We start from the raw sequence: 72,089 nt of genomic DNA, 5'->3' as shown, positions 1-72,089 counted from the left end.
TGACTGTGGCTGCCAAATGCCCCAGGAGCCTCTGAAATATTTTCAGTGGAACCGCTGTCCTGCCCCTGAACGTTTTCATGCAGTTCAGCAATGACTGAGCATGCTCGTCCGTGAGACACGCAGTCATGGGGAACTCGGAGTCACTTCACTTCTCTCAAAGAACAACAACATAAGCCTGCGCTCCACCCCCAGAGACCAATAATCAGCCGTGATCGCTCAGAGCGAGTCCGAGCGTGCAGCACCCTGGGCAAACATGGCTGTCAACTCTGAATCCGATTCAGCATGAGCAAACGCCGATCCTCATCCAGAGCGGCTACTGATGCGCTGGGTTGCAGTGACAACTGGGTATCAACCGGCAGATTGACGGCTCTACTGTGCTTTCACACACAAGTGGCAGCTGGGAAAAAGCAAAGGGGACTCAAGCCTTTACGAGAAAGGCGAGTCGTGACCAATGTGCCAACGTGGTCACGTTCTCATGACAGAGAACATGAACCACCCATGAACGCCATCTCAGCATGCTTATGCCAAGGCATGTAAGACAGCGATCGTGGCCGTCAGATGAGGACAGGAAAAGACCGCTTATGTTGTACCACTCGAAGGTGAGATATCTGGCAGGATTGCAATTGGTCAGTCACTGACGATTAACGTAGAATTTGACTGACTGATAGGGAACTATAATGATTAGCATCCATATATTGAATAGTTTATTATTTATAATGTAATATATATATATATATATATATATATATATATATATTTATAATTTAAAACAAGCAAAAATATATATATATAATTATGCCGGTGTAACATACGAAATAAGCAATTAAAGTACCACCTAAATGCGAAGAATGTTTTTGCTAGTCTGTTGACGTGCCTAACTTTTCCAAACTTAATTATCAATTATATCAAAAACTGTCAGACTGTCCAAAAACTGTCCACGGAATGATATGAGACCACGAATGGATCTGCACTGAATGAACATTTACCCATTTCCAGTCCCTCAGAACTTTGATTTCAAATCAATTTTGTCAAAACCCCTGAAGTGTTGTCTCGCCGAGTTATTTCGCAGCAATGAACATTTGGGCCTGGTTTTGAAGTAGACAAGGTTAAGCTCTCAAATACCAAACTGCAAAAATAATTTTGCCCATGTTGGCCAGCTGGCTCTGTGCACTTTGTCTAAAGCTCCCCAGCCGTCTGTGAATGTCTTCTCCCGCCAACAAAGAGCGGCTTTGTGCTCCGTCAGAGCTATACCTCACCGTGCTCTTAAATAATACATCAATATAGATAGAGACTAAGGCTTATGTTGTTGTTCTTTAAGAGAAGTGAAGTGACTGGTCCATAGCAGATTACTTAAAATCCAGATCTCTCCTAGGGTGATATGTCTCCGCTCAGCATAGTGTTTTCTTACTGCAAGGTCAGGTCATTTATGTCAGCCATATCTGAACAAAGCCTGTAGAGTTCCCATGACATGAAATGCATGAAGCACTTTCTGCACTGACAGATATGGTTATGTTTTGCCACGGGAGATGGCATGAACCTGTGCAGATGTGATTTTAAATGCAACAAAGCATTGTTGGCTGACTCAGGCAGCAACAACACATTTCGAAAGAATGATTTCCATTAGAATTTAGCCTTGTTTAAAAAGCAAAGTAAACACGCTTATACTGTACTGCATGCATATATACAAACTATTTGGATTCCAGTTTGCATCTATTTGCATACTATTTGGATCATTCCATTAAGAAAGTGCTTATGATGAATAAATATGTTGTTTTATATCATTTTAAATATGGAGTGAAGAATAAGAGATTATATTTTTACTCCAATATCTAATAATAATAATAATTGTTATGACACATAATAAAATATCTTCTTAAATAAATGATACAATATACTCCGAGTATTTACAGCATACTTTCAAATGATCTCAAATGGCTGTCTCGATTAGTGTGTTTTACTTTCGTTTTCATGGACTTTTAGTTTGTTTCTCTTAGTTACCTGTTTTCTTGGTTTCATTTTCCTGCTCCTTGTTGGTTTTGATTAATTAGTACACCTGTTCGTATTGGAGTGTATTATCCTTGTGTGTTTAAGGGGCTGTTTACATGACACCAGTGGCGTAACGAGCCAGCACCGGGCCCTTATGCAGGATTATCAAGGCGGGCCCCCTACTACAACACGTGATGACGCAATGTCCACGAGTAGGCTTTTGCATGCAATAATCAAGGAACTGTTTACACCTGGCCACTTCATGCTTTTTCTGTGATCGTATAGCTATCCGATCGTGAAAAGACCAGGTGTAAATTCCCTTCGAAACGCATTCGAGACGGATTTGAATCCGGTCGCTCAAACCACTTCAGGAGGTGGTCTGGGCCGCATTCCAGACGACACTGGACAAGTGTAAATACATCTGGTTGTTGAAACCACATATGTCAATTTTACTCCTCTAAAAATGCTAAAAAAATAAACGTGTGAGAGCGTGTTATAGGCTATATGTCATAGTCAGATATGACGACGCTTCTGCAACAACACGCATCACCGCAGATGAGCATCTATTCATCAAGCCAACGCACAAACTATCGCAAATCAAAGTGAAAGTAAGTCGCAGACGCTCGCTTAACACACAATCATCTTCATTAAAAGTAAAGAAACGAAATGATCTTACCAGGACTGTTGCCGCTCTCTCTAATTGCGGTCTTCGATTTAGAAATTTTAGCTGATGATCAATAAAATGCAGCTTATCTGTTGCTTTCGGTGACGTGAACTCTATTAAATCTGCATATAGCGCGGAAATTGAAGATTGGATTTATATCTGTTTTGCAAAAACACATTTATGTGAACAGCTGTAAATGGAATCGTTTTGATAAATCAGTAGCTATCCGATCTGAGAAAACGCATGAAGTGGCGCGCGCGTGTAACGTTACAGCCGACCCGGGGATTCCCCAGTCCCAGCTCAAAACAAATTACACCAAAATCCATGATTGTTCGTTTCACACATGTATTTAATGATCTGTAAAATATGTTGTTGTCATTATTTATTTAAAACAAAATCGTGATAAAGTAAAATGCGATCAAACTAATAGTAATATGCGATAGGGGGCCCCGGCTGTCAATCAATATCTTCCAGTCAAGCGGGCCCCTGATTGGTCCGGGCCCGTAAGCAACCGCGTACCCTGCTTACCGATAGTTACGCCACTGCATGACACCTTTTTCATCAAAAAACAAAACTTTTTATGCGTTTTGGGGGCCTGAAAGTGCACACTTTTGAAAACATGTTTCAGAGTGCAAGTTTTTGAAAAATATACAGTTATCGTCTCCATGTAAACAACAGAAACGCGAATTTGTGAAAACGGTGATGTTGTGCACATGCGTATTACGTGTTCAGTTATAGCCACGTTTGTTTCTTTACAAAGTGACATTGACAACTACTGGCCTAACATTAATAATACAGTGTTTTTAGTCGTTTTTGCGGATATGTGTTTGTACATCATTGTCATGTAAACGTACCCTAAGTCCCTTAGTTCATTGTCCGGTATTGTTTGCGCAGTTTCGTTGTGTTTGCACCCATGTGGATATCTGTTTTGCTTTATTTAATAAACCAAGCTGCTATTTTTAAACTAATTTGCCTATCTTCGTCTTAATTGGACTAAAAACTGTACAAAGGCAACATGTTGGGTTGATAAACCAACCCAGGAAAGTTGTGCATTTCAACCCAGCTGTGTTGCACATTGATTTTACCCAAATGTCAGCTCATATTGACTATAATGCTAAGCTAAGTCCCCCTCATAAACTTTTTTTAAACAGCATAATCTGTAAAATGTAACATTTATACAGATTTAATGAAAACTTACAATAAACAAGTCTCATCCTCTGTGACTGTCAAGCCAGTTCAAGAGTAAAAATAGACCAAATAACTAGCCATATTGTGTCTAAAATGTATGTTTCTCAATATTAACTTAGTGTTTATTGAACTGTTGTAGGAATGCAATTTACCTGCAGAACTCGGCATGTGGTTTTTATTGCCCTTTTTCTTGTTGTCTTGCTCTGGTATCTGGTTTTTTTCTCTCTCTTTTTCGTTATTCTTGTTTATCTTTTTGTTAGGTGTCCTTGTGCCTTGTAAAAGCACTATATAAATAAATAATTATTCCAATAAACTAATTAATCTTCAAAAATGCCCCGTATTGTTTCATCAGGGTCGTATTTTCAACCATTTTATGGCAGTACAATAGAACTTTGTATAAAGTAAAGTCATCTTGACAGCTTTAATCTCAGCCAGAGAGAAACTATGTGTCCTGCATTAAGTCAGTTCAGTTGCTGTACACAGCATGTTACTGTAAGACTGATGCTTTAAGGAAATGCTGTGGTTAAAATCATCCAATGCTGCGGACCACATTTCTCAATGTAAAATCCGCAAACATCTCAATTGTAAACAGCCATTAAAGCTAAACTTTATTAAATAAACACCAATAATCTTACATAGATAATATCCTCTCAAAAGTCAAAGCACTCACAGAGAGCCTTTTGTTTTAGAGAGATTGGCCAATTACTGAAATATGCTACACCATTTGAGAGGTAAAAGCGCCCGAAGCGGAATATCTCGGCTGGCTTTAAATATTCCCTGTCATCTGAAGACAAAAGGCACTCTTCAAAACAACTGAAACAGCCTTTCAGTTGACCAATCAGCTGTCAGGGCTTTCAACATGGCACAGACTTCCATTGAGATAAGTCCTCAACCTGTGACCTTTAAAACTAAAACATATTATATGTCTATTCCGCCCCCAAAATGGGAGATTGAGTGTTTAACTCCCTTCAAAGGAAACCGAGTTATTCATAAAAGGTGTGCAGGGGCAAAAAGACACACACGAACTTACAAATCCAGAGGGGGAATATGATACACCTTATCTCCAATATGGAGGACGGAACAGAGATAAGGTCAGTTACTGAAGTAAAACCCGAAATAGTTTCCTTTCTTTCTTCCTTTTTTTTCCCTTTCCTATTTTCCTGTTTTGTTTTACAAAAATAACTTAAACAAATGTAACGACCACGTTCATTAAACCCATCAGCGTGGCCTCTTTCAAAACAGTCACCTGTCAAAAGAGACGTAACTTTATTAAAATTTAAATTGCCTTAATCGGAAGGCTAATCATGATCCCATTGTCCCAGTTTGATGGCCTATCATTACATCATCCCCCGTAGAGTGTATAATCAGCGTTCTTTATTCTCTTCATGGACTTACGAGATGCAGGTTCTCTGAAATCCTCGGAAGACGTCAAAGCGCACCATGTCATATTCCGGTAATGAGGATCTGCCTGGGAGAAACAGAAATAAGAGACGAAAGATGGAACAAACCGTCCGTGTCCAACAGGCCGATAATGACTGCAGACTGCGAGCGCCGTTAAATATAATGTGTGCTTGTTCTGATGAAGCTTAATGGACCTGATTGAGATAATTAAACAAGCTACACGATACTCTTCCTTCACACCATGAACATCACTGTGGGCTTTAGACATTAAAGGTACAAAACAGGATAACCACTTAAATTTCACTCTATTCATCATCTCTATACAAGACTCACTGAATCATGGAAGTTGTACGGATTAGTGTAAGGTAACTTTATGTCCTTTTTGGAGTGTTACAATTTTGAACACCACTTACTTTTATTGCATGGACAAAAACAGCTACATTCTTCAAATATCATATTTTATGTTCCGCAGGTAGAACAAAAATGAACAAAAAGTACACTGTAAAAAAAAAGAAAAAAGTTGCTGCCTTAATTTTTTTAAGTACAATCATTTCAACTTAAATTACATTAAACTGACTTTAGAAAAATCAGTTAAATCTTGTATAACATAAAAAAAAGTTGAAAATTTAACTTATTTTGATGAGTTAAAGCAATGTAAAAACTTATGTTGTCATAACTTATTGATCATATTAACGATGTGCACATACAGAACTATACTCTCATATGTTTGGCTAATGATTAGTCTTCTAGTCGGTCAATGTACACTGACAAATAATGGTGTTAAAACAATTTTCACTCAGAAATCTCTAGTAAATATTTACATTCACAAATAAAAGCACAGAATCTGCAAGTAACACATTGAATTTACAACTTTGACAAAATATTTTTTTACTGTGATATATATGTAATTCTTCAAATTACAGTCTTGCAGTAATGACAAATTGACATCGGTCCATACTCTCATTGAATGAAGATAACTTGCTCCAGAGATCTGAGACAATCATGAAACAAAGTGCCAGACTCCATGAAATAACATTCCTGATTCTATGAGAAAAGGATTTTTGCCCACTGTGGAAATAAGAGTAATCAGACACGTTTAGCGCTCAGACAGAGATTTGTTCTGACAATGCGTTGGAGAGCTACCAGAACATTAGAACTGAATTTGGTATTTTAGACAAATAAATGATATGTCTCAATGCAGAATCAAAATTGTAGGTGGGTGCTAGAGAGATAAAGCAATTACTGGTGTTTCAGAGAAGTCTGCTCTTAAAAAGCCATTTTATTTAGATGTCATGATACTTTTTGACATCTAATTTGAGAGTATATAGTTCTGTAGGAGCCGCCTGGAATTATCGGCATCTAAAATAAATGAACAGGCGGATGACAGACTGAACAACTGACCGACCGGCAGTATGTAGTCAGCCGAATGCCCAGTCACACACTTCACATGCCATGATAAAGAAAAAACAAAAAACATTATTCTGATGAATTCAACAGCTGGCCATCTCCCCAAGTGTCAGGGAGGGAGGGAGAAGAGTCTCAATGAAAACAATGCATTTAGAGGATATCTGGCGCTTGCCAAATGTGAAACCAATGGATGGAACGCACATCTAACGTTATATGGGTATACTTCATAGTTACATTTTTAGAATCCCCTGAATTAAGTCAGGCGTATTCTGATGTGTTTGTGATATGATCAGTTACAACTTTTCACTCTTTCCCTGGTTTTTGAAAAAGACTACATCTGGATAGGATTCAGAACGTCGATCAAAACATTCAAAACATAGATGGAGTAGATCGAGTCCATCGACCCACAAAGATTCACAGTCCTATAGCTCGTCCTGGGTCAATATTTCATTCAGTAACATTAGGCAGTTTTGATTTATATCCTGTTTAATGTTGATGATTGCGTTATTTTACATTTGCATCTGCTTACATATAATATCGCTTGTTTCTGCTTCTTCTTCACCTGTGTTTTGATCTAGAGATTCAGAACTCTTTCAGAAGATGCGCAATAGCGCCCCCTACCGTATAACAGTGAAAACATGGACGTTTTTGTCAATGGCGGGGAAAGAGTATGTACATTACTATTGTTGAAATATGGTTTATACAATACCGTTCAAATGTTTAGGGTCAGTACGAACGATTTTTTTTTAAACAGATACTTTTATTTACCAAGGCATTGCTAAAGCATTACATTGATCAAAAGTGACAGTAAAGACATTTATAATGTTCTAAAAGATTTGAATTTCAAACAATTGCTGTTCTTCTGCACTTTCTATTCATCAAATAATCTTAATATATATATATATATATATATATATAACGGGTTCCCCAAAAATATTAAGCTGCACAATTGTTTTCAACATTGATAATAATAAGAAATGTTTCTTGAGCATCAAATCATCATTAGAATGATTTCTGAAGGATCTTGTGACACTGAAGACTGGAGCAATGATGCTGGAAATTCAGCTTTGAATTACAGGAATAAAGTGCATGTTAAAATAGATTAAAATATATTACAGATATTCATAATATTTCAGAATGTTGCTGTTTTTACTGTATCAAATAATTGCAGATTTGAACTTCTTTCAAAAACATAAAAAAATCTTACCATCCCCAAACTTTTGAACGGTAGGGGAGATATAAGAGGCGAATTATAAAAGAGGCAAATGCCTTTTAAGAACCAACCTGTTATTACTATGTATTATTATTATTATCCTTTATTTAACCGATCACATTGAGATATTGCTATCTCTTCTTCCAGAGAGACCTGGTCAAGACGGCAGCATATAAAATTTCACACAAAAATAATCACAGTATGAAAACACATCAATTTACACATTCAAAATTAAAAAAATCAAATCAAATCAAGAGAGACAATTGACCCTTCGCAGGGAGCTTGATTGACAGGTGATCTGACCAATCATACTTCGCCATTCGCCATTTTGTCCGACAAAGCAGTCAGGAGAGTTAGTAGATTAACATGAGAGGATTTGAACTTGAAAAACGGAATGTACTGATGCCTTTCTGCGGTTAAAACAACATCCCTTCTTATGTTCATTCATGTTTATTTGATGCTGTAAATGAACTAGAAGGAAGAGATGATCGGATCACGAGCAGCTTTAACTGATGCCCTACAGCGATCTGTCACGACACATTAAAGAGCCACAAAACGGTATTTATTGTTTAAATTTATTTTTAAAAAATGACCACATTTGAACGGTGAGACTTTGTTTAATATGTTTAATATCAAAAGTAACCGAAAAGTAACCTGGTCTGTCAGCGTGTTGTCAGTCCGCGATGTATTTTTCACTGCGTGAGAACATGGTGTGTGTGTGTGTGTGTGTGTGAGAGCAGCGTAGCTTAGTTGTCGGACATAGCGACCAGTGTTGCCAACTATTTTCAAAGGAAAGTAGCTAAGGCCTTCCCTAAAAGTCGCTAAATGTCGCTAGATGACGTCATACGTCAATTAGCATATTAATGACGTCATCGCGTCGTACTTGCGTTCTGTCAGCCTAGTGCGTTTTCTCTCTAAATTATTGCTCTATTTAACATAATATAGCCGAATGTCAAATAAAGCTGTTTTCATTTCCTTTTTTTTTTGTCAGACAATAGAATGAGTAGCTATAATATAGTGAATGATTACATTTTTTATTGGCCTATGTGGAACATTATCTGAATTGAGAGAGTTAGGGAACTGGATGAACTAAGCTCTGTGATAGTGAGTGTTACAAGTAATAAATGATGTTTTATTAACAAAGTTCGGGAGGAGCACGTTCAGATAATTAAACCTAATTAAACACACGTGGAGCACATTCAGATAATCAAACCTAATTAGACAAGAGTGGTGCTTAATAAACGAGTTAAGCGCTGTGTATATATACAGCAAACTAACCTCCGTTCATTGACAGTTTAACAGCATTTGACCCCGCAGTACCTTCCTAACATGTCCGAATCGAGCTCTTCCCGTTTGATGAAGAATCTTTCGTCCTTCAGGATTAGGAATCTTTGCCACAATCCTCCGGTATTATCTCGTGGGCGTCAGGCCAAACAAACGGGTCCTCGCCACCGCGGGCGAAACATCCACAATCTACTTCCGCATATTTCTTTAAACCGGACCATTCAATAATTCCTGCCATAGATAAATGGTCATAAGGCAATGCCGCCCTCTTAATTCGAAGTAACGGGTCTTCCTCCAGCGTCAGGCCGCCGCAGCAGGCCCTAAGTAAGCCGCGCTGCAGATTCAGTCCCGGTCAGTCCACACTCAACATCTGCCGGGTCAACTCTGTGAGTGCTCAGCTCAAAACCTTTTCGTTTTATGTCCCTAATTGAACTTCGTATCACTTCAGTTGTTGAATCACGAGCAAGTTATGCTATCTGGATACTAATTTTGATCGGGGGAACACGCGTTTTAAATAGTTTCCGTACAAATGATTTGCCGTTCATTAACGCGATGCTTCCTTTTGGTAAACTCACACGTAAACAATAGGTCGCACATTACGTGCAGATTGCACACAGAATAAGAACCTTTCGTTAACACTGTCCTGCAATTTATTTACAAAAATCGCTTAGAAACTTAAAGTTATAGCATAAATGTATTTTTATTTTATTTTTATTTTTTGAAGTAGGTAGGCTAGTTTAAAGCCACAGTTTCACTATTGGTTTTTCTGATTCAGAACGAACAAATCGGCAGGGAATATGACCCATAGAAATGATCAAAATAAACGAAATAAACTGAGAAAATAAGAACATTTTCGTACGTTTAATAATCGATCTCACAGCCCCGCACAGTTTCTGCTGAGCTCGGGATTCCAATTGCACAGGTTAAAACCATGGGTTCAGCCTCGTCCATTTGAATTCTGGGCAATAACTTGGATACAGTTGTTTTCCAGGCCTCACTGCACAAGAAAAAATCGATAGGATATTTTTTATCTCGTCCACCTTCCCACTGTTCTAAAACGCGAACTGCTATCTTTGCTCGGCCACTTAAACTTCAGATGCACATAATCCTGCAAGGATTTAATCTCTCACCTCCTCTTCGCGTTTTTGATTAACGCGCAAGAAGACGAGCATCGGCCCACCAGGCCCCAACCTACTCCTCTCTTTGCTCAGCCTCACACCAGAGGAACTCAATTTGTCCAGGTAAATTTCTCCACTGCCGCAGCAGTGATGTCTTCTCCGCTCCCGCAGGAGCTCATTTCTCCAGGTAAGTTTTCTGCTCCCGCAGGAGCTCTGTTTCTCTGGACACAAGTTTGACCCATGCTTTTTTGCTTAGTTGAAGACCCAACTTTGTGTATGTTTTGTAAAATTCCCTTATCTGTCAAACATGTTTTATTAGATTGTTCTGGCCTTAACGCAAGCAGAATGCTCTTTTATGAAGTTTCTTCATTGAAGGACATATTTAATGAGATTATGCCTGAAAAGGTTTTGGATTTTTTATCATGTTAATTTAAATATATATATATTATATAATATGACTTGTTTATATTTGCTTTGTTTTTATTGTATTTATATGATATTTGTATTTTTGTGATTGAATTTTTGCCATGAAAATAGCTCTGAATGCCGACATGGCATTAAATAAAATAATCTGATCTGTTTCTCTGGCTATTTTCTCCACTGCCGCTGCAGTGATGTCTCCTCTGCTCCCGCAGGAGCTCTGTTTCTCTGGCTATTTTCTCCACTGCCGCAGCAGTGATGTCTCCTCTGCTCCCGCAGGAGCTCTGTTTCTCTGGCTATTTTCTCCACTGCCGCAGCATTGATGTCTCCTCTGCTCTCGCAGGAGCTCTGTTTCTCTGGCTATTTTCTTCACTGCCGCAGCAGTGATGTCTCCTCTGCTCCCGCAGGAGCTCTGTTTCTCTGGCTATTTTCTCCACTGCCGCAGCAGTGATGTCTCCTCTGCTCCCGCAGGAGCTCTTTTTTCTCCAGGTAAGTTTCTCCACTGCCGCAGCAGTGATGTCTCCTCTGCTCCCGCAGGAGCTCCGTTTCCCTGGCTATTTTCTCCACTGCCGCAGCAGTGATGTCTCCTCTGCTCCCGCAGGAGCTCCGTTTCCCTGGCTATTTTCTCCACTGCCGCAGCAGTGATGTCTCCTCTGCTCCCGCAGGAGCTCTGTTTCTCTGGCTATTTTCTCCACTGCCGCAGCAGTGATGTCTCCTCTGCTCCCGCAGGAGCTCTGTTTCTCTGGCTATTTTCTCCACTGCCGCTGCAGTGATGTCTCCTCTGCTCCCGCAGGAGCTCTGTTTCTCTGGCTATTTTCTCCACTGCCGCAGCAGTGATGTCTCCTCTGCTCCCGCAGGAGCTCTGTTTCTCTGGCTATTTTCTCCACTGCCGCAGCAGTGATGTCTCCTCTGCTCCCGCAGGAGCTCTTTTTTCTCCAGGTAAGTTTCTCCACTGCCACAGTAGTGACGTCTCATCTGCTCCCGCAGGAGCTCTGTTTCTCTGGCTATTTTCTTCACTGCCGCAGCAGTGATGTCTCCTCTGCTCCCGCAGGAGCTCTGTTTCTCTGGCTATTTTCTCCACTGCCGCAGCAGTGATGTCTCCTCTGCTCCCGCAGGAGCTCTTTTTTCTCCAGGTAAGTTTCTCCACTGCCGCAGCAGTGATGTCTCCTCTGCTCCCGCAGGAGCTCCGTTTCCCTGGCTATTTTCTCCACTGCCGCAGCAGTGATGTCTCCTCTGCTCCCGCAGGAGCTCCGTTTCCCTGGCTATTTTCTCCACTGCCGCAGCAGTGATGTCTCCTCTGCTCCCACAGGAGCTCCGTTTCCCTGGCTATTTTCTTCACTGCCGCAGCAGTGATGTCTCCTCTGCTCCCGTAGGAGCTCTGTTTCCCTGGCTATTTTCTTCACTGCCGCAGCAGTGATGTCTCCTCTGCTCCCGCAGGAGCTCTGTTTCTCTGGCTATTTTCTCCACTGCCGCAGCAGTGATGTCTCCTCTGCTCCCGTAGGAGCTCTGTTTCTCTGGCTATGTTTCCTCTTTCTCCGTCCAGCGAGCATTGGTCTCCCAGCGGACGTTGCATGCATCTATGTTTCCTCTTTCTCCGTCCAACAGCATTGGTCTCCCAGCGGACGTTGCATGCTTCTATGTTTCCTCTTTCTCCGTCCAGCGAGCATTGGTCTCCCAGCGGACGTTGCATGCATCTATGTTTACTCTTTCTCTGTCCAGCGAGCATTGGTCTCCCAGCGGACGTTGCATGCATCTATGTTTCCTCTTTCTCCGTCCAGCGAGCATTGGTCTCCCAGCGGACGTTGCATGCATCTATGTTTCCTCTTTCTCTGTCCAGCGAGCATTGGTCTCCCAGCGGACGTTGCATGCATCTATGTTTCCTCTTTCTCTGTCCAGCGAGCATTGGTCTCCCAGCGGACATTGCATAATTCTGTCCAGCGAGCATTGGTCTCCCAGCGGACATTGCAAAGCATCTATGTTTTCTCCTTTTTCTGTCCAGCGAGTATTGGTCTCCCAGCGGACATTGCAAAGCATCTATGTTTTCTCCTTTTTCTGTCCAGCGAGCATTGGTCTCCCAGCGGACATTGCAAGCATCTATGTTTCCTCTTTTCTGTCCAGCGAGCATTGGTCTCCCAGCGGACACTGCATAATTCTGTCCAGCGAGCATTGGTCTCCCAGCGGACATTGCATAATTCTGTCCAGCGAGCATTGGTCTCTCAGCGGACATTGCAAGCATCTATGTTTCCTCTTTTTCTGTCCAGCGAGCATTGGTCTCCCAGCGGACTTTGCATGCATCTATGTTTTCTCTTTTTCTGTCCAGCGAGCATTGGTCTCCCAGCGGACTTTGCATGCATCTATGTTTTCTCTTTCCCATCCAACAGGTATCGATTTCCCAGCGGACAGCAAGAAATCTCCAGTCCGGGCTTCCAAAAAACGCGCCACTCCACCGTCAGCCGGTAGGGCCCATCAGCCCGACGCTGTGAGCTGCTCCCGTCGGAAGCTACATGGGCCCTCCTGGTTGGGCATTCCCAAATCTTGTCAACCAGTAGGGCCCGTCCGCCCAGCGCAGTGAGCTGCTCCCGCCAGAGGCAACACGGGCCCTCCTGGTCAGGCGGCATAAATCACGCTGTTCATCGGCCGGTAGAGCTCACCTGTCTGACGCTGTGAGCTGCTCCCGTCGAGAAACGGTGCGAGCCCTCCCAACTGTTGTTCCAAATTACGACTGCTCCCCGTTCGTGAGCCAGCAGGCCCTCCTGGTCAAGCAACCAGGCTTATTCTCAAAACGCCAGCCCGCCAAATTCTCTGCGTTTTGGGGGGTCTTTGGTCTGGCGGCTGTCCTTTGCTCTTTTTGCCTTTTGGGGGAGTACTCTGGGTTCGGGCAAAATTCCGAGCTCGGAGCCCTCCCCCCGGACAGCACGCCAAATACGCATAATCTTTACTCTGTTTAATTGATGTAAGTGTGAACTCGTGAAATGATGTTTTATTAACAAAGTTCGGGAGGAGCACGTTCAGATAATTAAACCTAATTAAACACACGTGGAGCACATTCAGATAATCAAACCTAATTAGACAAGAGTGGTGCTTAATAAACGAGTTAAGCGCTGTGTATATATACAGCAAACTAACCTCCGTTCATTGACAGTTTAACAGCATCCCTCCACCACCCCATCTCCTCACTTATAGTCCTTATACTCTTACAACAACGGGGGGAGTACTCTGGGTTCGGGCAAAATTCCGAGCTCGGAGCCCTCCCCCCGGACAGCACGCCAAATACGCATAATCTTTACTCTGTTTAATTGATGTAAGTGTGAACTCGTGAAGCACAAGAAAATAAATAAAAATTAAAATGGTCAAACTAAATTCTTTAAATATAACAAAAGAAAAGCAGATAAGTGATAAGTCCATGGAAAAACACTGCTCATTCGCGTCTGTCAGCGGCCGTGCGCTCCTCTCAGCCATTCACTGAACAGGGGAGAAGCAGCGAGAGAGAGTGACGACAGGGAGAAAGCAAGACCTCGCGCTCGCAGGACAGTACTGGCAACATTTGGAGGTTACTGAGGTTTGTCCAAAAAGTCGCTAAAATTGTCGCTAGTCGCTTTTTTGAAAAAATGTCGCTAAAGGGGTCTGAAAAGTCGCTAAAAATAGCGACAAAGGCGCTAAGTTGGCAACACTGATAGCGACAGTAACTAAGGGGGGCGGGTTTTTGCGAACGGTCAATTGCAAGTGTCCTTTAAAACATTGTGCAAGAGACATTTAAAAGTGCATCTAGATTAAGTACAATTTGCAATTCATTCCAAGCCCAAGGAGCATAAAAAGAAAAAGCACATTTACCAGATTCTGACAATACCCTTGGGACTTTTAGCCAAATATGAGAACCAGATCTAGTGCGATGACTATTTGTATAATAAATTAGAAAATTAGAAATACAGGAGGGTAATTTACCTAAAAGAGCCTGTGAGACAAAGAATTCTGATGTGCAAATTGAGTTTAGCACAGACATTTTTTTTTGCCGTGTTTGTAGTATTACCTAATTTGTCTAATTCCCGCATGAGTCTGCTGCTAAAACAACACATGCGAAAAACAAACAAAAAACTATTAACTTGCATAAATCCTTCTTTCAGAATTCACTTCTAAGAGAGAGAAACTAGGGCATGAAGTGTATGAATGGTATATGGAGAAGTTTCTATAATCTTGGTGTGTTTGCACAGGATTAACTGTGGAAGTTTTAGGTTGTGGAAAACTCAGTCTGCTCCAGAGTTAATAAACATGCCGGGGTTCGGTGGAGACATTTGTGAACGGCTCTTTTGTTCAAAGAATCACAAAAAGGAACTCCGGACCCATTCCACTGCAATAAAGTTTGCCAGCATCCATTTGCATCAGCAGGAGGCCGTGAGAGCTGTTACACTGGGACGTGGAAGCGCAGATGATATAGCTGGTCTTATGTAATAGTTGTTAAAGCCACAGGTAGATCAGAACGAGGGTGGTTGTGATCATATTAAACCGTCATGAGTCATCCGCGCTGAGGGACATCACAATTCTTTCTTACGTAAGACTATAGGGCTACTATAGGGCCGAAACATGCAACTACAGGAATGTAAGACTTTTTTTTTTTTCTGTCTACAAGATTGTGTACTTGCAACATAGGCCTTTAGATTATGTTTCTAAAACCAACTCAACACATATCCAGAATTGTTGTAAGAGTACACGGGCCTGTAATCATTTAGAAGTTTGTCTGGCAAAATGCAGAGTATCTGCAGGGCTCTCTTGTAGAGGAAGATAAAGGGTGGGAAAGTAGATCCGCTTACACACCTGAACCAGATCAGGTGACCTGGAAGAAACAAATTCCAACAGCCAAAGACACTAACAGAAAAAAAAGGGACTTTCCTAATCCGTTTTCTTCTTTGCATACTATATAAGCAAGATGAGAAAAGATATTGGAGAACAATGAATAGAATTGAAGAAGTTTGACCAGCAGATATGCTATTTTGCAACTTCAAATAAAGTTTTTCGGAGAGTATTCATAAAAGCTGATAAAGTATTTGTTAATGTATCGGAATTGTGACTAATCATAAAGCACAGATTCAATGAAATGTAATTAAATAAAATACATTTTATTACTAAATTTATTTAAAATACCTTTTTTTTTTTTTCATGGGAAAAATCAACACCAACATGCTATATTTTCCTCTTCCTCTGTAGTTTAACCTTGGACATACTTTTCCAGATTTTTGTTTTAATCACAGTTTAAAAGCATATGATATAAAAATAAAGGGACACACTTATATAGCCTACTATTATTATTTGCATTCATCAATTAGCCTTTTTTGCACAAATGCTATATTAATTCTTAACCTGGGAAGACAAAATGAGCCTTATACTACTACTAAGTGGTAAGAAGTGGTATAGACATTTCAAATATTTTAAGCACTTTTCTCATGTGCAAAAGATTATGGAGTCAGACCATTCCGTGTTACGTCGTATTCAATGAAACGCGTGGTTTCTTGAATATTTGAAACGTCTTTCATGACTAAAAAGTCAAGGCACATGCATGCTTGTCACCATATTTTTTGAATGGTCCCTCTATTTCCTCTTTATATTTCCTCAGTTTTTATTACATTAACAAATATCAGATTCTCTAAATAGATAGGAGCCATGGAAAGGTCAATGGCGTTATTAATTCACTCGATCGCCCATCTGTGCCCATAGAGACAAAGCTGCAGTGTTACTATACCAGTTTTAGACACACAATCCACTCTCCCCGGGGCTGGGAGCATCTATAAATATTTCAGTGACTCAAATGGATGCCATTTAGATCCGATGCAGCCTTGGCATCCACAGGTGGAGAGCAGACCTGCTGGCCTCTCCATACAGGCGATGTGGCTTATTTATGGAGACGGAAGGATCGAATCAATACCCCAACAGGGAGAGTTTTAAATCAAATAAAGATGATTTGTGGTGTACTCTAGTATGAAGAGGTTTTAGTGTGACTAGATTTAATTGTACTCAGAGAGCAATGCTCGATGAAACTGAAGCTGAAAATGAACTTTGTGCCTTGTTTAGGGTGTTTTCACATCTGGTTCAAGTGCCTTAAGCTCAAAGGTGTTCTTTCGGTTTATGTAGTAATAGTTTCTTCTCAGTGAGAAGTGAAAAAAAAATGCTGACAAAACTATTTCACTAAAATTCTAATAATATATGAAGACCTCCGATGCAAAAGCCTCTAAAAGCCACATATGTCAAAAATGAGATAATAATATTGAGTGGATGCTCTCATAGTATGCGTTCATCATACTTTCACTCCAACTCACTAAATCCCAGCCTCAGCCCGTTCAGAAATGTTGGTACTTGGGTAGAAACCTAAACATAGGAGCCTGATAAAAATGTTAATATTAAAGAAAAACGTTTGACGGACTTAGAGGCTTTTGCATCTGAAGTCTTCATATTAATTCCATTAATACCAAAAATTAAAAAAGAACATTTTATATAATTTTTTAGATAGGGGTATGCGATATTGACAAAAAAATGATATCTCGGTACTTTCTGGGAATTTGTCGATAACAATATTTAGTGTGTTACTGTGAAGGAATTTTGGCAGATTTAGGACTGTCATGGACAGATCACTCCTAAAAGCTTTTGACATTCTTCATATTCTGTGTGGTGGTTAGTTCGCAGCAGTGACAGAAATTAACTTGTCAAATAATTTTAAAAGGAATTTTTTTTCACAAAATGTATCCATAATCTTTTATGTCAAATTGCTTAACTAGATCATATTATATAAATATAAAAGACACAAACTCATACAGGAGCATTTTCTGCCCCCATATCTTACATTTTGGGGCAGTCTAACTGCATTTTAATCGACTAAATCACGCAGTGAAAGCTTGCACTCTCTAGATGTGTTTTTGTCCGGTTTTTTTTTTTTGCAAATTGAGGGACATAGACCTAACATCTTTAAAACAATTCTGATTTAATCATAGACAATATAGAGAGAAACATAGACATTTCAGTGAGAAAAAGATATATATTTAAATAAAAACATTCATTCATTAATTTATTCTTTCCTTCTTTCTTTCATTAGAACTTTCAAAACACTGGTTGAAATCGTAAAAGTAATCACAATTATTTAGCTCATTTTTTAACAGATTTTAATCTTACACATTTTAAGGTGATGTAGTTACATGTAGTTAATTAACTACATGTACTTACTAAAGAGTTATGGTTAGGGTTTGGTTTAGTGTAAGTTACTTGTAATTATGCACACTTTTACAATAGTAAGTACATGTAGTAACATGAAACTACGTGACCTCAACATAAAGTGTTACCAAATATATATATATATATATATAATTTTGTACAGTGACAATGTAAGATGTACTTACTATGTACTTATTATAATTACTGGGTAATAACTAGGTACTAACCCTGAACCTACCCCTAAACCTACCCCTAACCCATGTACTTACCTTATATTAGCCAGTACTTTCTAGGAACACTGTAAGTACATGTAAGTACTGTACTGTAAAAGGAAGCGTTACCAATGCATTTTTGGAAACAACATGTAATATCATACATAGGCCTACTATTTTATTTCACAATTATTTATGTATGTATGCAGGGCATCGTTAGGCTGGTCTATTAGGCTGCTGTCACTTTAAGACCTGACGCACAGATCAATTATACTGTCGCTCGTGCGTTTTCTGTCTGACTATGTTTACGTGAATACTCGCCAAGACAGGCATTTTGACCTTATTTTATGTGTATTTGACTGTTTAAATGCAATAAGCAGTGCAAACTAACTCAAGGCGGATTTATATGCGCACACTTTGGGTGTGAGCACAAAATCTGTGTGAATGAGTAAAATGATGCGCAGTATGCCCAATCCCAAGCTGAAATTCAAGCCCTGTAACACCAACAATATTATATATTGAGTCTGAGTGAGTGGAGGCAGGTTTGTGTGTCAACTTGCTGTCGGAGAGATGAGAGAGCGAGAAAGTGCAGCTGCATCATGTATCTATTCTGAGGAAAATGAGTGTTAAAAGCATTTCAGTATCTGTATAAAATATATATATATATATATATATATATATATTTTACACTACATTGCACTTTGTTTATTCAGATGCCTTTTTAAAAGACTGCAATTAAATATATATATATATATATATATATATATATATATATATATATATATATATATTTATTAGGTTATATATAAAATTCGACCACAAAAAGTGGCTAATAGGAGTGACTGCGTTACACGCCACTGCTGAAATCCACAGCATTTGGCGGGTTGGCGGGTGTTAATGTCAAGCCATGTATGTGTGTGTGTCTATGTATACAGTATGTATGAATGTATAGTTAGTTCGTTGTTTATTTGTTTATGGGGTTTTGAACTTAGCCAATTACGAAAAAAAGAAAAAAAAAGAGAAAAAAAACAGTGCAAAAGATGCCTGAGTTTGATTCTTTAAAAGACGACAAGTATGTTAACATCCTAAAAAAAACTGCAAAAGATTTCATTTAAATATCGACAGGATTTATGCTTGTCATTTCTCTCCCTCTCTTAATTCAGCGCTGTGGGTGGCGAGAGGCTTTTTAAAGTCTGAATCCGTAGCAGCAGGATTTTATTAATACAGTAGCTGTGCTGACTCTGTCTTATTAGCATGATGATCTCTGACTTCCACACGCTGAGGAGATCTCTCAAAAGAAGGCATGCTGATGGAAGGACGTGTGCGTGCGAACACAAGTCAGTGTGTCCATGTTGTCGTTGTATCACTACGCCTTATTCCAAACCCCGTCTGGGTAGTTTATGGTTGGGTGAATGAATGCAGGCTCCTGTTAAATCTGATGAACGTAATCCCTGTAAGACGAGGAAACTTTACAGCAAGGCAAAGACAGAACAAGAGTGAAAGGTTCGGGTGTGAACAGAAGAAGAATAAGAAGAGTTGTTTTCCTTTTCAGCAGTGTGCCCTGAACAAGTTTATGTTGTACCCTGGCCATATGTCCTCCGTAGGAAATGGGTTTTATTAATTCTGTTACGTCCATGTCAGACGGGTGACTTATGGTCCACGCGCACAAATGTGAGGCTGTATTGTCGGCCACGTTCAGTGAAGAAAAATGAATAAAAAAAGAACCTGGAAGGAAAAACAAGCTCCCATAGTTTCTTTCAACACACAGGCATGCTGATTTCCCTCGTTTTGGAGGAAGCGGCCATTTTATTGACCCTCTGTGGTCCAGGTGTTGTCTTTTAATTTGCCATTCTGAAAGCAATAAAGCATTTCAGTTACATTGTCTCGTAAAGTGCTTTCACGCCACTTCCAAATGATGTAATTACCCAGCCATTCAACGCACAGGCTTGTGCTAACTGGAACATGTAAGACAGGGCCATGGGCTCACTGCAAGAGAGTCGCTGAGGTTTCTCCAAATATGTTTTTCATTTAGGAATTAAAACAGCAGAAAGAGAAGCAGTAGTTTGCTCAAGAAACGGCAGCTTTCATTTCACTATTTCCACCACAACACAGCTTGTGTTTTCAGAGGAAAGTGATGAAAAAAATAGGTGCTTGGATATTTCCTTTCATGTGTAAAGTAAGCCCAATTATTCAGAGGTGATTGCCAACAGCAGCGCACCACTCTTTATACACATTTATGTGGCTTAATTTTTGTATTTGTTGTATTATTATTTTTTTCTCTCATGTATTAATACAATCACTTTAAGTGTTCCTATTATGCTATTTAAAGGTTCCTTATGTTGTTTTGGAGGTTTCCTACAATAGCTTTATGTGCATCCAAGGTCAAAGAACACTTTTTTTTTTTATCATACAGTGTCTGAAACGGTGCAATAAAGAATTCAGTCTTTAAACTTCTCCTTTCCGAGAGCCTGCTCTGCTCTGGTTGGTCAGATGGCCCAGTCTATTGTGATAGGTCTACTCTGCTCTGATTGGTCAGATGGCCCAGTCTGTTGTGATTGGTCTACTCTGCTCTGATTGGTCAGATAGAGCAGGGTAGACCAATCACAACAGACTGGGCCGATTGGTCAGATGGCCCAGTCTGTTGTGATTGGTCTACTCTGCTCTGATTGGTCAGTTGGCTCAGTCTGTTGCGATTGGTCTACTCTGCTCTGATTGGTCAGATGGCCCAGTCTATTGTGATTGGTCTACTCTGCTCTGATTGGTCAGATGGCCCAGTCTGTTGTGATTGGTCTACTCTGCTCTGATTGGTCAGATGGCTCAGTCTGTTGTGATTGGTCTACTCTGCTCTGATTGGTCAGATGGCCCAGTCTATTGTGATTGGTCTACTCTGCTCTGATTGGTCAGATGGCCCAGTCTGTTGTGATTGGTCTACTCTGCTCTGATTGGTCAGATGGCCCAGTCTGTTGTGATTGGTCTACTCTGCTCTGATTGGTCAGATGGCCCAGTCTATTGTGATTGGTCTACTCTGCTCTGATTGGTCAGATGGCCCAGTCTGTTGTGATTGGTCTACTCTGCTCTGATTGGTCAGATGGCCCAGTCTGTTGTGATTGGTCTACTCTGCTCTGATTGGTCAGATAGAGCAGGGTAGACCAATCACAACAGACTGGGCCGATTGGTCAGATGGCCCAGTCTGTTGTGATTGGTCTACTCTGCTCTGATTGGTCAGTTGGCTCAGTCTGTTGTGATTGGTCTACTCTGCTCTGATTGGTCAGATGGCCCAGTCTATTGTGATTGGTCTACTCTGCTCTGATTGGTCAGATGGCCCAGTCTGTTGTGATTGGTCTACTCTGCTCTGATTGGTCAGATGGCTCAGTCTGTTGTGATTGGTCTACTCTGCTCTGATTGGTCAGATGGCCCAGTCTATTGTGATTGGTCTACTCTGCTCTGATTGGTCAGATGGCCCAGTCTGTTGTGATTGGTCTACTCTGCTCTGATTGGTCAGATGGCCCAGTCTGTTGTGATTGGTCTACTCTGCTCTGATTGGTCAGATGGCCCAGTCTATTGTGATTGGTCTACTCTGCTCTGATTGGTCAGATGGCCCAGTCTGTTGTGATTGGTCTACTCTGCTCTGATTGGTCAGATGGCCCAGTCTGTTGTGATTGGTCTACTCTGCTCTGATTGGTCAGATAGAGCAGGGTAGACCAATCACAACAGACTGGGCCGATTGGTCAGATGGCCCAGTCTGTTGTGATTGGTCTACTCTGCTCTGATTGGTCAGTTGGCTCAGTCTGTTGCGATTGGTCTACTCTGCTCTGATTGGTCAGATGGCCCAGTCTATTGTGATTGGTCTACTCTACCCTGATTGGTCAGATGGCCCAGTCTACTGTGATTGGTCTACTCTGCTCTGATTGGTCAGATGGCTCAGTCTGTTGTGATTGGTCTACTCTGCTCTGATTGGTCAAATGGCCCAGTCTGTTGTGATAGGTCTACTCTGCTCTGATTGGTCAGATGGCTCAGTCTGTTGTGATTGGTCTACTCTGCTCTGATTGGTCAAATGGCCCAGTCTGTTGTGATTGGTCTACTCTGCTCTTATCGGCCAAATAGCTCAGTCTGTTGTGATAGGTCTACTCTTCTCTGATTGGTCAGATGGCTCAGTCTGTTGCGATTGGTCTACTCTGCTCTGATTGGTCAGATGGCTCAGTCTGTTGTGATTGGTCAAATGGCCCAGTCTGTTGTGATTGGTCTACTCTGCTCTGATTGGTCAGATGGCTCAGTCTGTTGTGATTGGTCTACTCTGCCCTGATTGGTCAGATGGCCCAGTCTATTGTGATTGGTCTACTCTACCCTGATTGGTCAGATGGCAGTCTACTGTGATTGGTCTACTCTGCTCTGATTAGTCAGATGGCTCAGTCTGTTGTGATAGGTCTACTCTGCTCTGATTGGTCAGATGGCCCAGTCTGTTGTGATTGGTCTACTCTGCTCTGATTGGTCAGATGGCCCAGTCTGTTGTGATTGGTCTACTCTACTCTGATCGTCCAGATAGCTCAGTCTGTTGTGATTGGTCTACTCTGCTCTGATTGGTCAGTTGCCTCAGTCTGTTGCGATTGGTCTACTCTGCTCTGATTGGTCAGATGGCTCAGTCTGTTGTGATTGGTCTACTCTGCCCTGATTGGTCAGATGGCCCAGTCTATTGTGATTGGTCTACTCTGCTCTGATTGGTCAGATGGCTCAGTCTGTTGTGATTGGTCTACTCTGCTCTGATCGGCCAGATAGCTCAGTCTGTTGTGATTGGTCTACTCTTCCCTGATTGGTCAGATGGCCCAGTCTGTTGCGATTGGTCTATTCTGCCCTGATTGGTCAGATAGCCCAGTCTGTTGTGATTGGTCTACTCTGCTCTGATCGGCCAGATAGCTCAGTCTGTTGTGATAGGTCTACTCTGCTCTGATTGGTCAGATGGCTCAGTCTATTGTGATTGGTCTACTCTGCTCTGATTGGTCAGATGGCTCAGTCTGTTGCGATTGGTCTACTCTGCTCTGATTGGTCAGTTGGCCCAGTCTATTGTGATTGGTCAACTCTGCTCTGATTGGTCAGATGGCCCAGTCTGTTGTGATTGGTCTACTCTGCTCTGATTGGCCAGATAGCTCAGTCTGTTGTGATTGGTCTACTCTGCTCTGATTGGTCAGTTGCCTTAGTCTGTTGTGATTGGTCTACTCTGCTCTGATTGGTCAGATGGCTCAGTCTGTTGTGATTGGTCTACTCTGCCCTGATTGGTCAGATGGCCCAGTCTATTGTGATTGGTCTACTCTGCTCTGATTGGTCAGATGGCTCAGTCTGTTGTGATTGGTCTACTCTGCTCTGATCGGCCAGATAGCTCAGTCTGTTGTGATTGGTCTACTCTGCCCTGATTGGTCAGATAGCCCAGTCTGTTGTGATTGGTCTACTCTGCTCTGATCGGCCAGATAGCTCAGTCTGTTGTGATAGGTCTACTCTGCTCTGATTGGTCAGATGGCTCAGTCTGTTGCGATTGGTCTACTCTGCTCTGATCGGCCAGATAGCTTAGTCTGTTGTGATAGGTCTAATCTGCTCTGATTGGTCAGATGGCTCAGTCTGTTGCAATTGGTCTACTCTGCTCTGATTGGTCAGATGGCTCAGTCTATTGTGATTGGTCTACTCTGCTCTGATTGGTCAGATGGCTCAGTCTGTTGTGATTGGTCTACTCTGCTCTGATTGGTCAGATGGCTCAGTCTGTTGTGATTGGTCTACTCTGCCCTGATTGGTCAGTTGGCCCAGTCTATTGTGATTGGTCTACTCTGCTCTGATTGGTCAGATGGCTCAGTCTGTTGTGATTGGTCTACTCTGCCCTGATTGGTCAGATGGCCCAGTCTGTTGCGATTGGTCTATTCTGCCCTTATTGGTCAGATAGCCCAGTCTGTTGTGATTGGTCTACCGCTAAATTCTTCATCCTCTGGAAATGCGTACAAAGTGGATTTGCTTACGCAGTGCAGATAACAGTGTCTTCTTGACATGTTGACAACAAGAGCCAATCTCTTCCAGGCCTCAGCTACAACTACAGTGTTTGAGATCGGGATCGTGACGTTGTTCATGGGAAGCGAATGAAGTCCACTGGCTGGCATAATGCAAATGTGTTACAGACCAACGTAGGTTAGAGCAGAAACTAAGACTGGAATCATTGAAGACTCTGGCAATTCGAAATCGGTTCAGAAGGAACTCGGGAAAATATCACTTTTAATGAGAAGGCGATCCAATCGGAGCAAAGAACTAATATCTATATGCAATATCCCTTTGATAGCCATGATTATACCTGATATATGGAGACAAAATCGTGTGTCAAAAACATGTCTCTCCCTCAAAATGCCTTTTAATTACTCTTCTGCAAAACGCCATTGGCCGGCCTTCATTCACGCTCAGTGTGATAAATAAAAAATTATAGTGATTAATATAAAGAAAGCCATGATGACCCACACCAAGCTGTAGTACATCCGTCTTGAAACACTGACATTTCTCAAAAAAACTAAACTTGGAGCATAAACAGCGCACAAACATTCAGAGTAATAGTTTGCTCAAACTTTTGTTAAATTTTGTTACATTTTTAAATGTTGCTTTGCAAAAGCAAACTAAACCAATGAGAAAATGCAACATTTTAAAAATGTAGTCTAGATTTGCAACATTATCAGGAAACCATGTCTTTTTATTTATGCATCTAAAAATACAATTTATTTAGAGGTCATATAGGTAGCTTTGAAAATAAATCCTTGAACTCTATAAATCAGGATTTATCCGCATGATTAAGCTGATGCCGGATAAACGCAGCTGTATAATTAAAAGCAGTTTATTTTCTTCCAAGACGGACCTCCCAGCCTGTTTACTGCCTCCTGCCATGGCAACAATTGATGTCTATTCCAACTTTGCGAGTGTCCAATCAGTGTGGTCAGATATCTTGGATGAAGAACAAACAATCAGCCAAGTAGACTCCATTGAATTTATTCAACAGATGATGTGGGCGCTGAAAGTTATTGCTGCCTCAGAAATAATACTGGGTTAAACACTTCCAGAGCTTTGTTTTCCCCAAAACATACTATGGATTACATCGGTGCAAATTCAAAATAGAATTGACATGTGAGGATGCTACAGGAAATGTAACAAAACAAAGCAAGTTGTTCACCATGATGGGGTTCCCATGGGAACCGGCCCATGTGTGTGAGTGCGTGTGAGCCATCATACAACTCTCGTTCAGCTCAGCCGGTGACTCATTCCACATTCCTGGCTGGGGGAAAAAAGAACTCCCTCAGATGAGAGCGTTAACCGTGTGAGAGATTAGCCTATTGCACTTGTGAAACTGCCGTGAGGGAGGGGGGGTGGATATCGAGATTCCTGATATCTTGGCCTCAAGTGCTCACTCAGATATATCCTGTCACTAAAAGAGGCCACTCTTCCTGCTAGACAGGTGAAGGCATGAGAAAAAATGGGCAAGAACAAACCATAGGACTACTTCAACAAACCCACTTACTGTATTCATACACAACGAGATTTGATTGGACCTAGTTAAAATAAAGGGGTCATGCTTCTTCCTTTTTTCTTTTTTTTCAGCTTTTTTGTGTGTGTAATGTTACTGTTTGAGCATGAAAAAAGGTCTGCAAAGGAACAAAGCACAAAGTAAAATATCAGAAAGCACTGTTTCCCAACTCTCTGAAACGCCTCGATTGTATTCTTGAGTTTTCTTCAGGGAATGGACACATCACAATCCTCCTCATTTAAATAATTCCCGCTCAAGGCACGCAAGAAAACAAATGGGGGCGAGGCCTGGTTGAGTTGCATTAATAATGTGTTGAAACACATGGTAATGGTAAGGGGAGTGACATTTCCCAAACACGCTCAAAGCGGTTGACCAATCACAACACACTGGTCCAGTTGACCAATCAGAGCACATTGCGCGAAATGTCCTTATTCCTTTATATGGCGCTGATATCTGTCTCTCATTAGCAATCGCCCCCTGCTTCATACCACAGTCATGTTAAAAACATCAATGTATTCACTCATCCATTAACATTATTAGATCCATCAGCATGACGACAAGTTCCATAATTCCGCTTATGCGTCATCAACCTACGCCGTTGTTATTGTAAGAGGTTAGCGACCCCTAGTGGTGGAAAAAAGTACATATTGTTGCTTTAAGTAGATCATGAAAAATCAAAAAGGGCACAATAGGTCCCATTTAATGTTTTATTATTATTGATGAAATTATTGTTTACACATAAACACTCAGCACATCTCTGCTCTTGAAATGAGAAAAAATACAAAAAGGAAAGATTGTTGGAGATATTGGCTTCTTTCGGATTCCGTCACAATTGATGGATTAGGATTTGACACCAATTTCAGAAATTCACAAATCTGTGCATCATGAGTGCCTCTAATAAGATCCGAGTGACAGAAGACTGGGTCGGTATAGGTTTATAATTCAATAAGCCGTGGCTCATACACCCTGCAGTTGCAAAAAGCACAAGCACATTGACAAATATTATGGTCAAATATATAATCAACGCTTATACAAAGGAACTTTAGAACGCTCTCGATAGTCTTGCAAGTGAACGCAAAATGCAAAGTTTATCGGCAGTATGCAAAACGATTTCCGGCTAATATATTTTTTCCACCTATCTCATTTTTGGTTTTCATCACCATGTCTCATCAGGGGCTCTTTGCAAATGTAAGCAATAAAAATGTTTATATTTACATATTTGGCAGACACTTTTATTCAAAGCGACTCACATTGCATTTAAGGTATATTTGATCATTTCTTGGGAGTCAAACCCATGACCTTGGTGTTGCCAGCGTCATGCTCTACTGTTTAAACTACAGAATTGCTGAATTATGCCACACATTTTAGGCTTTAGAATTGTTACCTTATACATGTGAAGGCATGCATTTTATTAACAAGTTACATGTCCAACAAATTCAACCGGTTTGATTGATCATACAAAAATAACCTACCCATTTATTCAGTATAAGCGGTAGACATTACTTTCTAATAACTAGCTTATAATGTTAGCTTAATTCGTAGCTTGTTCTGTGACATCACAGGATTTCATCTCTCGCTGTTCAACCCATAAAAGCACAATCAACTCAAGAACAATAATAACATCGTCCATATAGACTATTCTCTTAATGGTACAGGACATACAGGAAGATCTCCAGACGTGTGAAAAGCTTTTGTTCTCTAAAGAGCAGACTCGGTTATGACCCTTCATTCCACTGGATCGTAAAGCATCATGAACGAAAGCATGTTGTGCTCAGTTAGCAGCTTATTGGATTCCAGCTCGCAAACATAAATCAAATATCACCAAAGCTCATAAGGGTTGAAAGGCCTTAGGAACCATGAGTTATATTTTGATCTTTACTCAGCAACACACAGCTGGATACAGGAATCAGATGACGCTGTTGTTTTATATATGTTGCACTACAACAACATTGTATATGATCCAATCCCAAGTTTTGATATGTTCCTCGAAGGACTATAGCCCGAGGGAATTGTGTGTGTGTCCCCTCGCTGGTTCATTCTCTCTGAGCTCTGACATCCTGCGGCATGCCTGACCCCCTCACCCTCATAACTCCCGCTTTGTTCAGCGGGACGCGACCCCATGACACGCTCCTTCTCCTCGAGTCGTATCTCAGGCTCACTTTCAGAATCTGCCTGCCCTCCGAATTCCAGTACGAGGCTGAAACACGAGCCCGGACCCAGTGAGCTCATCGACAGGCGTGGACTTACAAAATAACAGCGGAAAAAGAAAAGAGAGAGTGTGCGAGAGATGGAATGTAGAAACAAAAGACAGGTTAGACAGCGCTAGACTCGGCTCCTGAGGGGTTAAGTTACACGCAGCCTAAACATAAGGAAACACAAAGGTGCGTTGTGCTCACGAGACTCATTCTCGGGACCGACGCCGCACGTCTCAGCGGGAGCTTCTTCTTTTGAGTTCAGGAGTTTCGTTCTCCCCTGCTGGAGTCGGTGTCGAAAACACACGTAATTCCAGAAGGCTCCCGTTGCCCTTCTGACCTGCTGTGACCGAGAGGCTCCGGTAGAAGTAAGTGGCTTTTGCTTAAAGACCATCTGAGCGTGGATTGAAAGAAACACACAGCCGTGGTGGTTTATGCACCGGAGACTTTCGTAACGGAATTATCAAAACTAATTGTGGCAATTATGAAATATGTCAAGCGGATGAAAAGGTAGCTTGGAAACGGTTATGACAGGACTGTGTGATCTGAGGCTGTTCATGTGGACAGGCTTTTTAAACTTTAATTCATTGCAGTATAATTGGATATACGTTTATGAATTATTTAGCCATCTTCATGTCTTTCTTTTCCAGAACATTAACTGTTGTATACTGTATCGCTTTCTACCATTCAACACTTGTTTGGACGAAGCATAAGCGTGTGTGTGATGTGTGAACTGTGTTGTGTGTGGAAGAATGTGCGATACAGTTGATTAAACTTAAATTAGAGTAAACCAGAGTAAGTACAGTATACAGATTTAAATAACTTGGGGGAAAAAATGCAGTTTCGGCTAATGATTACACGCGTAGTGTCTCAACGCTTTAAAGCGCTGCACAATTCATTGGCAAAAGATTAAGTTATTCAGTGAGGGAAACTCACAAAAGATAAGGAAATGCAAGTTAAAAGCAAACTATTGTGATGCCATTCTCTCCAGTGCTGCAAAGTTCATATATGATGAGTCATATGTTATTTAAAACTACAACGAAAATAGAATAGTGAGAAACCAGGTTTAATGCTTGATATGATCGTCTGCAGGGATCATCAGTCTAACATTATATTCTGACGTTTTTGCTATTACGACGGTGTCCCTACCAGCTCAAGTGTTGAAGTGTACCTTGAATGCGAATCTGAAAAAGGCATAAATGAAAATGTGTCTTACACCCGTTATTCACCAAGTTCTACACACAATCCACTCCTTGAATGTTTATTAAACATTATGGGGATTATGCTTTCAGCTATTAATAAGAATGTCATTCTGAGTTCACAATCTAAATCCATACCACAGAATTCTGCAGATTTTGACTTAAAAAGCTTTTTATCAACATGGGTTCGCATGGATTTTGAGTTAAAAAAAAAAGAAAGAAAAAAAACCCTCAGAAATCTTACTTTTAGTTAACTAAGATTTTTGCTTCAATAAACTCCTAATTTACTGCTTATTAATAGTTAGTAAGTTAGTTGTGGTTAAGGTTAGGTATGGGGTATAGGATTAAGGGATGTAGAATATAGTCATTCATTAATATGTTCTATATAAGAACTAATAAACAGCCAATATGGTAGTAATATGCATGCTAATACGCGATAGTGGAAATTGGTCCCCAAATTTAAGTGTCACCTTACTTTCTTTGGTTATGTTAGACTACTAATTCACGGTTTCAAGATTAAACCGTGATCTCAAAAGCATGCGTGGATACTGCTTGGGCTCTTAACCCACACTTGAGTTGCTCGAGTTTCCATCAGAACAAACTTCACTTTTCTCAATGACTTTTAACCTTCTCTTCAAGTTCACACAGGTGTAGGTCATCACATTAACTACATGTTTCACTAGCGTTTTACAACCAGAAAGTGTCACAATACTTCATTTTGAACACTTACTGTATTATTTTATAATTTATCTCTTTTTTTTGAGAATGCTGTGTTTGTGAAGCAAAAAAATCATTTTCACTCAATATTTTATTACATCTGTGCACAAACATTCATATATTTTTAATTGTAGCTTAAGTGCCCATAACGTTTTGAGCCACTGCACATTAATTATTTAATTCAAGCAAAACCAAAAGCGTATAATAAATAAATAAATGCTCTTTAAATGTATAAATGCTTTGATTTGCTTTAAACTATGGCATTTCAGTGCACAATATGACATTTCAGCAGTCATCCAGGAGTAAAGTACAGGGACGACAGTCCATGTACGGTCAGACCAGTGCCGCGAGTTGAGAACACGGTTCATGAATCAGATGTTTTGTGAAGCAGGACCTGGCCTGAAGGCACGGCTCAAATATGCAAGAGTGCAGAGGGCGATGTCTCGTCGCAAAATGCCAGCACAAGCGCTTAACTGTTCTGAAGCCGCACCAGAAATAGTCTCCTGCTTCTCTCGAGTCCCCCCTTCAAACACACCCTTAAGATCTTAAGATGACCGCGATCCTTCCCGCAAGAAAAGAAAAAACAAACACTGTGAAGAGAGGGCTAATGTAATTAAGCTAAAGCGTGGGGTAGGGCATTCATTTAATTAAGTCAGCTATGCTTGTTCCTCAACCACCATCAATCATTACAACTGACAGGTCGTGCGGCGCTTGGTTTGTTATTCCTCTTAATGCTGAACTATCAAAAAAAAAAAAAATGAGCCGTGTTTTACAATGCAGAGCATTTTGGCTAAATCATGAGGCGGAGAATTAGGCACTGGATTTTTTCCCCTTCTCTTTTGAAGAGATGATAGATTGTGATAAATAAGAGAGGCACATTTACATATTCCAAATGATTACTGTAACACCACAGAAAACTGAAGAGTTGTTACTCCAATCAAAATAAAGGGCATTTTGTATACTACAGATTTGTATACTCCTTAATATAATCAATTGTGTTTCTTCCCATTATTATATAGCACTAAATTTAATGTGTTAAAATGACAGCCCTAACAACAATGGCAATGGCCACGACATAATTTTAATAATAAAAATGAATAATAATAACAAAAAAATATGAATTATCATTATTATTAGTCACCTTTATTTATATAGCGCATTATGCAATCCAGATTGTTTCAAAGAAGCTTTACAGTGATAACAGGAGCGTTATTTTTCAGCTGAAGTCAGTTCAGTGTTGATTTAGTTCCATTGTGAAGATCATCAATTTTTAAATTAGTTCATTTCGTCTATAAAGCAGTTCTGCACAAATTATGTCATTGCCCAGCTCAGTTCAGTTCTCATATAACAGCACCAGTACAGGCAGATCAATAATACTGTTAAATATTAAGTATCCACAACTAAGAAAGCCAGAGGCGACTGTTGGCGAGGAATCCAAACTCCATCATGTGACAGAATGGAGAGAAAAACCTTTGGAGAAACCAGGCTCAGTCGGGGAGCCAGGGAGCCAAACGAACGAACACGGTGTCATTATGATTCAGGCAGCATCACAGAATTCAGGTCGAGATCGGCAGCATTCAAACATTCATCCAGTTCCTTTTGTTTGAAGATCGATTCATCACGCCGGTATGGAGCCGGAGCTGGTCATAGGGTCATTTTAACACATTCATTTAGGACTGAGCGTAGGACCTGTCTAGATCTTGTGGTCTCTGCTGAGGATCTGTGCCAATGGCTATTATTATGTATTCATTTTAAAGTGCCACACAACTCCTAAGTCAAAAAACCTAATTTACATCCATTGTTCTTTTTAGATGATTCCAAGAAGAAGAAAAAAACACAATAGTGAAGAAATGCCTGCATGGTAAAAGTCAGCAAGAGGGATGAGAACGAGAGAAAATAGACAGAATATCAGGTTCAGACCATCTCAAATAGTGTGTAGCAGGTTTTTTTTTTTTTTTTTTTTTTTGCCCCCAGTGACGAGTTCGATGTATTCAGCATAATGAATTGTGAGGAATCAGGAGTAGATGTATTTTTTAGACAACTAGATAAGCTATTTGTTTTGTATGAGTCAGTATATATATATATATATATATATATATATATATATATATATATATATATATATATATATATATATATATATAAAATGTCTGTTGGATCTGATGTGTATATTATGACATTCTGGATAAGTTCCATCTGAAGTTCCACATCTGCGGCCCTCACCTGTGCACTCTGGACTCTGGGTTTCATTTTAACCGGCCGAATTACAATACCACACTCAGCTCAAGACCTGGAGGTGGTCAGGTCCACAGGCAAGCTGATCCCCTCCCCTATGCCCCATGGAGCAGTGGGGTAAAGGGAACTGGCAAACTGCTCCGAATGGAGGGTGGGGATACGGGCCACTGCTGTTCTTGGCAACCTCTGCTCATGCTGACCAGCGGGAGTGCTGGTGAAAGCAGGCCGAATTCTTCCCAGAGACAATGCACAGCCTTTCCTATGGGTCCGCAAGTTCTGAGGAACCTCTGTGACGAGATTCAGGGTGAAGACGGGGCATCCATCCCACCTTTCACTCTCTAATTAGGCACTTCTTTTGTTTCATTTTTTTCCCGGTCCTTTCTTCCTCAGTTGTTTTCCCCTCCTTCAACAACTGCTTCACAGCAGGGTTTTTGAGGTGTAACAACACACCACACGTTTCTCCTGGAAAAGAGTAGGCAGCTGTCGGAATAACAACCTCATCAAAGGATACGCCGTGTCAAAGGAGGGCTATTCATATATTTTTGTTGTTAGTCAAATCCAAGTGCAATAAGCAAAGGCAAAAGAGGACCTAGCGTATTGAAGGAAATATTGTTGTGATCAAGGCTGAGGGAAAAGACAACCCAAGAGTTTGTTCTCAGATGGGCATATGGAGGATATTAAGAGTTTTTTTTGGTGTAGATTGACACTGAAACCCTTGTGAAACACGAGTCAAGATGACAGCAGCTTAAGGCCAGAGTCTGTCTTCCCACACATTGTTTCTGATACACTTTATTTGTCTGTCACCTAATAAAACACATGCGCACAGTGCTGCATGACCACATGTAGGCCAGAATTGGTTTCTACTGTACGTAACGGACTATGTTTGGAGGTATGGTTTAGTGTTTATGAAGTCGACCGATAGAAGCAGAACCCACTTCTTTGGTGCCGGTGGAGATGTAGGAGAAGGAACCGCGAAGAGATTGTATTACACTCCGGACCGTTGTGTCCATGTATTGTGCTCCTGGTCTTGGGTTGAAGTTGTATTAGATTTACTCCAGATTTCCACTTGTGGTGCAGACATCCCTTTTTTCTGGCTTGATCCAGTTATGTCTGGGTTCAGCTCAGCATGACCAGGGCTGTGGGGCTCTAATGCACATCACTGATGCCACCTGCAGTTTGAACAGAACCAAGTGACTGGCCTGCTGTCAGAACCTACTTCCCGGCACTGGGACACTAATCGAAAACAAATTTAAGCTCAGGCAGTTAACACGGCTTTGCAGAAATGTTCACACTGTGCTGACAGTCAAAATGGCTGGTTTGATCATGTTTTGCTGTTAGACTCACATATGTTGTTAAAGGGAATGGTAAATTGGTTTAGTCGTGGTCCTCAAACTTGTCAGGCCAAGTACCATGGCTGATAAAATCAGAATGACTACCACACCAATGTTTTTCTTTTTCTGCAAAAAAAAAAACTGCCATATCTGAATACAAGGACAATATGTTAGAACTTTATTAATATCCATTTTCCTAACATGGAACTCCAGTTTTGGGGGTAACACATTAAAAGTAATGCGAGTTATCAGATTACTATTTTTTCCAAGTAATGAGTAATGTAACGCATTACCTTTAAATAAATGTTTTCAATAAAAAAACAAACAACCAAGACCAGCACATGTGAGAAATAGTAACGCAAAAGTTATGTAATATAACTTTCCATAAAAAAAGTAACTAAGTAACACAATTAGTTACCTTTTTTTTCAAAGCAATATTGCAACAAATTTCTTTTAAAAGTAAGTTTGCCCAGCATAACAGCATCTAAACTGTAATTTTATATACACATTTAATTAAATGTGACAGTTTGAAGTAAAAAAAAAAAAATATATATATATATATATATATATATACACACACACATTTGGAAATAAACAAAGATTAGTGGAGTATGTTTTGCAAGAAAATAATACTTATGTCCTTTTACTTCAAACTGTCACATTTAATTCAATGTGTTCCTTGATGTGTCTTTGTAATTACTTGTGAAATGTAATAGCATTTTCAGAGTGATTACTGATTCAAAAGAAATCCCATACCACCGTGTTTACTGAAATAGCACAAAAGCACAACACAAATAACAATTACAAGTCAATCCAACGTAATACATGTATAACTACAGTGTTATTACATGTCGATTGCACCTTTAAAAACCAAATCAAAATATATTTTGGAATTAACGTTAGTTTACTCAACCCTAAAATGACTAGAAGCGCTTGCAACTTCTCTGTCAGACCGGTTACATTATCGATATTGTACTCAAAAGCAGGCCACTTTTTTTTAAGCGAGTGGCTGTTCGCGATATTGAACGGCAAAATGCCACTCGCGGATTTTCATTTTTAGTTTTCTAAAGTTCCAGAATCATGTTGTGTACCACCTGCAGGGTGAATTGCCCCGCAGTTTGAGACCTCTGAGCTGCATTAAGCTTATTTGGTTGTTGATGTGCCAAGATCACTATTCTCCATGGTGTGGTCTCTCTTTTTCTCCTTGGTTTGTTTGCTTGAGAGCGAGGCTTGCTGTGAAGAAGCGTTGTGGCAGCATTTGTTCAGCTGGGCCGCGGTAGGATCGTATAGCATTGGCTGTGATCCTCTTTGGGATGGCAGGAGCTCCTTTCTGGGTACGGGCTTCAATTTCAGATCCTCAGCACATTGCCTTGCAATTGTTTCCTATCACAATCTATTGTGGCAAAATGTAAGATTCCATGAGCAGAGAGTCAGTTTGTGTTGGCCCTGCACAGTGTCGGTAGGTTTCAGACGGCGTGGCAACAGTTCGATCCCGTATTCTGTGTCGGATTCAATCCTAAAAAGCTGTTACCACTTTTTTTTTCTTTTTTTTTAACCCAAACATATCAAGATGACAACGGCATAGAGCCAGTTCATTGTCTCTCGGGTATATAGACTTACCAGCACTATACTACAACAAGCAGCTTCAAAGAGCAGCACAGTTGCAGACGACCTAGGATGACATTGTTCTGTCAAACTGATTGTCCTGCATGTGGAAATGCTTGGATAGGAGAGTTACATGGAGTTTTCTGTAATGTGTTCCTGCTGTGTCAGCATTCAGATTGTGCCTCGTTTTAAGCAAAATCTGATTTAGAGTGTATTCTAAATGATAAGTAGATTTGTTTAACTGCTCAAAGCATTTTTTTTAAATTGACCCTCTTTGCCCCAAACATAATTACACTTGCATTCAAACAATATTGAGAAGCTTTTGGTTTTGATAAATAAAAAAATAGTGCTTCTTGTTTTTCTACAAGCAAAAGTCACAGATCTAGCCTGTGTGTGTGTGTGTGTGTTTCCATTCCTCCCTGTGAGCGGTGGACTTCAATTATTGTGATTGGCTAGAAAAGCAAGGGTCATTGTGGGAAGATGGATTCTGACTGTTTTTGATCCAGACCTCTGGGCCAATTGTCGATACACACAGACGCTATGACAAATTATGACTGCGAGGGTCAAGCATTCTCCATCTACACACACATGCAATGCTAAGTCAGTAAAATGAAAGGAATCCTGCTGCTGAACAAAAACTCAAAATCACAGCTCACGTGAACAAGTCCTTTACAATAGTGATGAAATGTTTTAGTTTTGAGCTCTGCTAACTACTGTGAGAGTGAAAAGTACTCACGAAAACACTCTTTTCATATTCCATATGCTGTGATGTCAAAAAGTCTTTGATGTTGTTGAAACTTGAGAGAAAATTGGCTAAGAGAAACAGAAAAAGACAAACGTGCAAAGCTCCCGGCCTACACAAGTCTTTAAACGAAACGAGCGATCCGCCATATGCGGGTTTGACGTCTAGATCAGTATAACTGGACATGTGCCGTTGAAACTTCACTACAATCACACTGGCATTCCATATCTTATCAAAAACAAGATGTGGATATATGGTTGCCAACAGTCTGTGTGGAAATTATTTCTAGTAACATAGCAACCACGACAGACAAAGACTGAGTTTAGCTGCAAATTAAGCCACACATTTGCATTTTGGACTCAGAAAAGCAAGGTGCTTGACATTTTCCTTGAAATGAAGCAAACATTGCCACAGTGCATGTTCTGTATCCCATTATAAATATACATACAAACGTGTAAGATGTTTATATACATACTCTTATCCTCCATATATATATATATATAGTCAATGTAATTAATTTGATCAATTGATAGTTTGTACTGATAGTGATAGTTTGATAGTTTGATCAATTGATATACATTGTGATAAACACACACACACACGTGTGTTCATAACAATGATCCGTTCATAATAAATCCATATGAATATTTTTTTAATTTATATATATATATATATATATATATATATAATAAAAAAATATGCATATGCATTTATTATGAACGTATCATTGTTATGAACACACACACACAGACACACACACACACACACACACACATATTCGTATATATTTATATATTACAATTCTATTTACGTTCATAATAAATGCATATGAATATTTTTTTATTTATATATATATATATATATATACTGTATATATATATACTGTGTATATATATATATATACTGTATATATATATATATAATAAGAACATATTCATATGCATTTATTATGAACATATCATTGTTATGAACACACACACACACACACACACACACACATATACATATTCATATATATTTATATATTACAATTTTATTTAAACAAATATTCATATATGCATTTGTTATATAAATAAACGTTATAATAAAACGTTTTAAGCCAAAATTAAGCTGAAATTATAAAAAAAAGAAATTACTGAAATAAAAGAACTTAAAAAGTTGCAAGTAAACTTACTAAAATTAAAGCTAACTATAAAAAAACTAATACAAAAAACTAATACAAATGACAACAGCACAACACAATTGCTAAAACAAACTAAAATGAAAATGAAACTGAAAATAGAAATAAAAGCCAATTCAAAATTGTAACAAATACCAATATAGATATTTATACTTTTCTTTTTTTAGCTATTTCTCCGGCAAGACACTTACAGTACTATGCTCAAGCTTGAAGCATATTCTCTGTATGTGTGTCCAGTTGTGTATCCACTCACGAGAAGTCCACAGCAAATAAGTAAGGGTGTGGATGGTTCAAGACTTAAGAATTGTAAAAACATCTACCGTTTACTGCACAGTGGAAACTGTTAAAAGCCTTCATCTATATGACCTGAGGCTGAGGAACACCTACATTCACAAACACACAAGCTGTACACACACAGAAGGCTTGTGTATGGTGAGCTTCTTGGCTGAAAACTAACCGAAAGCTAAAGGAAATAAAAAGATGCCTTTACTGGCTTGTGGGGGAGGACGTGAAATAAAGGAAAACTTTTTTAAGGGACGGGCCAAAACATGAGCCGCTCTGAGGGAATATCTCGGCGCTAATGTTTGCAGGGAATACCGGTAGAAGCACTAATGTTTTTATACACGTAGTGTACTTTATATCCTCGTCTCCGTGCTGCCTACTTTAATCATAAAATACACGGAAAATAGATAATCGACAACAAAAGAACACCACCGTCTTGCTTTAAAAAACTACTCTAGCCTTTGCTGAGTGTGCTCTTAGATTAAACAGAAGAGCCGCTTTTTCTATGCCTTCTCTCTGTAAATGTTATGTATATAGTTCTGGTAAAATGTGATTACTCATAACAAACATATTTCAGTTTCCTGTTAATAACTGTTCCAAGAAAACCGCATCTCGTATTCTATGAGTACAACTAATATGTTCATCTTTCACCAAAAAACCCGCCGCAGAAGATACCACATTTTGCCCTCTGGGATAGAATTAGTAAAATCTCGCTCTGCCATTCCAGCACCATGAAGTATATCATGTGATTTACGATTCCCTGTCACACGTTTTTCAAATGAAAGGATCTCTGCCTATTCAAAAGAAATATGCCACACAACCCCGACAATTGTGGATGTTACTGCTGCCAAGTCTCCCACATGTATAAGCGTACTCTAATTCATTTCAGCTTTATCCACCCATTTGCATTGAGCGAGGGGCCTTAGCAACACAACGGAAACAAAATGCTTCAAATGATTTTCAAATGTTTAAGCAGGTTTTAAGGGCTTTGGAAGATGGCAAGTGGGTGTTTGAGTGTCTGACAGACAATTGGAATAATCAAATGCATCTCAGGTTTACAGAGGCTGAAGTCAAGAATTGATCTTTTCAGAACAATTGAAGAAATATAATCCGAAGGTCGAATGGCTGCTGTTTGGTGCAACATTATCAAGAATTAGGCCTCTGTTTTTTTTTTTTTTATCTGTACTACAGCATTTCAGTAGCTGAGCGTTTGTTTGTAGCAGCGTGATAATGAGGGAGGGTGACCAGATGTCCTCGTTTTCCGTGGACACTCCTAGTTTTTTAATGTGCTAAATATAGCATTTTCGTCTAAAAAGACATGTAGTATCATCGCACGCAGCATGCACTTTCAATTAGGATTATTGAAGACAATTGAATGTCAACTTTTACTCTGAGGTTCTTAATTCAATTTGGTTCATTGAATCAAATATGTAATCTGTCTGTCAAGGAGTTATGCACACTGACAAAATGCAAAGACGGAACATGCTATACATAGTGTAGCTTAGTTTTTAACTTAGTTTTTTGAATTTAGAATTTTTCCTCAATTGTTCATAAAAACTTGCATTTCAGGGAAATGTCCAGCATTATAATGTATTAACAAACATACAATATCAAATTAACAAATGCTAAAGATAAGAGACTTTAAATGTCTCATTGCCCGCCCCATATTAAAATGTATCGAGTCAAAATAAATGATGTAGTGATTAGTATGATATCCCATCGCAGTGCTACATTTACAACAGTCAGAATACACAAAATTACCCGTTTTAATGGGTCCTTTAAAGCTTGTCAGTAAACAGACACTTTTATGATTGGCTAACATCATTGCATAGGAAACAGTATCAATGCCCACTCCCTATTTTATGTGTGTTTTGAAAACATCCATATAAAACTGTCATTTAAAAACACAACGTAATGAAAAAATGTACTTACAGTTTGTGATGCAGCTGCTGTCAGATCCAATATTATTAGCTGATATTTCAACAAACATTTTTTTTGCAAACTCTCCATTCTGTGCCTTTTTTACGAAACAAAATGCCAGCAAATCTCAGCCTATAAGTGACTAAATGCCAGTGGGCGGGGCCTATGGTGGGCGAGGTCAAATATGATGTCATGATCCCTTTAATTTACTGATCATGGGTGCGTTTCCCGAAAGCATCGTTAGCCAACTATGGTCGCAAGTTGGTCGCAATTCCCATTGAACTCTATTGGTAACGACGGAACTTGCGACCATAGTTGGCTAACGATGCTTTCGGGAAACGCACCCCATATCAGTGGAAGTTTATAATGTAATACTGACCACTGAAAAAACAAAGATGTATTATTCTGCTCCGCCCTCTATAGGCCATGATCAGCAGCTAGTCGACGTCAAGCTTAAAGTCCCCCAGTAGTCAATAGTTGAATCCCTTAAAACTCATATTTGATAACCAAAATTACACATTTAAACGTTTCTTCCTGTGAAAAAAAGTGTAATACCTTAAAATAGCTTGAATGTAACTCTACGCCCATGCTTCATTTAGTATACGCGGATCTATGAATATGCTAATTAGCCCCGCCTCACTCACACCAGCTCACAGATTCACTCGGCCAACTTACCGTGGTAAACGCTGCACAATGGCATCGCTCTTTACAACGTCGGACACATAACGGTAATTAATATGATTAACCTTTTGCTTGACTATGTTATCAAACAGCTAATAATGTGTTGCTAATGTTACACAAACCATGTTCCCGTTCTCCATCTCAGAGTCAAGGCCCGTAAACACCGGGACGAATATCGGCGCGCCTTATTCGCCAGCGTTTTTCAACGCGTTTTTTGTTTTCACACCCAAGCGATTTTCGCTGACGATGAGCCGAGTGAACATGCCAATTCATTCCCTGACATTAGATGGCGCTTAATGTAAAACAGAAATAGTCCCATGTTGTAGTCGCTGTCGCGTTTGTCATATAGTTCTTTATGTTCCGACACCAACGAGACCAGCAGCTCTACATTCATCTCGCCTTGCATCTTCCTCGTCTTATTTATCCTCGGCAGTGTAGACTTGGCGTATATCTTCTTCGCCGTTGCGTATGTGTGCTCGGCAAGACCGTTTTGTGTTTGAGCGCCCCCTAGTTGTGTTTTACTGTAACTTCAGAAGCTCCAGACACGTGAGTAAAAGCGCCAATCTCGTTGGTCGGATAGTTTTTGACGCGGTGCGTCAAACCCAAAAAACGAACCCGAGGCGTTTTTAAAAAAATGACGCTTTTACGCGTGGCGTTTTTCGTGTTGGTGTGCACACTCACATTGGCGCCCTTTGTTTAGTCACGAGGCGTTAAACGTCGGCGAATATCGCGCGCGAAATTCATCCCGGTGTGAACAGGCCTTCAGGCAGCTGCCTTCTAACGATCATCAAAAACGCTTTGAACTCAGAACGTCAGTGGAGAAAGACATATCATCATAACATCGTAATATACATCATACACCAGCGATATTGCTAAATCTACCGGATTTTTTATATCAACAGAAACATATACCGGGATAACCTGGCATATTTCGAGACTCCCCTGCTAGTTCACAGTTAAGGTCCTTCTAAGCTAATTCTCGTTTGCAATTTTCGCTCGTTAAAAAAATAAATATGACCTCATGTTGTGTCAATCACGTTTACACACTGCTATTCATCCGTCATAAAAAAAGTGGATCGGCTTCAATTTTCTGCATTTTTCGCATCCGTAGCAAGCATCTTGAGTGTTTTGACAATTCATAGCCACCGAATGACAAATACGAAAAAACACATACGAAAATATCGGACTCAGTGTGCAAGGACCTTTAATGATATGCTAAAGCCCGCCGGCACGTTGATGTGATTGGTTACAAGGTAGTTTGTAACATCAGAAACACCAGCAAGACTGACTTTGGTTCACTGCAGTTTTAAAGAGAAAATACTCAGCAATGGTGTTGACTTACAAATTTACACATGGTTTCTCATAAAGCACATTAAAAACACCACATAGACATATAAACAACATTAAAAACTTGATTCTCACCACAGGGGAACTTGCGTCATGGCAGAGCATTAAAGTCGACTAGTCTGTGCAACCCCTTGTTGTCATTTCAGAAATCTGGTCACCTTATAATGAGTAACAGATAATGGCTGGTAATGTGCGGCTCTCACTGGCATTGTGCTATTAAAGCAATTATCACCCGACTGCTGAACCAAGTTCTGCTTGGCCCATCAAGTCTGCATCCCAGTCAAGGCAGGTCACCTCTGCTAAGGTCAGAGAGTGCTGCCCAGTGAGTAATGGTGCAATTGGTCTTTCTGCTGCATGAGTGGAAATGCTGAGCTGTGCTGTGCAACAAAAAAAAAAAAAATGGCTGCATTGACAAGACCAAAAGGACATAATTGCTGGGAAGTGGAGGAGTGTGTGTCTCTGTGTGTGAGGTGGGGGAAGAGTCACCTGAATCTGCCCTGTTTGTAATTAAATGCTGTCAAACGGCTTTTATTTTCACCAGGGTTTCAGCATAAGAGATTAGCCTGTTAAGAAGAGAGAGAGAGATTGTTTTCTCTCGCCCGTAGCCACGACTAGCCGGCAGCCAAGATAAACCAAGCTGAGGAGAGTGACGGCTTTCTCCCGTCGCCCTGGTGATCGGGGCAGAGCTCGGATCGACTGGACGTTCTCATATTCCACGCCGGAGGAATAATAACAATGACTTTCTGGCCGTGTCACTTAAAATGCCCTGATTAGTGTCGAGAAGAGCTGCGCTGGTGTCAGCAGTGCCGTTATGCCTGCAGGGCTGTAAGTGTGAGAGTTTGTGTGTCTGTGTACAGAACGAATAAAGGGCCCCATTGATAAGAACAAGTTCTTCTTGTTAACCTATCAGTTCAACTGGCCTGAAGCCAGCGCAGGCAGTCTAGAGGCATGTTCTCACATCGAGAGCGGTAACTGAAACATTACTGCTCGCGTCTCGTCTCGGTGGCCTAATATTACGTGTTGGAGTCCGACACGTCCACACTCCAGGTTTGGTCCAAGGTGAAAGCTTGATGATTCCACTCACTATGACTGCAAACTTAAACAAAAAAAACAACAACAGATGAATAAATAAATGAACACGCACAAAATAGTATTTTCCCCTCTTATGTTTGAACTGTTTGGAGTTCAGTTTGCCCATGAGAAAAAGATAATAATAAAAAAAAAGATAATGATTTAAATTACTATGAGTGCAAACTATTCTCATTTCGCTGAGAACAAACAAACAAATAAACCCAGACTGAAACAAGTTCTTTCCCCCTTATTTGTTGAAGTTGGAAGTCCCATTTCCCCTTGAGAAATACCATTACTGTACTTGTGTATACGTGATACTCTCAAAATGAAATTAAATGAGTTTATGGACTCAGCAAAATGAGTTTTATTACATTTTATGACGTTCAACAAGAAACAGAAAACTTTTTAGGCGTTTTAGCCGGTCATTTACACGACAATGGCGTTTTGGGGGCCTGAAGATGCAAACTTTTGAAAGGGTTTAAAAGTGCAAGTTTTTGAAAATGATACCGTTATCGTCTCTGTGTAAACTAAAAAAAAAACACAAATTTAGAATGATTTCTGAAGGATCATGTGACACTGGAGTAATGATACTGAAAATTCTGCTTCGCATCACAACAAAATTTTAATAAAACAAAAACATACTGTATATTAAAATATTTTATTTGAAACAAAGTTATTTTAAGCTGGGATAATATTTCACAATATTACTGTTTTTAATGTATTTTCTTATCAAATAAATGCATAATAAACTTCAAAAAAAAAAATCATAATTTCAAAAGCATTTTAAAAATCATAATTTCAATACCATTATCAATACCATTATCGTCTCTATGTAAACTACAAAAACACAAATTTGTGAAAACAGTGACGTCAAGCTTATTATTGTATTAGCATATTACGTGTTCAGTCTATAGGTGTGTAGTGTTTCTCTACAAAGTAACATCGCCAACTACTGGCCTGATATGGTAAAACAGCGTTTTTAGTTAGTTACGTGTGAATGGAAATCGTTTTAACAACATTGTCGTTATGCAAAACTTTTCAAAAACCCAAAGGAAAAAGTGTACCTAAGAGTGCAAACTATTATAGATATACAGACAGACAGACATACAGACATACAGACAGACAGACAGACAGACAGACAGACAGATAGATAGACAGATAGATAGACAAAGACAGACATACTGATAGATAGATAGATAGATAGATAGATAGATAGATAGATAGATAGATAGATAGATAGATAGATAGATAGATAGATAGACAAAGTCAGACAGACAGATAGATAGATAGATAGATAGATAGATAGATAGATAGATAGATAGATAGATAGATAGATAGATAGATAGATAGATAGATAGATAGATAGATAGATAGATAGATAGATAGATAGATGGATAGATACACAGACAGACATACAGATAGACAGATAACTGGAGTTCAGTTTGCCTGTGAGAAATACAATGATCGCTCTTCTGGAAATGTGATACTCTCAAAAAAAAAAAAAAAAGATAACCCTGAGACTTAAAAGCTGAACTGGTTGATTGAATGGTTTATATAAGCAAGGAGATTTTTGCAATTCCTGACACTGTTTTGCTATTTGTTATCAGATTTTTCCATGGCAACACAACAACATTTTCTCTCTTTTTTTTAATGACTGTACATCTATTGAACAAAATATTGGCTGCACCTGAACAACAGATAAATATGTCACCAAAAAAAAAAGTAAAAAATAAAAATAAAACCTGAGATGACCTGCACAAGGCCTGCAACTAAGCTGATAGTGTGTGTGTGTGTGTGTTCACTCTGACTATTTTTTTTTTTCAATGGTTGAAACCAGGGCCGGTTCTAGACATTTGGAGGCCCTAGGCAATTTTCATGTTGGAGGCCCCCCAACCCCAATAAAAAACTCTTGAAACAAATATGATTCCTAACCTTTTAATTTATACAACATTTAATTTTAAATGTTTTTACTTACACACATAAGTTTGGACACATTACTATTTTTAATGTTTTTGAAAGAAGTCTCTTATGCTAATCAAGCCTGGATTTATTTGATCAAAAATACAGAAAAATAATAAAGTGAAATATTATTAAAATTTAAAATAATGGTTTTCCTATTTAACTATACTTTAAAATATATTTTTGTGATGCAAAGCTGAATTTAGTGTCATGTGATCCTTCAGAAAATTTTATAATATTCTGATTTATTATCAAATGTTATAAATGGTGCTTAATATGTATTTTATAACCTGTGATACTTTTTTTTATTATTAAAAAGTTTTAAAATAGTCTTTTTCACTATCACTTTTTATATATTTAACACATCCTTGCTGAATATTCCTGTTTTTTTTTTTTTTTATTAAATAAATGCAGGCTTGTAGAGCATAATAAAAAACTTATTTCAAAAACATTCAAAATAGTAATTGGTCCAGACTTTTTACCAGTAGCCTAGGCTACTGTATGTACATATTAATCAAACTTCATCTAAGGTAATCTCTTTTTTGTTTAATGAAGATGTTATTGTTATTGTTATTTTGCTGTTTTATTCAATTTATTCACAGTTCCAGAATACCACTTCAGTGATATAGGCCTATGCTTTTATCATTTTTTGCATAGCTGGTATGGGCAGGATTTTCCCCTCCCATTTAATCAATATTGACTGCAGAGATTGTCATAATAAGTAGCCTAATCTAATATGATATTATGCATTGCATTGCTAAGTTAAATATGCTATACACAAACCAAGTGGAAGAGAAAGACACGATCGCTACTGATTAGAAAAAAAAATTCTAAACTGATATTATTGGCGTAAGAAGGCTGATGTCATACAGGGTAGGCAATAATCTAATCATCAGCAGAATTTAGAAGATAGACCCATGAGATCCTTTACTTGAAACATTTAAAAATGTTGTAGTGTGTTGGCTTTTTAACTTTGAATACAAACGTCTTGTCTTTTACTTTTGTAGCGTTTTAGTCAGCTCCCGACGCGATGTTGTTCATTGTACGCGCAAATTCAAAGCGTCGCGTCTGGGCACGTTAATGACGCTCGCGCTCTTTTAAACTCGTAATAAAGCGGTGAATGATTTTTCCAGAAATGACGCTGATCTACAGTACAAGTTTATATATAGAATACATTGCAATTACTCCAAAATAGATGACGACAACGCACACATCTGCATTACGAGCTGTGCTTTTTTGCGTGCCTTTAGGCTTTTGCTTCGCAGCACCTGATGGGCTGGCGTTAATGTGGCGTAATGTAACAGTCTATGGTTAAGATAAACATCGTCGCTATTTTTAGTTAATTAATAAATATTGAAATAAATTGTAGATAGGATTTTTTTAAAAAAAAATTTTTAATTTTTTTTTTTTGGTCCCTCTGTCTGGGCCCCATCCCGCCAATCGGGCCCTAGGCACGTGCCTAGTTTGCCTTTGCGTTAATCCGGCTCTGGTTGAAACAGAGAGTGGCAGGGAATTTTGACAGGAAATCTCTTCAATTTAAACCACCTAATTAATCAAACGATCTCTCTCCACAACGACCTCCCTGTGGAGAATGTTTCTGGCAGATTTGAAAAACCATGATCCAGAATTTGAACGTGTGTCACATCAGACAATTCCCTTTATTAAATTCAACTCTTGCCGTGCTTCATATGTTTTAGCAGACAACTCATTTATTTATAAAGAAAATGCTAAACATGAAAGGTGATGGATGATAAGTCTGAATGTTTTAAGAATGCATTTAGCATTCAAACAGTGTAGATATAGCTTTCATGCTGTATCTTTCAGCATTATTAAACATTCTGAAGTCATTCACATATTTCACCTCATACTATGCGTTTTGTACTAAATATCAGAGAAGGAAATCTGGTGATGACTGATTGAATTCTAAGGTCATTGTTTATAGCATTTTCTTTCAATTAACCTCCATTATCAATGGCAAGTAAAAATACACACGCAATGGTGTAATGCATTATGGTATTCCCATAACATGTAAAGGAAATCTGATGTGACAAACCGGTGCATTTAACATTTCAGAAGTTCAAGAAAGCTACATGATAACAGCGTCCCATTGGGCAAACCGCAAGACGGAACATATCAAGACCAATACATCTATGCATGCTAGAAACAAAGAAATCAGGATCTTGGCCAATGGCATAAATGTTTCAGATCTTAAAGCAGATATGGAAACCCAACCCCATTGTGAAGATTGGTAGCATTCCACATTGTAAGCCAATGCCTTTTGTAATTACATAAAGTTAGAAAGGAATAAAATATCGAGTTATACAGTGTTGTTCTGTAAAGGCAATGACACCCGTGTCATTCTAGTCTTAGAACTGGAGTCGTGACCTCAACCCCCTGAAGTATTCATCACAGAATAACATAATTCATGCACTATGTCAGTTTGGTAAGAAACCGTCAAATGGGAGAATAAATATAAATGCAAATCACTTGTATGGTTTAGCCATGCCAGGAAATTTCTCACAAAGGTCTGATTGCCAAAATGATACATAGCGTTCAAATGTGAAACATCAAGGCGGAGAGCTGTCAAGCTCCGTTATATCATAATTCAGTGATGTATAATTATGGTGCGGTAGGAAAAACTTAAATAGAAGAGGAAACTGGTTTCATCTGAAAAATCAGGTTAAATTAAGATTATTTTGCTCCACTGTGTGAATAAATGAATATTTCATCAGCCTCATATTTATTTCTGCCTAATAATTTGATTTAATTTGAACCTGATTCAACCCGATAACATTCAAATCACATGTCACTGCATAGAGCGGCCCCTGAAAACTATTTAGACACACTGTAAAACAAAATTGCATGAATTGAATGTCTCACATTAAATAAACTAACAAACCAAGTGGACTTTATAAAAAAAATACCAAGTTCCTTCCAAGTAAAATATTACACACACACACACACACACACACACACACACACACACACAATAATAAAACAAAAAATATATTGTAGACTACTGTGGCTCTAAGGCTCTAACCCAAGCTGCAATTGCTTGATAAAAAAAACAGTACAGAGTACACTCTAAAAAACGATTCGTTGGCTGAACAACCATTACTTATAAAAGTTATTAGATTTAACACAAAAAATTAAGTATTCATAACTTTCCAACCTCTACTTAACACATTTACTGTGTGTAACACAAAAATATAAGTAACTAGGTGAACTTAAATGTATGCATAAATAAAATGAAAAAACATAAGTCATGTCAACTACTATAATAATTGCTTCAAAATTAAGTAAATCGAGCATAACATTTTAAGTAACTATACAAGCCACGTGATATGCAATTTCCCGTGATGCCTTTCCAGCCAAAAATTGGAGCCATTTTGTGAAGCACATATGTGAAGACGCTGAAAAGAGGTAAGCTTAACTTTTTTTAACTTAAGGTACACTCAATCGTTTATTGCATTTTTGGTCAAGAAACTAACTTTTAAACTGAATTTCAGAATTGCTACGAATTTTGCATCAACAATTAGAAACGTGTTACGAACACCTATGTAGTCTACAAGTTAATGTATGAAATGAGTGACTTTGCACGAGAGTATATTTGAATTATTAAGCGAGTGTGCTTCCATCGAATAGGCTATCAAGTGTCAAGTGTTTATAGTAGTCAGAGTATTTATTGTGTTTTTCGAAATATATGACCATGACGTTGGCACGTATGTATTAATGGTGTGTTCACACCTAACGCGAATTTAATAATTTGCGCGAGTAGATTACAAAGTCAATGCAAAGACACGAATAGACACATCATTCGCGCCGGGCGTCGCGAATGACGCGAATTGGGTGACGCGTTTGCCGCGAACGTCTTCCACGCAAGTTGAAAAATTTGAACTCGAGCAGATTCAAGCACTAGACGCGATAGACGCGTATTTGACGCTCTATTCGCGTTCGGTTTGAACACACCATAAGAGGACAATTCGGACGGCGCTTTCCCCCACGGATAAATTCGTAGGCCTACTTTATTAACGAAATGTAGTTGTCATTTATTATATGCAGGCTATGAGTTTTCGGATTAAAAATGTTTTACTTTCCATATTTACAAATTCCCATATATTCTATTCTCTAATATCTATAAATGGATCGCGGGAAAGGGGGGCGTCCAGGCCTTGGGCGCGGGTTAGCCTATTGGTAACGTTCGTTAACATACAAATATTACATTCGAAAACACATTGGCTACAGCTCCGTGTGCACGATTTATCATTAAATAATGGCGATCTTGATTCAAACACAATATTATTCCTAAATGACAGCTACAACCCTGTCTATTAACCCTTTAAAATTATTTTCAAAATAAGTTAATACCCTTTAAGCAAAAGTTTGGCTTCAAACAAAGATTGTAGATCTTTATTTACTGTTTGGCTATTCCAGTAGTGACTGACTGTTAAAATGTTTTGAAGAGATTCGTTCAAAACCTCTGGACAAAAGTCTTCATTAATTAACTTGTTTTGTTTAAATTAATAGATATTATTTAATAGACTCATTTTTATATTTATAGGCATTTAATAATGGACTAATTTGTAACATTTAATTATTGTTTTTTCTTTTTAGATATATTTTTGATAACCAGAAAAAAATGTGTATATATATATATATATATATATATATATATATATATATATATATATATATATATATATATATATATATATATATATACACACACACACACACAACCAGTAAGATTGTTTAATGTTTTTAAAATAAGTCTCTTCTGCCCACCAAGCCTTCATTTATTTGATCCAAAATACAGCAAAAACTGTAATATTGTGATTATTATTATTATTATTTTTTACAATTTAAAACAACTGTTTTCTATTTGAATATATTTTAAGATGCAATTTAAAAGTTTTGGGTCAATTAGAACTTTTTTTTAAAAAGAAATAAAATAAATTAATACTTTTATCCAGCAAGTATAAATTGATAAAAACGTGACAGTATAGACATTTATAATGTTGCAAATGTAAGAGGCTGTAAGAGATTTATTTTATTTTAAAATATAAAGGTACATTTCTTTCTCATTCTGTGTTTGAATGCAATTGATTTTTTGCAACAGTCTGAACAATAACAAGTGATGTTGCAAGTAAATGCAGATTTCCTGTTTTTTTTTTTATATACTCATAGGAATGAAGAGGAACTGGAACATCTCACATTGAGGATCATCACGAAAGGTGGCTCAGCAGATGATCCTTCACAGACTGGGGTAACGCTGGAAGGCATAGAGGTGATGAGTCACGAACGCTGTGCTAAGTGAGCTGGTCGATAGGAATTACGTTTGTGAAACTAATTACATGGAAATGCATGAATTATATCTGTTTATTAAAATAGTTTCTTCCGGAAACAACGGACCATATGAGATTCCAAGTCACAGTTCATCTCACTTAGCACGGCGTTCGTGGCTCGACTGGTCGAGACTGTTTTCCAAGATGGCTCCTGCCTGTATACGCATAATGTACTGTCTATATTAATTATCTTCTTATTAAACTGTCTGTACACTTACAAAGTTCTCAATGCTTCGGTTTGCATTGGGACCCTCATTATGCTACCGTGTTAGTGTGGGGCTATTTTGAGCCTTGTTAGTGTTATTAACTAGCGATTTACTTTTGCTTATTCTATGCCCCATATACTAGTGTTATAAGCTAAACTGTTTTTAGAGATAAAACTCTACGTACATTCGATTATCATGAAAATGCATCCCAGAGAACGATCAACTCGGTAACCATGTGTTAATTAGCCCTAGGTTCATTTTTCACCGGAATTGTCCTTTAAGAGGTTTTTTGTATGTTGCAAAAGTAAATATTGGAAAAATGTAAATCTTTTGAGAAGTGTTGCAAAGGTGAAAAATTGACCTGTTAAAAGTGATTTTCCATTTGTCGATTTGCCACATTTTGTTACATTTCATGTGTGGTTTCAGGCTTTCAAACCTTTGGCAAAAAAATAAAAAAATAATAAAGTTAAATGCTTTGTTGTGTGTGATTTGCATGTTTAATTTATTTTAAGACATAAAATGTACTGGAGCAGTGCAGTTAGCAGACCAATAGCTGAAGATCTAAAATAAGTTAAAATGGTTGGTTCAGCTCATTTAATTGTCTTATTTTAATATACAAATGGGCTTAAATGTTAAGTTAACAGAACTAAGATTTGTTTTGATCTCACATGGCCTGCACTGTGTTGGATTTACTTAAAATGTATATGCACCATTTTTGCATCATACTTTTTAAGTAATCCCAACTTGGAATTATTTTACATAAAATAAACAAGAAAACCTTTGTTATATGTACTTAAATATTTGAGTTCACATAACATTCTTTACTTAAAAATATATGTAACGTGATGCATATATTTTTAAGTAAAGAATGTTGCGTGAACTCAAATATTTAAGTACATATAACAACGGTTTTCTTGTTAATTTTAAGTAAAATTATTCCAAGTTGGGATTACTTAAAAAGTATGATGCAAAAATGGTGCATATATATTTTAAGTAAATCCAACACATCATTTTTTAGAGTGTAACACTGAATTGTTACAATTTAAAATAACTTTTCTATTTTGATATATTTTAATCTATTCCTGTAATGGCGAAGCTGAATTTTCAGCATCATTGCTCCAGTCTTCAGTGTCACATGATCAGAAATCATTCTAATATGATGATTTGCTGCTCAATAAACATTCCGTATGATCATGAATGGTGAAAACAATTGTGCTGCTTGATGATTTTGTGGAAAAAGTCAAACATTTTAGGATTTTTTTTATGAATAGAAAGTTCAAAAGAACAGTGTTTATTTGAAATATAATTTTTTTGTGACATTATAAACACATCTTAATGACCCCAAACTTTAAACAGTTTAGAGTACACAAAAATCATCAAACTGGTTATATCAAAAATCATTAAGAAAATATTAAAGGATTAGTTCACTTTTAAAAAAAACTTTTGCTGATAATTTACTCACCCCCATGTCATCCAAGATGTCCATGTCTTTCTTTCTTCAGTCGAAAAGAAATTAAGGTTTTTGATGAAAACATTCCAGGATTTTTCTCCATATAATGCACTTTGCTGGGCAGCAAACGGTTTAAGGTCCAAAAGACAGTTTCAGTGCAAACTGCAAACTGTTCAAATGGCTTTAAACGACACCAGACGATGAATAAGGGTCTTATCAAGCGAAACGATCGCTCATTTAAAAAAAGAAATAACAAAGTTTAAGTTTTATAAGCTCAAATGCTCGCCTTGCTCTGTTCTGTGTGACTCTCCTGTTCGAACTCGTTCATCAAAATGAACGAATCTTTTTCCGAGTCAATTCATTAATTTCGTTCGTTAAATGAACCAAATGACTCGAAAAAAGATTTGTTCATTTTGATGAACGAGTTTGAACAGGAGAGTCACGAACGTGCATCAGAGAACAGAGCGAGGCGAGCATTTGACATTATTAAACTTAAACTTTGTTATTTATTTTTGAAATGAGCGATCGTTTCGCTTGATAAGACCATTATTCATCGTCTGGAATCGTTTAAAGCCCTTTGAACAGTTTGCAGTTTGCACTGAAACTGTCTTTTGGACCTTGAACCATTTGGTGCCCAGCAAAGTGCATTATATGGAGAAAAATCCTGGAATGTTTTCATCAAAAACCTTAATTTCTTTTCGACTGAAGAAAGACATGGACATCTTGGATGACATGGGGGTGAGTAAATTATCAGCAAAAGTTTTTTTTTTAAATGAAATAATCCTTTAAGTTAAAGTCCCCATGTAGTCAATTTTACAAAACACAATTTTGATCATAAAAAAATAAATAAAAAATTCATGCCTTAAAAATGGCTTGAAAGTAACTCTACACCCTTGCCTCATTTAGTATATGCTGTTGTATGAATATGCAAATGGGCCCCGCCTCCACTCACTCACACCAGCTCAGAGATCCACTTCGTTGACGTGATTGGTTACAAGGTAGTTTGTGACGTCAGAAACACGAGCGATTTCAAACCGCGTTTTTGAGACTGTCTTTGGTTCACTGCAGTTTTAAAGAGAAAATACTCAGCAATGCTGTTGACTTATGAATTTACACATGATTTGTCTTAAAGCACATTAAAAACACCACATCCACATATAAACAACATTAAAAGCTTGATTTTCACCACAGGGGGGGCTTTAATTGTGAAGAAAATTGTGAGTTTTTTTTTATCTATTTCATTTTAATTCAGTTAAATCCATTGAAGGTGTTGCTGAAGTGTGCAAATACTTCTAGGGGGACACTGCATATCTAGTTATGTGTGTTTTTGTGCATGTGTGACGTTCTAATGCTTTAATCCAGTCCTCCAGCAGAGCTATAATAAAGTCTACCTCTGTGTTCAGCCTGACCCTCAGGTTTCACTCAGGTGTTGCTACCTGGCTCGCTCCAGCTTCTCTGAATAATGAACGCAGGCCTGCGATCTCTTCATCTTGAGTCGCGGTGACATGAGGACATGAACGCTGCAGTCCAGCTCTCTGGAACAGTGCAATTTATCTGAGGTGCCACCGTCTGAAGAGAGAGGGGGGGGAAAATGAGTTAAATGGAGGATGCGAGGCATGAATTATACAAAGGGAACCAGGCACACGCTGACCTTGGCTCCCTTTAATTTTTCCTTGTTCATTTCCTTTCTTATTTTGAGGGATAGCTACAGCTAAAGCACAACGCCCCTATGTGCAGTCGTAAGAAAGAGCAGGGGTTGTTTCGGTTTCTGGAGTGCAGGGCGATTGGCGATATGTCATTTGCAGCATCATGCCTCGGTTGTTCTGAGCGAGGCGGTGGGATCGGACTGGCACTGCTAAAAAAAAAGACTGAGAAAGAGTAAAAGATGAAGAGGAAGAAAAAAAAAAAAGAGTTTGTCAGAGGACCAAACATGCCTCTGAGGTGCTGTGCCGCAGGAGGGGCCGATCGATCCCGTAAATCAATAAACTTTACATCATCACTCGCTGCGGCCCCCTCGGTGCAGTGCGGATCATAACATAACACACTTCCCAGTCACACCGAGTGTGTTTTAACACCAGTATTTCCATATCCCAGCATTCCTAGTGAGTCTCCGTGGGAGATATCCGAGACTCCTCTTTAAAAAAGTCGGCTCTCTGTGCGTGGAACAGAAGAGAAGCAAAAACTGTTTTCTGCTAAACCGCAGGGAGCAGATGGAGGTACAGATTGGGATGAAGGTTTTTTTTTTTTTTTGCCTGCATGAGTAAAGCCATATGAGGGAAAAATGTTATTTGAGAATCGTTCTTACATTTAGCAGATGAGGGATGCGATAGCGGTGGATCGTAAACAAACAATCCCATGAGCCCGTGCAGGACGCGCTGCGAAACAGGCACCCTTTTTAAAAAAAAACCCAGAACTTCTTAATCTCGACCGAATCACATTTGTCTTGAGGCAAGGGAAGTATTTGGGCAATTTGTAAAATGTAAACAACAAAACTGCAAGTCGGAGAGCTGACAAAAAAAAAAAAAAAAAAAAAGCGGTCTGACTGCATCAAGCTGTATAAACAATCTCACGTTCACACCCTTGTTGAGACACTTTCACTCACTGTAAACAATGGCAGCGCAAACACGAAGCAATTACCGTAAAAGTGGAACATAATCCTGAGACTCTATTAGATTCAGCACATAAATCACTAACTTGTATGATGGGAGTGTCTGAAGCAATAAACCCAAATCAGACATGGCTTTCAAGGTGTGAAATGGATTTTTTTTTAAAGATGTAATCTGAGATTAACAGAATTATTATCCTGCCAAAGTGAATTTTAGTGTGGATGATTATCAGAAAGGCCAAGTGGCAAGTTAGTCATCTAAACCCATTCTTAAGGGCTTTAAAACAATTGTTTCATTGTTACAGCATCATATGAAAGCTAATTCCACACTACGATAAAAAAAATAAAAAAAAGTCAGCTAAACCGTTTGCCTTATCCTCAAATACAATGGAACATAATGAGCTGGAGCTGTAAGTGAGAGGTTTTCTAAAGGGGTTATTAAAGAATACGTTTTTTGAGTTTAAAAACATGAGACTTTGGTAAAAAAACAACAACAAAAAAAACAACTGCAAGATCTAAAAACAAATTTGTAGAACGCTGTGTCATGTGCAAGACGCTGCAAAGACGTAAGACGTGAGTGCAATGGTCTGTCTAACTTTAAGGGATAGTTCACTCAAAAATGACACTTCTGTCATTAATTACTCACCCTCATGTCGTTCAAAACCCGTAAGACTTTCATTCATCGTCGGAACACAACTGAAGATCATTTTGAAAAAATCTGAGAGCGTCCCTCCATTGAAAGCTACACAACTGAAACTTGTTGGGTGAACTATCCCTTTAAAGGGATAGTTCACTTTGAAATATATTTTTGGTATGTTTTAGCTTACCTCAAGGGCATCCAAGATGTAGGTGTCTTTGTTTCCGCTGTAGTTTCAATTTTGATATTTTTAGGTCAAACCGTTCTTGTCTGTCAGTCATATAATGCAGGTCTATGGTCACTAACTCAAAGAGCATGCACAGAGAAGTCCAAATTAAACATGATTTAATGACTCGTAAATGTAAGTACACATTGATGGCCTAAGACACGAAACGAGCGGTTTGTGTGAGAAAACGAACAGTATTTATATCGTTTTTACCTCTTGTAAACACAGCCATGTCCAAGTGATCTGAGGGCGCCGGCGCTTCGGTCTTTTCCGGCAAGCGCCGGAAGTGATCTCTCGCGCGTGTAAATAAAATATATTTCAAAGTGAACTATCCCTTTAAATAGAAAAACAATGGAAAAGCAGCAAATTGGAATGCAAAACACATTCTGTGCAACAGCCCCTAATTTGATTGCCGATTGCTATATTATCCGCCGTGGCATGGGTGAAATATCGCTTTTATCCTACAATTCAATAAACAAGGAAGTAGATATTGAGTAACTTACAATTGAGACAAAATATTGTGTCTACAGTCTAAAATTTTTTGGGTTGTACCCAAAACGCAAGTTTTGGTCAAAATATGGACTAACCCAAATGTTGGGTTAAAATGTAATTACATTTGGGTAGTTATCTTTACTGAGACTGCCACTCCCCTCTGGCTCAGGCCTCCTTGACTCAATTTGTGAATGGACTTTTTGTGATATCTATTCATTGTACTGACACGTATATTTATACTTGTTTCTTTCTATAAAATGTGTAACTGCTGGCTGTATGTTCTTATTTATTTTATTTTTTTGTCTTTGTTTTGTTTTTTGTTGTTGTTGTTGTTTGTGCCTTAATTGTCTGATTTACTGCCTTTTTTGTTTGTATTATGTGCACCTGTGTATATAAAAAAAAAAAAAAAATCTGTAAAAAAAAAAAAAAAAAAAATGTAATAACAAAATGTAACCTAACTGGATTACATTTGGCTGGATTTGTCCATATGTGACCCAAAGTTGGGTTGAAACAACCTAGCATTTTTTAGAGTGTATATTTTGCTCTTCCAAAGAGTTCCAAACAAAGCCATGGCATACTAATCCATTAGTCTCCAGTAAAACACACAGTAATGGTGTTTTTTTTTTTCCTAAGTGATTCAGTGTTTATGAGCGAATTGGTTAAATTATTTGACAATTCAACTTTCACTGGTTTCATTCCTGTATCCATAGGCACGAGTCCATGGGTGCTTGGGTTCTCGAGTTTATGGAGTGGCTTATGGAGTGTGCAGAAACATAAATCGGCACATATGCCTAGAGGGGAACATGTTTTTGAATTGAGTGAATGATTCAATTACATACTCATAAAGACAGTTGCTCTTGTTGTTGTTGTTGTTGTTCTATTTTTGTTAGTACAATTTCATGAAAGTGGATTTTGCCATGACAAAAAAAAAAAAAAACTTCCTTACAAGAATGAATCAGTGTTGTTGAATGAATCGATTCAAGTAAATGACTCAATGATTCACTAGTAAAGTCACTTATCACCACCTACTGGCACCAACGAAGTAACCCACAGAAAGAGTCGTACAACAGATACAAAACTGGAGTTGGACTGTATCAGCACTCTTGGAATGCCGCTCAGCCAATCAAATGTCCGGATTGGTACTAACTGTTGTATAATATTTATTTAACTGAATAATTACAACCAGATGAACTTAAGTCAAAGTCTCAGTCTAGGCTAATTTTTCCTGGTGATTTCTAAATATTCTCTTAGTCAGAAAAAAGGTGTTTGCTTATGTTTTTTTTTCTTCTTTTTTTGGATTGATGTAAAAGAAAAGAAAAGAGCTGTCAGTCTTTGGATTGACAGAAGCTCAGGCTGACATGTGTGGCAGACACTGACTCCTCTCTGACTCTGCCTGTCAGTCTAACTGAAACAGATTATGTCACAATGGCTTATGCTCATGCCAAATGACTGCTGGCACGTAGTCTGTGAACTTCAGAGATTTTTTTTTTTATGATGCCCTGCAGTGTATAAATACATTTTCCATCTGCACACCAAACTAAACACCGGCTTACGTACAAGCATCACCACGTTTTGACACATTGCAAGTTACTGTTGTCTTTTTAGGGATCTAAAGGGAATATGCTGACAAAGCCTCCAGTGTGAATAAACACTCTCTCTCTCTCTTTCATTTTCTCTCCATCATGGTAGGCTGAGCACAGGAGAGCAGTTTTGACAACAAAATTGACCATTAGTGTGTGTGTGTGAGAACCCGTGCCTCATTTACAACAAAACTGTTCCACCCATTGACTTGTATGCAGCCTCATTTTCTCAATGCTCATTAGCTGCTCACACGACTTGATTTTGCATTTATTAAACCCCAAAATATATATGCAGAGGTCATTTCTTAAGACTCAAACAGATACATTTATGTGTGAAGAATTGCCCATGGGATATTGAATATTGGCCTGGGCCAATCACGAATAATCGCTCATAATAACAAATAGCCTGAAGCCACTGGCCACCTGAGACCTCATAAAAGTAAGGTCACGGTACAGAAAAGAGGTCAGGAACACGAGTGCTAACCATAGATAAGATCAACTCTGTCACTAAAATCATAAAAAATCTTCTGATTAATACATTCGATCACACTTTAATACTGAGCAATACAAAAAAAAAGGACAAAGCACATTCTCATATCCCCTTTTCACTCTCATCAGTTCTTTCATTTCAGTTGTTTTGTTCAACAGTGTTTGTCCTCTGTCGCCATGTCTTTTTATATAACGATATATTTTGTATGTTAGCTGAAGGACTGCTGTAACTTGTGCAATGTTCTGTAGTTGAAGGAACACCCAAATACGCCGTTTTTATATTATTTCTGTAATAAAACTATAATGTAAAACGTGCAATACAGTGTAATCAAACCCACAATGGAGCAACGTCGGCCATCTGATTCTAGATCAGCACTTCCTCTGAGAACAATAAAACCTTCAGCCGTGTGAATGCAGGTCCAGTGCAGGTGACCCAGGATGAGGGTTGAGCTGTATCAGCACCACCAGGGGAAACTCACCCCCCTCAGCCTTAAGACTTCCTCCTGCCTGAGCTCGACGGAGGGAAATTCGCAGCAGATGTGACTTCAAACGCCAGAGCTCCCGGCAGGATTAGGGCGCTGGATAAGACCCATCCTCTGGCTGCCTCTCTGACCTCTGTCTCACTGTCTTTCTCCGCCAAGTCGGCAGGAAAAAACAAGGCCTGGCTTGTTGCGAGACCCTGTTTTTACAGCTTGCCGAAGCTGTCTCGCTCGGCTGAGTGAAACATTGCATACTTTGACTGTCCTCTTGTGAAAGACGCTGGGGGCTCATTACACCCTTGCTCTTTGACCATCTTGGAAAGGTGTTTGTAAGTGCAAAGGAAATAAGAAAGAGTCAACCCTTAAAAAAAATATATATATCTTATCCTAGTCCTTATGCAAGTCCTTATGCTAAACTGCTCACAAATCTCAAGGATGACAACATTTCAAGCACAGGGAAAAACTAAAACCATCACGGATTATGTTTCGCAAAAGTCATTTTGTTTTCTTTTCTTATTAACTAGTTATATTAGTCATTAGACAGGCCATGAAGGCAATTGGAATATGCTTGCACTCTGTCACTGACTATATATATTTAAAATAATGCACAAAACTTTTTACTGGTAACATAACACATTTGGCATTATCAGGACCAACAAATATTCCCCCTTTGCATTATTATACATTATATTCAACATTATATATAGCAGTTTAATGTAGTACTGACACTAAAACTCTGATTTTTTTCCTCACACAGTAATTTTTAATTTACACAACACATATCGTCACTATCCACGACATATTGTTGCATTTTTGTATTGCGATACGATATATTGTTACACCCCTGAAATCTACTATATCAGATATGTAAAGACTGTAAAGTGCAATGCATGTTGGTCAGGAGAGTGTGTGGGCGCCGTTCTCTCTCTGTAGTGCTCCGACTGTGGATTGGGTCCAGAGGGGTCAGTGAGTGAGGGCTTTGATCCAGATTTTAAGCTTTGCCTCCCAGACACCCACTGAGTGCTCAACCAGCAGAATAAATGTGACCTGAAACCTATTTCCAGTCAAATCTATCAGCAGTGGAACATTTCCATCAGATGATGTGATATGAGTCAAAACTATGTATGCAAGTTTGAAGAATAATTTATTTGGAAATAGGGACAGTATCAGCCACATGGTGTTAGTGTTTATTCTCAGCTACAGATTATTGTTTTAAAGTAAGTTTGTGTATATATTTTACATTCAGAAGCCTGTAAGTTGGAAAATTTGGGGCAAAAACTGCTGAAATCATTTACTTGTGATTGGTGGGGATTTTGATTCAGAGAGTCGATTCTTTTAAACCATTTTGAATCAGGTTTCGACAAGTGACTTATGATGTTGTTTTTGGCCACAAGTCTGGGGAAGTGAGTCTTTGAATCATTTACTCAACCGATTCACAATAAAAACAGTCATTTACGAGCAAAACAAGTCTTCTTATCCTTAAAATGTTTGAGTACGGATCTACCAAGACTCTTAAAAGAGCATTTAAGCCAGGGGTCTCCAACACGTCGCTCGCGAGCTACCAGTAGCTCGTGGCCTGATTGGAAGTAGCTCGCCAAGGGGCCGTTCACATATCGCGTCTTTTGCGCGCTCAAGTTCGTTATTTCAAATGTAGGCGCTTGGGCAAGCGCGCTCATAATTGAAGCGACGCGTTCATTTTTTCCCGGCACAGCGAGATGAAAACGCCTCAACTTTTCAGAATGCCGCGAGCGCACCGCAGGTCATGTGACAAGATCCAACCAATCAGCTTCACCCTTTCCATAACAACATTGAAAGCTCAGTCAACATGAAGGATGGGGGTGCACCCAAACACTACGGGTGTTTTTCTCTTCTCCGTAAATAAATCGTGTAGCAGAGCTACAGCAAGCGTTTTCGGTAGTGGAAATCCATTAGCTACTAAAACTTCTTTGTCGATGTGGAGAGCATACGGCTGCATAGCAACGACAGACGCCACGGGAAAATCGGACCAAATTTTACTATTAATAATAAAAGATAAGCTAATGTGCATTGTAAATGTCCGTAATTTATCTTTTTTTACTCATTCTTTTTTATAAAAATGATTTAAAGGCTGAAATATGTGAGGTTTATCTTTTTATAAAACCTTTTTTGTCAAAACTTTATTTGAACTTGTACATGTTAGTAGATAACATGTTGCAAGACACTCCTTTAAAATCTGGCCATCATTTTTAATGTTATTATTTTAATGTTTATTTAAACAAAAAGAGCATATTGATGCTATTTTTTTTCTTATTTGCTGGTTTTCGACAACTTGGTGAATTGATTTTATTTAGTAGTATTTTTTTAACAGGATTCTGTGATAACCGTGATCATTTTGGTCACTATAATCATGAAAGGAAATTTTCATGCCATTTCATCTCTAGTTATGATGCACTATAAAATCAACTATAATTATGTGTTTACAGTATAATATGCAAAGTACAATTTTCTATAAAAAAATAATCTCTGATTCTGTTCTTTTCTCTGATATTTAAGGGTGGCATATATAGGCCTACAAAAACTCTTTTAGGTCTAAAACAGTTTGGATAGCTGCTAATATGAGTTATGAGACATTTAGGAGATTTAAGTGTTGTATTACATGAGTAGCTCTCAGCCACTTTCATTTTTAAAAAGTAGCTCTCAAATGAAAAAAGGTTGGAGACCCCTGATTTAAGCATCTTGCATGGTAAAAAAAGCTGATCTATTTTTCCTCCATTTTATTTACGACTTGCTCACAAAAAGAATTTGCTCTAAAACATGTATTTATTGTAAAACAATGATTTGTTCAAAAATGTAACATCACTGCATGCAGCTTGCTTGAGACACACGAAGTTAAAAACATGAATGATAAGTTCAATGTAACTCTTAGCTATTTCAGATTTCTTAAAAGGAGACTCAACGATCATTCGATTTGAACTTGAAATTATACTGAAAGCATTTGTTTACATTTGTTCTTTTGCTCATTCTTTTTAAAATGATGATTCACCCACAAAGTGTTCATGTTTGGTCTCAACTATTAAATATTGAACACTTAAACGTCTTGGATATGGAGGTCTGAACAGTTCAAATGTTACTATATTATAGTATGTTGTAGGTGGTCTTAAGAAAACGGATCCGTGCACTTTTCACGGTGTGATGAGGAATATAAATCACGCATGAGTTTTGGTAGCAGCCCTTTGAACACTTCAGACTGGTAAAACTCCTGTGCGCAGTAGATCTGCATTTGTTTGTTTGAGTAGCTGGCTGCTGAAGGGCCATGTGGTTCATTAAAAGCAATAAGAAAATAAAAGAAATTCCTTCACTTGCATAAAAGGAGCTGTAAATTGTGTCCTGCCACTGCTGTAATGAAACTGAAAGGCATGAGCAAAATACTTTAGAAAACCTTCTACTTTGTAAGTATTACCAACTATTCTGGAAATGTCTCATTCTGCTCTCTAGTTCTCTGTTTTGCCAAGCAATATATTGTGAACACAAATTATGGTATAAGCAAGAACATCAACCACCAAACAATTGATTCAATTACCCTACATGTGACATGATGGTGTCCTGATTGTTACATGAATTTCTTTCGTCTGCTGAACACAAAAGAAGATATTTTGAAGAATGTCGGTATAACCAAACAGTTAATGTATCCCGTTGACTTCCATAGTATGTTTTCCTACTATGGAAGTCAATGAGGTCCATTAACTGTCTGGATATACCGACATTCTTCAAAATATCTTCTTTTGTGTTCAGCAGACGAAAGAAACAACTTGAGGGTGAGTAAATGTTGACAGAATTTTCAATTTGAAGTGAACTATTCCTTTAAGAGATTTAAGGCCCGTTCACACCAAGAACAATAACGATAAATATTGTCATCCACGCCAATGCATATCGTTTTGTTTATTATAAGCGCACACTGCAGTTCTGTTGTCTGCTGCTTTAAATGCTCAAGCTCTTTGAAGTCACGTGGATTCTGATTGGCTGTCAATGTTTTTATTGTTCGTCAGCTGGTTCGATGTTTTGATTCCAAAGATATCGTTTTCCCATGTCTTTATCATTAATTGGTGTGTTGTGGATGTCCGTGTTCTCAAATAATTAGCCCAATTATTAAAACTTTATAGTTACATTTATCATTAGGCACTTTAAAGAGTGAAACAAAGAGGGAAAATGCCGAGAAGGAATTTGTCCTCTGCATTTAACTGCATTAAAGTTAGTAAATGAACATTAGGAGCAGTGAGTAGTTAACACACACACACACATACACTATAAGCCATGGCTACACACGCAGAGCAGCTGCGGCGCCCTGGGAGCGATTGGGGGTTAGGTGCCTTGCTCAAGGGCACCTCAGTTGGTTATTGAGGGTGGAAGCGAGCCCGGTTCCCTGCTGGTACTGAGAATCGAACCCACAACCTTCGGGTTACAAGTCTGACTCTCTAACCATTAGGCCACGACTGGCGCCAATAAAAAAAATATATATCACGATTTTCTCACCCTCATGTAATCCCAAATCTGGGAGACTTTATTTTGTTTTCTAAGGAATACAAAAGAAGACATTTTGAAGAATGTTCTAAGTATGTTTTACAAGAAAATACTATTTCAGATTTTCTACTTCAAAATTTCTTTTAATTTAAGGTGTTTGGATATTTATTTGTAATTTGTGACAATTGCTTATACACCTTTTTTTTTAGTGTTTGGACATAAAAACAGACTTTTTCAGAGGAACTTATTTCGTGTTCTACAAAAGAAAGAAATACACATTTGTACGACATGAAAACGGTCATCATTTACACATAATTTGTGATACATTTGTGCTCACTGGTCTATATGGGAATTTTTAGGCAGCGGCTACTGACACTATTGGCAAATAGCAATAGATTATTTTTACACTATAAACATATATGGACACTGGTAATAATGCAGCGTCTTCCATAATTTTGTCTGGCCCAACCAGACGTCAGTGGGCAGAATTATTGTAAATAACCTCTACCAACAAGGCGGGCTATTTGCACTTAGTGTAAATAGACACTCAGGAATTTAAAGAGGCTGATATCCTTGGCAGGATACTTACTATCAAACTATAGGGAGCCGATTGACACTCTCCAAGACAGTGTTTTTAAGTAAATGTGATTCCATAAAAATATGGCAGCCTGTCATTTTACTTATGCATATTTTTGAGGGTTCAGTATATAATTCATTGTCTGTAAGACAGGCAGGATTTATGTTGAAATGAAATTTTGTGGACCGGGAAGGACGATGCAGTCAATCACTGACATTTAGAAGATAAAAATAAATATAAAAGACATCTGGAAAGTCACTAAAAGGGCTCTTCGCAACATGACACGATGGAACTCGGATACTAGGATCAATTTATTTTCAATACGGCGGGAGACACTCTCATTTCTCAATGTTCACCGATTATAATTCTCTGCCCTTCCTTGTCATTTCATCTAACGATCGCAAATTGATTGTCAAATCATTCGGGTCCTAATAAGTGTGTGGAGTTTTCCCTCCCACTGGATATAGGCCCTACGTCGAGCTGTCCCCTCACTGTTAGTCGGCCACTATTTAAATATCATGTCGCGTTTACAGTAATCTGGCCCTAATTAAAATGTATAGTCTGACAGAGTGCAGTCTCGGCACATTCTGTGCGTCTTGCACACCCGTGAGCGAATAGTTAATGAATGCTACGCTTGGAGGGAGGGAGAGAGAGAAGCTGTGTCCAAAAAACGTGGCTGAAAAATGCTTTCACTGGCAGTACGGTAGTAGGAGGAAAGCAAGACATTAGTTTGTATATGTGCTTAAATCTCTAAGCTTACTTGAATTTGTTGTACATTATTAGACATGACGTTATTGGAAGACTGTCTGACAGCAGTTACCTTAGAAGGTGCTTTTATACAAAGACGCTGCTTGTCATATCAATGACTAACCGGGCAGCAAGACAGCTGTCTTTGGTTTTCAAACAGAGACAGAAAGAGAGATTCCCTTAAGTTTGCCCCAGCCACCTCAAAACAATAGTATCTGGATGTAATATTTATTACTTAGTCTGAAAGAGACTGCAAAAAAGAGATGAATTCTCAGAATGAATAATTTTATAGATTTATTTTTAAATTTTGGTTTTATTTTACTATGTATTTTATTTCATTAATTAAATTGTATTATTAAACGGCTCATACTTTATCACTAGAGAATACATGAACATTTTATGCCATTTCTCCTTATAGGCTATGATGTTTTTGGCATAAACATGTCTTTAAAATCATATATAATCTGTATAGAACCCTATAGAACTTTTGGTTACACTTTATTTTAAGGTGTCATTGTTACAGTGCAATTATACATTTCAGTACTGAGTAATACTAAGCAACTACATGTACTATAGGTTAGGGTAGACTATGATTTGGTTGAGGGTTAGATGCATGTAATTAGGTTACTTACCATAGTAATAACAGTAAATTATGCATATGTAACAAGGACACTGTAAAATAAAGTGTTACCAAATTTTTTTTTTTTCAAGAGTGGGAAAGTAGCGATAAGGTAAAACTAATTAAATCTGGGTGTGTTTGTGGAATACATCAGTTTTGAGTTCATTCGATCTGACTCATATTATTCATTGCCTCTTTTATGAGTGCTCTGAACTAGGAAGTCAACATTTTCACTGAAAAACGACTTCAATCTTATGACTTCAGAAGAAACAAGTATAAACCACTTTCATAATACTTTTGAATGATTGATGATGATGTTGAATATAGAGACTGGACATATGCATTGTATTTGCATGGAAAAGAAAAAACAAAAGCTTTTGTGCTCCACCAACACTTGCAACACGTTACTATTTTACGTTTTGGCAAATTGGTGGCTAATTCGTACTCATTATGGTTTAGGCGGTGGGGTTAAGGTAAATTTTCATGCTTTAATGTACACACACACACACACACAGAGAGAGAGATCATTATATATATATATATATATATATATATATATATATATACAGTATATAGCCTATATATATATATATATATATATATATCATTTTCTAAAAGTCGTTCATTTTCGTACAAATCACATTACGAATTCTTAAGATATTGTCACCTCATTAAATAAGCAAGTAACATTTTCTCACGAGCAAAAATAGTAATGCAAGATAAGAACGACACAAGGTGGAATCAATAAGGAGATACATAAAGTAATGTACAATCATTTCATTTAGACTAACATTGACGTTAAATGATCAAATGTAAACATATCAACAGGAAAAACAAGCTCGTATCCTTAAACAGAGTTGAGGAACTTAAAATGTGTGTCATTCCACCCCAGTCTGTAATCTCTTTACTCAGGACAGTGTGGGAGGATCGACCGAACGAGAGAGAGAGAGAGAGAGAGAGAGAGAGAGAGAGAGAGAGAGAGAGAGAGAGAGAGAGAGAGAGAGAGAGAGAGAGAGAGAGAGAGAGAGAGAGAGAGAGAGAGAGAGAGAGAGAAGACGGAGGTGTGCAGAGAACAGATCATTACCAGCGCAGTTTTGCTCTGTAAACATCTCTCGGAGATAAATCGACGAACTCTTGTGTTTCGCTTTTTCGAAGTATATGATGATATGATACGCGGTGACGTGGATGTATTTTTGGATTTTTGGGCGAGTTTTCCAACCCCTGGAGAAAGTGGATTTTGCAAATGTGAATTTGATGTAAATTAAAGGTTTAAACGAGGGTTCAGTCGTGGAAAGGGGAACAGAGGGAATCACTTCGGCAAAAAGTAGTGAGCGCGCGCACTTAGCTCTCCACACGGGAGTCAGTATGCTGTCCGGAGGAGCCGCGGGCGGAGAGGAGCTCGGAACCGATTCGGTAGAACAGCATGTTGTGGGAATGGCGTTGGATCTTTACGTCCCAGCAATTTCACCGAGCGCATGAAGAACAAGGATAGGGGGACAAGTGTTCTGTGTGCTTGAAATATACGGATAAAATCATGTTTTATAAGGTAGGCTAATTTTAATGGAAACAATTGAATTTATTGTGATGGATCCCGTCCATTTACCCATCTAAATCCAGGAATAGGTTATCGTTGACATCCACATGTTAAGTTAAAACTGTTGGTTTTGGACATGATCGACTACTTGTAAGTTACATTGCCCTTAGTATAGTTTCCAGGCATTTCGTCCGAAACTATTCTGCTTAACTATGGCTTTTACTTTCTGCAAACTGCTGCTTTCATGGGTTGGCATCATTTCAACAACTCAAATAATATATTTAGGGTCAATAGTGGATAACTAAAGCGGTTTATCTGGTCAAACATCAATGCGCGTAATAGCACCGTTTCTTTACGCTCGGCGCTCAGAACCATCTGGTTATTCTTTCACATCAACAGTTCACCTGATCTGCCTCGAAATGTTTCCTACGATTCAAACTTTTAGTGTTTTGTATTTGCTCTTTTTTCTTTCTTTTTGAGAACATGCTGTTTTCTCAAGATAGAGTAGCCTACATTTAGCTTTTGTCAGAAATTCGCCCTAAAAATGTGACGTTTCAGCCATTAGAGATGGTATTTTGGTGTCTGCATAGTTTGCAGTTCTTAACGTATATTTTCTAAATTGTATACTTTCTTAAATGATAGTATAGCAACCAATTGACAACTAAAATATATGATAATTTGTTCAATTTAAGCACCGTATTAATAAAGGTGGTGAAATGGAAGACCACACAATGAACCAACGTTTAGTAAAAAATGGCCTTTCCATGAACAATAGTAAAAAAAACATACTGTGCATGTGTGCACACAAACGCATAACACCATCGGGGAAAACCATGACATGAATAATTTAGTGAACTGTAACATGAAATGAGTAACATCAAATATTATTAAAGTAAGAATAAATACAAATACTAAATTATTAAATACAATATAATTAAATGTGATGCGTCATTTCTGGGTATCTCTTTTACTGTTTTACTTGGTGAATCATACTTTAATATTTATACTTTGATTCATACTTGAAAAAAATATTTTAATAATATTTTACTGTACAAGTGTATTGTCTTTATTTTTTTTACTTCAAAAATCATACATAGTATTTTACAGTAAAACTAAATGTATTATCTGTTAAGTCAAATATACTTTTTACTGTATATAGTAAGGGAACTTACAGGTAACCAATTAGCAGGCTTTTACTATCACAGTTTTTTACAAGCACGAACTTTCTTTTTTTTTTTTTACAGTGTTGGTTATAGTTTGCTGTAAACGTCTTTATACTCACAATATGCATTTTAATGCAAATTTAAACATATATTTGGTTTTGTTTTCTGGTAATGTATCTTATTTAAATCACATCTGTCACAGCTTGCTTCTTAGTAAAGATAAGTGATCTCTTGCCAGGCATCGATTGTCTTAACTCTGTTAACAAAGCAGATGGTCAGGTCACAAAAGGAGCAGTCCTATGCAAAGATGTTTGCTGAAGGCTCAAGATGCCAAGAAGTATGTTATTTACAGGAACAATGAAAATATCAAAAAGGACTGACAGAAAAGTTTTAAGTTACATATGTGCATTTGAAATGTAAATGCCAGCCAAAAAGCCTGCTTTCTATGTTATGAGAAAAAAATATATATCTACCCTAGGTTATGCAAAAAAAAAAAAAAAAAAAAAAAAAAAAACACTTTCCCCATTTTTGATTAAAGGGCAGCAGCTGCCTTGGACAATCATAAAGAATTTTATTATGATGAAAAACAGTGCACAATCAGCTTACTTTGATTTTTTTAAATTAATTTAAATCACTCAGAAATGAGAATACAGTCTGAACGGTAGATTCAGTGTGAGTAGTGATTTCAAGATCTTGAGCTAACATAAAACCTCTTTGCTGAGAAAAAACAACAACAACGTATTGATCATTTATTGCAGGTAGAGAGGCTAAATTATAACCCGATCCCATTTAATTTGACAGGTAGCATTTGTCACTCTGAGCTGTGTAGGACACACCCTCTCCCTCAACTCATTTTTCCCCTTTGAGCTATGCTCAAGCGGGACGTGCATATTCTATGATGCACAATGAAGAAACCATATAGTAAACACAGAATATTGCATAAGCAGTAGCCATGCACTTGGAAATACCTTTAATAAACACAAAAGTTATGTGCAACCACATACTCCTTGCTTCATGTTTTGTTAAGTTATTTTCCCCTATATTGTATTTTATTTATTGATTGATGTTTATTTATTTATTTATTGAAATTTGTGAAATAAATCCCATTTATGGAGTTTAATACCATGCTCTTGAGATTTAACCACTTACAAGTACAAGTACATTTGAAGTTTTCTAAATGATTCTAATTTTAGTGCATTTTATGGAGTCAGTGAACAACATTAATGGATAAGGTTTATTGGCCTACTATGCTTTTGTTGGTTACTTTTTGCATTCTAATTTCTCCTTCTTTTGAAACAGGTCTCTGGACGCAAATGTCACATCTTCCGGAAACAGCCGGGGCTGGGGCCCATCAGCACTTGACAGCAGGCTGGGAGGTGGACGGTGTGGCACAGTGCTTCAGCACTCTCTCAGTCACACCCTGCATGGGCCCTACATTGAGTTAGAGCAGTTCTGCAATGATCTGATTCCTCAGCATGGATGGCTTAAGTGAGAGAACCCATGCACTCTAATGAGACCATCTCCAGACAAGGACTAGAAATTGTCAAGGGATTACTCCTCAAATTCCTGGTTATCTGCAAACTGCACATTAGAATAATCTTTTAAAGGACTTCATTTGGCTGGATTTGCCACATTTCCTTTTTACTCCCTCAACCACTGATTTTGTCTTGCCATTTCCGTTCCCTCCCTTTATTTTTCATTATGGAGTTTCAAGCTGGATTTTGGAATAACGATTGGACTTCATTTCTTCGCTTTTGGTTGACAGTGTTGTTGAGCTTGCATGTGCAGTTCAGCCCTGTCTCCTCCTGTCCCGAGGAGTGCCGCTGCGATATAACATTTGTTTACTGTAATGAGAGAAGCCTGACGTCTGTGCCTCTGGGGGTGCAAGAGGGATATAAGACCCTCTTCCTCCACAACAATCAGATCAACAATGCCGGCTTTCCGTTGGAGCTACACAATGTTGCCTCTGTAGATACCGTTTACCTATATGGAAATCAGCTGGATGAATTTCCCCTCAACCTTCCCAAGAACGTTCGAGTGCTGCACCTTCAGGAAAACAACATCCAGACTATCTCAAGGGCAGCACTTGCCCAGCTTCCCATGCTGGAGGAACTCCACCTGGATGACAACTCCATCTCAACTGTAGGGGTAGAGGAGGGGGCTTTCAGAGAGGCTCTCAGCCTCAAGCTTCTTTTCCTCACCAAAAACCACCTGAGCAGCATTCCTATCGGATTACCAGCAGATCTCAAGGAGCTGCGTTTGGATGAGAATCGCATTGCAGACATTGACGAGGATGCCTTCCAGAATGTCACTACACTGCAGCGTCTGTTGCTGGATGGGAATTTGCTTGAGGATGAGGCCATTGCTCCGGGGACCTTCCAGGATCTTGTCAACCTCAAAGAACTGTCCCTAGCACGCAACTCCCTCACCACTCCACCACCGTTGCTCCCTAGTGCATCCCTGACCAAGCTCAACCTGCAGGAAAACCAGATGGACATCATTAAAGTGACATCCTTCGCTGGGCTTAGTAAACTGGAGAAGTTAGATATCTCTAACAACCAGCTACAATTTCTTCCATCGGGTGTCTTTGACGGGTTGAGAAACCTGAGGCACCTTAATGCAAGAAACAACCACTGGCGTTGTGATTGCAGCATTAAGTGGGTCATTGCATGGCTCAGGTCTCTGCCGTCTGCGATAAATGTCCGCGGGTTTACGTGTCAGAGTCCAGAAAGGGTGCGTGGCATGGTAATTCGAGAGCTCACCTTAGATGCCATTGACTGCCCTGCAGGCACTGTGTTGCATCCCTGGCCCACCCATTCATATCCATCTACATTGCCACCCCGCAGAACCACCACCATCACTACGACCACCTCTAGAACCACCCACTTCACCACCATTTCACCCACTGCTTTTTACCCCTCCTCAGCCAACCCCACTCCCCCAGTTCCACATTTCCCTCCTGGTCCCCTACCTCCTTATGAAGACCCCTTAAAAATCTCCTTTCATGTTGTTAATTCTACCTGCATTGATGTGAGCTGGGAGTCTTACTTCACTGTGACTGCTTACAAAGTGACTTGGGTCAAAATGGGGCAGAGTTTGATGAGCGACATCCATCGAGAAAGAACAGTCCCAGGATACCAACGAAGACTTAGCCTGTCAAATTTGGAGCCCAGGTCTATCTACCGCATCTGCGTGTACGTTCTGGATACTCTTAACACTTACAGACCAGGCGAGGATACTATCTGTTCTGAGGCTAAGACCAAATCCACATCCACAAACTCTGAATCCGAGCAGGCTGCCCAACAAGACAACACCTCCACACTCCTATTAGCTGGAGTGATTGGTGGGGCAGTGTTGGTGGTCTTAGTGACACTTCTAAGCGTGTTTTGCTGGCACATGCACAAGAAAAGCAGGTCATCGTCGTCCAAATGGAAATACAATCGCGGCAGGAGAAAAGATGACTACTGCGAGGCCGGCACCAAAAAGGATAACTCCATCCTGGAAATGACTGAAACAAGCTTTCAGATAGTGTCGCTAAACAATGAGCAGCTTTTAAAAGGGGACTTCAGAATTCAGCCCATCTACACACCTAATGGAGGTATCGGCCTCCGAGACTGTCACCTTAGTAACAATAGCATAGCTTATTGCAAGAGCAGTAACGTTCCCAGTGTGGACTTCTGCCACACATGATGCTTTTCAATGGATGCTACAACCATTTGTTCAAAGAAAATGTAGTTCAATATACTGTACAATATACGTATACATATACATATATATATATATTTCCAGGTGCAGTCAACATGGTAATTTATACTGTGGACAACTATGTGGAATTCTGCTCTATTTTCTATTCTTAGTAAATATGAAATGGTTTTGTAATTTGTGAGGCTCAAAGTGGTTTCACTCAAAGACGCTGCATATATGTTGACGCCGTAGACGTTGGCTACCTGCTGCAAGTGCAGTCCACAGGTTTTGCCTCTCAACCACTTAAAGATCTTGAAAACATTGCTAACCACACAACCAAAATATGCCCTTTGTGCTGAAATACAGCTACCCCTTCACACAACAGTAGTTAAGATAACAGTGGTCAGGAAACCAAAACACAGCTGATTAAGCTGCAGTAGAAAGAAAGGAGCTGAGTTTTTATTTCCTTTTTTTTTTTTTTTTTTGAATTGAAGTGCACTTTCAAAATGCAGCAGAGAGCATGGGCAGTCATTCAGGAAATGAGCTTTTGTGGAAATCACATTTGAAGGGAAAAGGACCACTCTTCAACACCCTGCAGTTCTCAGAAGGAGAGGCTGACATCGGTGATTGCGGTAGAGAGATGGGCCTAAGGGTTCCTGTGCAAGCATTTTCCAGGGCATGTTTATGTTTAATTTTACCCACCAGGGGGCAGCTTGTTTCAGTCCATTCAGAGAATATTATCTCAAATAGACCACGAACACTCTAGGATGTCATATTTCTGACTTTTATGTGGAAAGCTTTTGTGCTGGAGTCTTATTGTCAAGTAATTAGCAGCCCAAACATAAAATTAGGTAATATAATAGCTAAGCCCCTTAGGTAAACTATGAATATCCCGAGGGAGCTCTGTAATCTGCTTCATGTTTTCTTAAATTCTAAATTGTAATACATAAGAAACGATGAAAAACTTCAACCAAGTCTGTATTTCCTTTTTATATACTTAAATTGCCCTTTCTGAACATGTTCTGTGATTTACAAATTAGGCCAGGGCATTACACAGAGCTCCACCTCTCTATCTATTTCTGTTCTCTCACATGAATGTGATCAGGAACATTCTACAGCGACATCCCCATCGTTGTCTAGCTTTTTCCTTTACTGACCAAAACTCTTTTTAATCATGCATCACATCAGGTGGGATGATGAATGAACGTTTAAACAAAAGCCTTCTTTTCATGGAGAAGAACTGGCACATGCCAGATTCTGCCTTTGAAAGAGTTTCTGATCCCTGCATGAGTGCAATTAGGACTATTTTTTAATGGTGCACCAGTTTTCCAGGACAGAGAGCCGAGTTTGGAATGCAGGCTTACTGTGGAGAAGTATTTATCATGCGCTGTTACTCATAGACTTTACTTGCTTTGACAAGATTGGGGGGGAGAAAAAATCAGAGGTTATTTTCGCTTGGCAGGATGATTCTGGATTGGGGAGGGGGCTTGTAGTTGGGGTGGGGGTCCTAATTGTTGGAGTTAACCATTCATCGCCCTCCAACTTGCCATTAAGTGTAAGACTAGATCACGAGATACTTGTTTACATCCAAATTGCTTTTGGAATTACTCGAAATCTAACAGATGTTTGATTTCTGTGACTAACAGTTGGTGCTTGCACTGGTTAACTACCAACAACACA

At 38.7% G+C, this 72,089-nt stretch overlaps 1 protein-coding gene across 2 annotated transcripts; it reads left to right on the top strand.

The window, feature by feature from the left end:
- The first annotated feature begins 27,869 nt into the window (after window positions 1–27,869).
- flrt2 (fibronectin leucine rich transmembrane protein 2) lies at window positions 27,870–70,856 on the top strand. Of its 2 annotated transcripts, none has more exons than XM_056262724.1 (2): window positions 27,870–28,178; window positions 68,025–70,856. In XM_056262724.1, exon 2 carries the CDS (start codon window positions 68,427–68,429, stop codon window positions 70,413–70,415), a length of 1,989 nt encoding a protein of 662 aa, XP_056118699.1. In that variant the 5' UTR covers window positions 27,870–28,178; window positions 68,025–68,426; the 3' UTR covers window positions 70,416–70,856. The 2 variants fall into 2 exon arrangements, with proteins under 2 accessions (XP_056118699.1, XP_056118698.1); XM_056262723.1 differs by lacking the exon at window positions 27,870–28,178 and adding an exon at window positions 65,068–65,574.
- Window positions 70,857–72,089: the final 1,233 nt, after the last annotated feature.

The sequence above is a fragment of the Rhinichthys klamathensis genome, unplaced genomic scaffold (genome assembly GCF_029890125.1).
Source record: "Rhinichthys klamathensis goyatoka isolate OS25496 unplaced genomic scaffold, OSU_Roscu_1.1 h1tg000196l_1, whole genome shotgun sequence".
In the NCBI taxonomy this organism is placed as follows: Eukaryota; Metazoa; Chordata; class Actinopteri; order Cypriniformes; family Leuciscidae; genus Rhinichthys; species Rhinichthys klamathensis.
Note: the sequence above shows the minus strand (reverse complement) of the source record. Positions and strands in the feature narration are given on the sequence as shown.

Coding starts and splice junctions, on each gene's coding strand:
- flrt2 (XM_056262724.1), top strand. CDS start 68,427: ATGGAGTTTCAAGCTGGATTTTGGAATAACGATTGGACTTCATTTCTT.